At 47.8% G+C, this 68,563-nt stretch overlaps 1 protein-coding gene across 1 annotated transcript; it reads right to left on the bottom strand.

Moving 5' to 3' along the window:
* Positions 1–22,634: 22,634 nt before the first annotated feature.
* Positions 22,635–60,895, bottom strand: Cnpy1 (canopy FGF signaling regulator 1). Its single transcript, XM_052172393.1, has 4 exons — positions 60,797–60,895; positions 28,308–28,511; positions 26,543–26,639; positions 22,635–22,672 (listed from the first exon to the last, which is right to left on the bottom strand). Exons 1-4 carry the CDS (start codon positions 60,893–60,895, stop codon positions 22,635–22,637), a joined length of 438 nt encoding a protein of 145 aa, XP_052028353.1.
* Between the last annotated feature and the right edge of the window lie 7,668 nt (positions 60,896–68,563).

Here is a 68,563-nt window from a genome sequence, read left to right as displayed (position 1 = left end):
AGATAGCCCTGTGTTCAAATCCCAGCCCCAACGCTCACTTTCTGAGCTAGTGTGTTATAGACTCCCTGGGAGTCATTCTTTCCCAAACAGAAAGAACGGCTACCTAATGGGTTCCCTGCAAGGGCTTTTTGTGAGCTAATGAGCACAAAGACCTGGTGCTGAGTAGGCTCAGCACGCAGCAGGCTTTCCAGCCAACCCTCCTCTGCTGCGGAGTCCCTGGGCTCGCCCACAGCTGCGCCCTTCCAGCGCAGGTGCCTTGGTGCTGCAGGCACCCAGGTTTTGCTTGCTTTTGCTAACAAATGCGACATCTGGGCAGCCATCTAGGCAAAAGTAGAAAAAGGATAGGTAGAAGATATAACAGTTAGGAAAGGTATGTTTGAGGATAGTCTGATCTAGTCAATAAAACTTTCTTACAGAGGGAGAGGCAGAAAGGGGGGAGAAGGAAGAGGAGGAGGAGCAGGAGAGGAAAGGAGAAAACAATAAAATGGAAAGAAAAGCCCACTTGGTCATAGCAAGTGGGACAGTGACAGAAAGTAGGGGAATATGGCAGGACTTTCTAGCACTTTCCAGAAATATTTCTCCCACACACTTTGGGAAACTGTCTTCTTTGTTTTTTATAGCATATGCTCTCCCTTCTGGGGTGTTATTTACTTTTGAGTCAGGGGCTCAGGTATTCCAGGCTATCCTCACAATCCCTATATAGTCGATGATGACTTTGAACATTTGATCCTCCTGCCTCTATTTCCCAATGCTAGAATCAGAACCACCACAGCCAGGTTATTTGGTGCTGGGGATGGAACCCAGGATGAACGTTAGCTAGCTCATGAATGCTGCCTCTTCAGCTATCCAACCTCCACCCTAGCTTCCTGTTTTGTTGTTTGTGTCGCTGAGTGAACCAGTGGCCTTCCGAGCATTCTTAGACCTCCCCCCATTTAGCACACACTCTAGGCTTCTGGAGCAAACATAAAACTTTTCATGCACCTTGTTTTATGGTCCAAATGATGTTTTCTGCCTTGAACAGAGGTTGCTATGGTAATGAGGTCAACCTCACCCCAAACACAGAAAGGAGCGCCTCCCATCCCCAGGTCCCAAACCAAGATTCCTGACTGAAGGTCACCTCTGGCCCTGGCTTGTGGGTGTGGCAGTCTGAGCACACCCCTTGCATCAAGCTGCTCCACCACGAGGCTCTTCCCACAAGAAGGAATGGGCTTCTTAAGAATGATGAATGAAGGCTTTGACGAACCCTTTTCAATTAATTGATGTTCGTATAGCTAAAAGCATAACAGGCTTTGATTACATGCTAACTAGAATGAAGCATAATCCTGAGTTAATTATGTGGAGATAATTTTATAATTATATCATTCTGTTTAAGAAGCTATGTGTTGTTAACTTCCAATTTTAACAGGAGTGACTACTCAAAATAAGCTTAAGCCCACAACTGCCAAAGACCCCTCGGGCTGTGCCTTGGCTAAACAGAAGCAGTGGTCACCTGTGAGAGAGACGGTGGAAACCACTCTCCTACGGAACCACAGAAGAGGCTTCTGCCCACTTCTGGACCGCCTTTGCCTGCTCCCCAGAGTTCACACTGCCTTCTCTTCTATTCTCAGCAGCTTGGATGTACAAGCGATACCCAAGGGGATGATGGGTCCTAGGAGGACACAGGTCTGTGAGGCACCCCAGTGGGGTATCAGTGGGATCTGAGCGTGGCCTGAAGGTCAGCGCCCAGGCACCACAGAGATGACCCATCTCCATTTCTTGCAGAAAGTAGCTGTCAAAAACTGTTAGACCAGGCATGAAGGGCATGATACTCTACCTGAGACATCCATCTGTCCTCCTTCCCACCCTCCAGACAGACCGGAAGAGGCTTTGGGTTGTATTGGAGGAAGGTGACTGTATCAAGTGTCATCCTCAGGTGACTTTAGGCTTCCTCTGATGACTGACCTTTCTAAGCAGTTCTGAGGGACATGAAATAAACTGCCACAATATGGTAGGCGTGGTCATTTGCAAGTGAGAGAGATTGGAAAGCACTCCCTGGGAGATTTAGTTCAGCTGAAGGCGTGTGAGAGCATAGTTTAGTACCACCCTGCTCCCAGCGCTCCTGTGCACATTTTTGTTTCTATTCTGGCAGCTCCAGAGAGAGAGAGAGAGAGAGAGAGACAGAGAGACAGAGAGACAGAGAGACAGAAAGACAGAGACAGAGAGACAGAGACAGACAGAGACAGAGAGAGACAGAGAGAACCTGGCTTAGTTGCAATGTTCTGATTTTTCTTTTAAGGTGATCAAAGACCAATTAGACTCAAGAATTTTTCTTGACACTGTCCTTATATTTCCTAATTGTGGGGTAGCTGGGGTGGAGGCTCTTCATGTGTGGAGAGTTAATGCAGCGGTGGGAGTGCCCAGCAGGAAATGAGAATAGCTTGTTGAGGAGAAAAAACAATGTCAGCTCATAGGAGTCGCAGGCCCCAGCAGCCCTCAGACCTTGTACCCAAGGTCCTTATGCATGGTTTCAGAAGGGACACGGTACCCACCTCCTGGGCTTGGTAGAAGTCACACACATCCTTCCACACAGGTAGGAACAGTTATGGGGCCAAAGCTAGAGCCATCCTTGCCTCACTCCCTGAGGATTTGGAAATTCCCCACCCCGTCCCAATGCACCCCCACCCCACCAGGGATATTCTCATTCGTACTTTTTAAAGAAATGCTTCCTGGTCAAACTTGAATATGCAATGAGGTGCTGGAGCTTTGTGGCGGAAATATAATTAAACTGGTGAGAGATGTAAAAGATGAAGAATGGGATGACATCAGACTGATTTCACACTTGGCAGTCGGATCGCTGGGCCAAGCCGGGCTTGCCACGCAAGGCAGATCAAAGTACCCTGGCAGCACTGGAAAGGCAAAGGGAGACTTAAGTATGCTAATCCCCAGGACAAATATATTTTAATCTTGTTAGAATACAAGTTAATGCTGCAGTGCAGTGGCTGAACTTGGTCAGGCAGTAGAGACCCATTTTTATCTTAGCTATGAATGAGGTGAAGCTCTTGGTTTTATTCATCAGTAATAAAAGTACATTTATAAAATGAACCTCTCTTTGGACTGTGTCACCCCCACCGTAAGCTTCCCTGGTCAGGGCTTGGTTCCCGGATCTCCTGGGCAGGCCTAGTCCTTGAATGGGATCACCTCTCCATGGTCTTTCTGCACAGGGTCCTGACAGCTCAGCTCATTTGGTGGAAGAGAAACAGGGAAACTCTGAAATTAATTAAAAGATCTTCCTAAGCCACCCGTTTCCCTTTAGGCCTGTGGTTTGACAGCCAGACCAGTTCCTTCTCTCAGCTCTCACTTTAATTTTTACAATGTCAATTTTCATTACTATTAATTATTTGCTGAGCTCCAACTGTATATTTGGTGTGGCCTGATTAGCATGAAGCTCTTAGGTTTAACCTCCCCGTGATGGTAAGTGTGAAGGTCTGTGCATGCATGCGTGCGTGCATGTATGTGTGTGTGTGTGAGAGAGTGAGTGTGTGTGTGTGTGTGTGTGTGTGTGTGTGTGTGTGTGTACCGTCAGCCATACAAAAGAGAAAAAAAATCCCCTCTAATGCTCCCCTTGAAATACAGCCTCGAGTAGACCACTGTACAGAGTACAAATGTATCTAACAGCTCGTCTGTGAGACTGAGAGGGCGGCGCTGGGGCTGAGCTGTGAGGAGGTTACAGAAGGTTAAACTGCCCTGCAGAACCTGCCTGCTGAATATTGCTAATGGCAGCCGTCTAAAAGGCAATTTCTGTCTCTCTGCTCCGGGGTGTGTTAGAATTCCATCCGCCTCAGGCAGAAACCTGGCTTCCCCGACTGGGAGCCTCTCCTTCCCACATCCCACAGCAGCAGAGTGGAGACGGCAAAGCGGAAACACTCAGTCTCCTGACCTGCTGCACAGAGGTTGTCTAGCTTCAGGGAGAAGCGTCCTCCCCACCCATCCCAGGTGTCCACAAAGCACACAGGCAGAGTTACCTAACCACAGCCCTGAAGAGCACAATTCAAAGTGCTGGTGGGGGTGGGGGCGGGTGGGGGAGGTGGGGAGCACTTAAAATGACCAGCAAGCAGAGATCTGAAAGAGAAGCCCACAGTCCTGGTCCTGTCTGTCTCAACCCCTCAAGCATTCTGTTACCTTTAAAGACATCCTGATGCTTGCTTCCTGGGTCTGCTCCCCACTCCAGAATTTCCAGAGACCTTTTTTTTAAAAAAACATCTGATGAATATTTTTGTTGTTCGTTTGCTGTGCTGGCGTTGTAGGCCAGAGTATCACACATGCTAAAGTGCTCTATCACTGAGTCACAGCCCAGCCCTCCTGTCTTAACTAGTTGTGGAACCTAAAATGTACAGGGTTCCTGCTACGTGCCCAGGTACTCATTCAGCAGAACTACCATAACCAGTGCCATGGGTTAGAGGACTTGAACATCCACGCCCTTGGTCTGCAGGCTGAGGTCTGCCTCTCTTCCAGAGTTCCCCCTCTCACTGCTGCTGGCAGCCCTGTGTCTTTGGCTATGAGACTCAGCACTCCATTTGCCTCTATGGCCATGTGGCCTTGTACCCAGTGGGTCTCTTTCATGTAAGAACGCCTTATTAGGAGACCACTCATTTTAGATTTACTGTCCCTTCTAACTCCATACGACCAGGGGGCTGAACTGAGGACTCGTTTGGCTACTGTGCAGCTGCCAGCTGTGTGGCCTCACCCTTAGGCTCCAGCTAGAGTAGCACGGCGTTGCTGTGTCACTAGTGATGTCTTTGGGGCCAGCTACACTACCTGCATGAGTTCTCAAGAGACTGTCCTGGGTCACCTGGAGAAGGGTGGGTGCTCCTAACCCCTCCAGGGCCCAGTTAGCATTCTTCTTTCATTCCCCGGGATAGTAAGAAACTGAGTGCCAAGGCAATGTCCCTATGTGCCTGTGCAGGTGACGAGTTAAAAACCTAGCCCTTGGCAGGCTTGCCAAGCTATGTCCTTGCAAGGGCTGTGTCCACCCAGTAAAGAAATGTGTTCTGCTCTGCACCGAAATGGAACTCACTCACCAAGGTTGCTCCCAGCTGTGACTACCCAAAGGAGGAGACTTCCTCTAATTTTCACAAAAACTATTCAGAGTGCCAGAGAAGGGTAGGAGAGCTCAATGGAGGAAGCAGGGCAGATGCAGGCTCTGCGCTGAAGAGAAGTGATGAACGGTGCCTTCTCAATGAAGACAAAACCAACGCCAAGTGTGACAGGGCTGGAGAGACGGCTCCGTGGTTAAGAGCATTCACTGCTCTCGAAGAGAACCAGGGTTGGGTTCCCAGTACGCTCCCAGCCATCTGTAACATCTGTAACATCTGTAACTCCAGCTCCGGGGGAGCTCTGGCCTCTCATGTGCACATTGTCTCTCTGTCTCTGTCTCCGTCTCTGACACGTAATTTTTAAAAATAAAGCTTAAAAATTATGTAAATGTCAAAAATTGTCTATTGACAGTTATTTTTTACAGAAAGAATATGTATCCGTGTTTTTAAAAGGGTGTGTGAAAAATTGTGTGTGTGAGTGTGTGTGTGTGTGTATTTTTTTCTTCCCACCTCCCCCTTTTGAGATAGGTCTCGTCATGAAGCTCTGGCTGACATGGAACTTGCTATGTAGACTAGGCTGGGCCCAAACTCAGAAATCCTCCTGCCTTTCTCTCCTTAGTGCTGGGATTAAAGCCTTGTGCTACCAAGTTCAACGTCTTCCTTCTTCTGGATAGGGTCTTACTATGTAGCCCAGGCTGGCCTTCCTATCTCAGCCTCCTGAGCACTGTGATTACAAGGGTGTACTACCACACCCAGCTAGTAATATGCATATACATATATACCTACACATACACGCACACATGCTCTTTATAATACTGGAGTGCTATATGTGTCTGTATAAATGTACTCTCTCTCTCTCTCTCTCTCTCTCTCTCTCTCTCTCTCACACACACACACACACACACACACACACACGCACACGCACACACACACACACACACGGGCCCATACGCTTTTTATAGTACTGGTTGCTATAGAATACTGGTTGCTCTGTCCTGAGAGCAAAGCAGCCACTGTCTTTGCCAGAGCAGCTGTGCGCACGTGCATGCACCAGGGTCAAGCTTGCTCACTGTAAACGCTCACACCGAGAAGGCAGTGTGGGAGGCTCAGTGAGCCCTCACCTGATATCCTGCCGCTCTTCTTTGCTACTCTGCCCTAGCCACACATGCCTCAGAGTTTAGGTCTCAGGGGTGCTGGAGTGGATGCAGGGGAAAGGAACAGAAGAGACTCTGCTTCACAGCCTGAGGAAGCCATCTTCCACCTCGGTAAAGCCTTCCCAGTGTCCTTGCCCATCAGCAAACCCTCACCACACTCTGTAATGCCAAGAACCACAACGGTTCCCCAGGGGGAACTTGGGGAAATCGTGCTTTGCTCAGTTGTCTCCTCAGGGGAGGAATTCTAGAAACACAGAGAGCAAGTTCAGAGCATACAGTCTACACAGAGCCGTGCTCCAGCCTCGAACTCGGTTCTCCCACACCCTGCCTTCCCTTCTCCGCTGGGGACTGGCTCTGGCCAGTGTCCTGTGAGCTGATGTTCTGGCCTCATTCCGGTCCTAGTTTGCATTCTGTTGCTGTGACAAACATCACAACAGCTTGGGAAGGACAGGGCTTATTTGACTTACATGTCTGGTCACTGTCCATCAGAGAGAGAAGTCAGGGCAGGAACCCAGAGGTAGACATTGAAGCAGCAGCCAGGGAGGCGCGCTGCCCACTGGCTTACTCCTCATGAGTTGCCCAGTCTGCTTTCTCATACCGCCCAGGACCACCTGCCCATGAGTGGCCCCTCCCACAGGGGGCTGGGCCCCATCACATTAATCAAGAAAACACCCCACAAACTTGCCTTCAGGTAATGTGGTGGAGGCAATTCCTCAGCTAACATTCTGGTGTCCTGTGTCATGTTGACAAAAAAACCGGAGCAGCACAAATTTTTGTGTTTTAGTGAGCAGTATAGGACAGAGGGGGGTACTTGGGTGGTCCAGAGGCCAGGATGATTATTGTGACCCACACTTCCGGTCTGCCTGCACAGAGGTCACCCAGCTATTCTCTTACAGCTGAAGCAGCCTCCCACCCTCCCTGGTGCTCAGCTCTGAGGGCACGGGGATGCTGTGAGCCCGCCTCTAGAACTCCTTTTTTTTTTTTTATCACTCTGCCAATCAGCCCGAGTCTGGAGCAGTAGCAAGAAACTGCAGCACATCACCAGAAGCTTTACTGGTGTTTCTCTCTATGGAGTCCTGACAAATGGCATCCGGCTACTAAATGTAAGGCGGACCAATACATGTGTGTCATTAGCAAAGAATTCTTCTTCATGCGGCTTGCTTCAGTAAAACAATCTTTCACTTTGTGTGCACTTCAGGAAAACACTCCTTCATGGGTTTGCCTCATCAAAACACATTCACCGCTTTCCAAACAGTCCTTAAGTTTCCTCTTCAGAAGGCATCAGGGCAGACATATATAAGACCAGTGAGGATAAATGTGCAGGACTTTTGCCCAATCGTAACCCACCAGGGGCCTGTGCCTACGGTGGGAAGAGGCGGGAAGCACCTTCCTGACCTATTCCTCACCTCATCCTTACTCATGACATGATCCACCCACACTATGAACTGGGTGCCCCAATCCCCACACCAGAGTGAGTGTTGAAGATGTTACTGCCTTCTCCCACTGCCGAGCTGTATGCCTCACATGTCAAAATCCAAATATCTAGCTTACCATTGTAGCACCTTAGTGTTGAGGGAAATAGGAAAAGCTCCTGAGCTTGTGCCTCTAACTCTCTGCTCCTGGGTGGCCATGCACTGGCAGGCAATGGCTGACCTGGCTTTATCTCACGGAGATTCACTTGGAGTTCCCGAGATGTCTCCACCCAGCTTGTAAGGTTCCCAGAGGAGGGTTGCTACCATGCCATCCCTGTGTTTCAAATCCCCCACAGCCTTTGGGGCATCTCAGGCAAACTCATGTTTTTCTCTCTCGAACCCAGACAAGCCACTGTGTGAAGGAAAACACAACACAAACTTAGTTCAGAAACAATGGTAACTCAATCTCTGGTCGCAAGAACCAAAACTTAATCTTGTAAGCCTTATTAAAATTTGACCCCTCCAGTGATACTAGGAAACTCTCACAGCTACATCTTACCCTTCTGTTGACCCAGTTCCAAAAGAAACCAACTCCATCCTGCTTCCTCTCTTCTCCCATCCAACCTGGAAGTCCCGCCTACTCGTCCAGTGATTGGCTCCTTTATTCATTAGAGGATTGGTTCACAAGAACGGCACCAGGCCATCTACAACACCTTGGTACTATCACACTCATCAAACTCATCCATTGCTGTGATCATCACTGCCACCCAGGCTGAAGCTCTCGACTTTCCACCCCGACCTGGCCACTCCAGGGCTCCCTGAATGGAGTAATGCTGGCTGTCCCTTGAATCCAACCAGTAACTGCTTTACTGAGCAGTGCCGATGGGCTGAAGTGTGTGTGTGTGTGTGTGTGTGTGTGTGTGTGTGTGTGTGTAGGACAGAGACTGATATTCTTACCTCCCCCTTTATCACTCTCCATCTTGGTTTTTGAGGTCACATATCTTACTGAGCCTAAGTTATACCAGCTGCCCCAGGAACCCACTTGCCTCTGCTTTTCCAGCACCAGAACTGCAGGACAAGCCTGCTTTTTACACAGATGCTGGGAATCTGAACTCAGGTTCTCATTAAGCAGCAAACTCTTCACCCCAGCAACTAGAGTAAGACTCCCTCCCTTTCTTCAGAAGACTGTCCTGCAGCCGCACCTGCCCTGGGCTAGGACATGATCCACCGCCTGCACCTTCCATCCAAGTGCCTGGACACACACTACTAGGACACTCAGGGTGGAGGACTCACCTGGATCAGGGCCTTGTTTGCTTCCCAGGGGTTCATAGTCTGATGGCGTCACACAGTGCCTGGAAAGCAGAGGTCATTGAGGGGCCGGACCCCACTCTGCACATTCTCCTGTGCTCATCTGCTGGGTCACTCACTACTCTCTGCTGTCTGTTCTTGAAAGTCCCACTACCAAGGGCAGTGTTTGGGTAGGAATTGGTCTTGGGTAAGGTACACTGGTCATATAAGGTGACCCAGTCCCCTTTCTCCTAGAAACTAATCTTTCAGTCCAGGTGCATACTGCTCTGGGGGGCGGGGGTGGGGGGCAGTGGATGCTGTGGCTCTGACAGGTATCACCAAAGCTCTTGCCCACCTGGGCATAATTCCCATTTTGTTACCATGTAACCCATCTTAGCCTAGGATTCCTACCAAGGGGTCTAGTTGCTTTGGGTCTTTTTTTGTTTTGTTTTTTGTTTTTTTGTTTTTTTGGTTTTTGGTTTTTTGGATTTGTTCCTCCCCCCCCCCCATCCCCCGAGACAGGGTTTCTCTGTATAGATAGCCCTGGCTGTCCTGGAACTCACTCTGTAGACCAGGCTGGCCTTGAACTCAGAAATTCGCCTGCCTCCCTAGTGCTGGGCTTACAGGCGTGCGCCACCACCGCCTGGCTTGCTTTGGGTCTTATCCTAAACCCTGTGGGACATCTCCCTGGATCCACACTATGACCCCACCAAGATCTGCCCATTGGTTTGACCCTTTCTTTGCTCTCATTCTGCAAGCCTAAAACAGATGCCTGTCCCTTTCCTGATAAGGACATGGTGAATGGCTGCATAGACAGTGCAGGCCACACCCTTTGGAACTCTCCTGGACCCCAGTGCTCCCCAGGTATGTTTCTCCTTCTGATGACCCACCTTCACAATCCCACATCCTCTCCCTGGCTCTGCACCATCTCTAGTTCTCAGACACAAGCAGAGAGCTATTGGGCTACTCCCACTCCAGAACCAGACCAGACAGACCTGAGACGGATCCTGGCCATGATCTGTGCTAATAGGAACCCCAAAGTCTCAGGTCAGTTCCTTGGTTTGAGTAGGGAGTCTCACAAGCACAATAATACCAGACTTGTAGTTCCTCTATGTTAAGTGTTCAGCTCCTTGGGGTGGAGTTAGCTTCTGCCCTGTCCTAGCAGTATGGGAGCAGGACCCAGTCTCCAGAGGGACTCAAGGGCTTCTTAGGCAAAGCATGCAGTGGGATAGCAGCTGACTGGACCTTCTCCGGGATTCTAAGTGTATGCATTTCTGTTTGATATCTTCTTGCCAGAGACCTGGACCTTACTACATCATTATGGCAGAGTTTGGGGACCCTCCTCTGTCCTGGCAAGCTCCTGAAACATCTCCTGAAAGCGTGGTGACAGTCTGCACTGTACAAGTGGCTGTGAGCTGAGGAGGGGAACCCATGCACTTGAGGAGAGCCATGCAGACTGGAGGACCAGAGGACCCCAGGTGATGGAGAAGGTCCTCTGTGGGTGACATCCAGAGTCACAGGCTGTGTTGGGTTGGGACAGAAGGAGGTGGGACAGAGGCAGCCACAGCAGGACCCTGGGGTGAAAAGCCAGCACAAAGCATGCTGGCTGTGTCCCGCCCCTCAGTGTGGGGACAGGCTAGGACCACACGCCCCTTTTCATTTGCTCAGGTGGTGGCATGGGCACTGGGCACACTGGCAATAAGCAAGAATGGCATTTGGTGGTCAGGGCTCCGTATGAGCAGGCTCTTCCCAGCCACAGTCCTGGCTGGTTGGGAGACTGAGGGCCCAGATGGGGTGGGGTGGAGGCAGGATCTGTGGGATGAGGCGCTAAAGGCGCAGGCCCCTCTCCCATCCTCTGCTAGGACACCACTGTCAGTACTCAGGGTTAAGAAGTCCTTGAGGAGGAGCAAGCTGTGCACGGATGCTGTGCAGAGCCCTGAAAAGAGCCGGTGCTGAGTGGCTGCTGGGCCTGCATGCATGGCTGCGTCTTCTGTGCTGAGTGTGACTTTAGCAGGGGAAATGCCACTGCCCAAAGAGAAAGGGAGGCCATCTCTGGAAACAGTCACATCTGCTCTCACAGGAATCAGGGCTGGACTGTCCCCTCCTGCCTGCATCCTCAATGGGGTCAGTGAGGCTCAGGAGAGCAGTTGCAGGGTAGGGGAAGGCTAGGACATCAGTGCAGAGAAGGCCTGGGAAGCAGTCTAACCAGAAAGGCTGAGCTACACCCACGGGCAGAGGCCAGCACTCTCCCACACGCCCAAGATCAAGTGAACAGTTTTTCATTCAGGCGTCAGTATCTGGCATCTGCGGTACCCACACTCCTAGCTCCAAGTGTCACTAATGGCAAGGAGGGGTGGCCCCCGATCACCAGTGGGGTCTCCGGCAGCTCAGTACCTGAGACTCAGTTTGGTCTCTGATGAGTCTCAAGCTGCTCCTCCTTGCCCGGCCCTAAGGAGGGAAGCTGAGGTGGAGGCCGAGCTACAGATGCCTGCGGTTGCCATGGCCGCCTTCAGGCATCTGGCACTCACGGAAACACGACTGTGGGCTCTGTGCAGAGGCCAGAATGGCTAAGGTGAAAGACAGAGATTGCTTTAAGTGAGCAAACAGTGCAGAGAACGCTGTGAAAACAAAAGGAGAGAAGGGAATGGAGACACTCCATCAAAGGCTGGAGCAGGAGGGGCCGTGAGGAGCGAGCAGCAAGAAGGGGGAGGCTGAAAGGCTCCTAGAAAGGCTCCTGGGACTGGGGGTGAGAGCATGCAAAGACGTGAGGTAGCAGCAGAGACAGGTAGGCAAGATACCCAGAGCTGAGGCAGGAGCATAGAGGAAGTCAAAGGTGAGGGCAGCTGGTACAACGTATACATAGATTGTAAAGGATTAGCTAATGATTATCACCATTATCGATAGATAGATAGATAGATAGATAGATAGATGATAGATAGATAGATGATAGATAGATAGAGAGAAAACGGATCATTGCTAGGTCTCTACCTAACCGTGGGCAACCAGGCATTGTGAGAAAGACCCCGGAGGAGTAAGGGACAGTGCAGAGAGAGGAAAGAGCTGATGGCGTAAGGGAGAAGGGCAGTGCAGCAGGACAGTCAGAGCAGCAACTGCTAGAGGTTTACCCTGTCCTCACGCTGAAGCTTGGCCACACATCTCCGGTAGGAAGACATGGAGTCACACAGTAGGGCCACAGCAAGGCTCCCCTGCCAAAGGGACTGTAGGAAGGAATAGCTGGTCTTTGCTACTGTGTGCATTCTTTTCTTTTCTAGCCTTTATCGCCCACTCCTAGTTTCACCCCCTACCACTAGATAGGAGAGAAAGGATAGAGGGGGGGGGGAGGGAGGGAGAGAAGGAGAGAGAGAGAAGGAGAGAGAAGGGGAGGGAGAGAGAGAGAAAGAGAGGCAGGGAAGGAGAGAGAGGGAAGGAGGGAGGGAGAAGGAAGGAGAGGGAGAAAGAGAGAGAAGGAGAGATAGAGGGAGGGAGAGGGGAGAGAGAGGGAAGAAGAGAGGGGGAGGGAGAGGGAAGGAGAGACAGGGAGGGAGAGAGAGAGAGAGAGAGAGGGAAGGAGGGAGGACGAGGGAGGGAGAGGGAGAGGGAGGGAGAGAGATATTCCAGAATCTAATTTCTTTCTTGTTTCTTTGAGCTCAACTGCTAACAGACTGCAACCTACCCCCTGACCGACTAACAGATACCCACTCTGTTTCTCTGTACTTTCTGAAAAGTTCCCAGAATTTCAAGGCTCACAATCACAGGAACATCTGCAGCTGGCAAAACCAGGCTTCTGCTAGAGCATGAGGTAAATTATGGTCAGCTGCTGCAGACAGCCAGGAGCAGCTCCACATCTCCATACCTGGGATTAAAATCATATTCTTATCACAATTTTTTAAAGAAACAAAAATTCCAAAATTGTCACTTCAGAGAGGAACCCTTACAGTACAAAGGCTGCAGAAGGACATGCTTGGGCTGTGGGGGAAGGGCTTACCTAGAAAAGGCAAGACTGCCGTCCCAGCACCAAATAAACTGGGCCTGCTTATAAAGCACTCCGGAAGTAGGGTAGGAAGGTCAGAAATTCAAGGTCATTCTTGGCTACATAGTGTCAAGTTGTTGGTTCAGGGACAAGTCATTCTTCCTGCAGACTTTTCTTAAAATATGCAAATGTGCAGTCTTAAAGCTGTGTTATAGGAGTCTCCTTTCCCCAAATCCTTGTGTGTGTGTATGTGTGTGTGTGTTTGAATTTTTGGGTTTTGTTTGTTTCTTTGAATTTTTGTTTTGTTGTTATTGTTTTTGGATACCACTTCCCCTTTCCAAGGGACGGTCATAAGTGGCACTGATTGTTTACTGGTTATAAATAACATTTTCTTTCCCAGCTGGCCGCTGGTCAAAGACACTTCTTCCAGCACTCCATTGTTTATTTATTGCCCTCCCAGAAAGGAGCTCTGGGATGGATGGCATTAGCCAGGTTTGCACAGCTAAGAGGCAGTTTCAAAGCCCTTGTGATTAGACAGGTTTGCATGCAGAGTGGATGTTACATTATCAGTTATTTTTGTGCTTCCTGAGAGTCTTTCTAGAACAGGAGAGACAGGGAAGTATTTCACGAGAAGTATTTGTCATGGTAGCTAGCGTATTGTTAAATCTGTCGGCAGCTTTTGGGGGCAGTCTCTCTACACCGCTGTTTGGTTTAGGGCGGAGAGCTCCTCAGACCTCATCAGAGACATTTCATTGGGCAGTGGATGGTGCTTTAACACAGAAACTGCGCAGAGAGCACGTGTCTATGGAGAGCTCAGTCACAAATGCGACCCCTGTATTGCTGCTTCCTCCCAAGGCTCAGGGACCACTGTAGGAGATGGGACAGAAAGGCTGTAAGAGCCACTTAGATACTGGGAAGGACCAGAGTAAAGCGGTGGACACCGCGGGATGACTTCTTTCATTACCTCATAGCAGCCGGAGCTGCCTACACGTAAGACTAAGCCAGTCAACCTTCCAGCATAAATGGAGAGGGCTCATGTGCTGCCAGCCCTGACTGAAGAGCTTTGGACAGTTGATGGCTTCTAGGTGAGAGCAATTTCCTTCAAGAGTATGGCTCTTGAGAGGTGGACCCATACCCAGAAGTTTATGGGCACCACAAACTGTACTCAGTGGGCTATAGAAGAAGGAAGAGAAACAGGAACAGGAGGAGGAGGGGGACGAGGAAGAAAACAAGGAGGAGGAAAAAGAGGGGGTAGTTAAAAAGGGTAGGCAGGCAAAGGGTAGATCTAGGAGGAAGTAGGGAAAGGGTGGGATTATGCCCAAATTACATTGTATACAAGTATGAGATTCTCAATGAACTAATAAAAACAACATATTTTCAAATGAAAACTAAAATAAGGACTGCATGTAGATAGAAACCTGGCTGGCTATGTCACCCTTGACAGCAACAGATGGCCTCTCTGTGTTTCAGGGCACCACACAGGATTCCTAACTTCTTTTAATAATTCAGGAAAGGGCTCTGCATGTAGGTCTTGGGAACTTGGGTCAGGGAGGGCTCTGTCCTGGCCTTTGCTAATTGTCTCTAGCTGAACCCAACCAGCCTTTTCTCATGAAAGACATCAGGTGGGAGAAGGACTTCTCCAAGTACCTGTGACCATGACCAAATCTCACAATATCTATCTTCATGCTCCATGATGTCTCAGAGGCTGTGCTTACTCAGCACTCCTTAGAAGTTTGTTAAGGACAGCAGCCTTAGCATTCAGAAGGGTTGAGAAGGTTGGGTGGCCGTAAGGGACTGCTGAGCAGAAGGAAGTGTGCTGAAGGGACAGCAGGCTCTCCAGTGTAGTGAAAGGATAACAGCTAGTTCAAAGGAAAGTGCCACCATGTAAGCAGAACAAGCAATAAACAGAGACACCTGACGTGTGGCAGACTCTATTTTATTCAAGGTGGTCAGGCTCCATGCGGGCCTGCTCCTTGGAAAATGTGGCATTGTGCCTGCTTACCACCACCCGGCCAGATAGGGTCCCAGTGATTCCAGCCCTCCTGCACCTCCCAGCTAGTCATGAAGTGTGTCTGGCTTTCCTCTGGTCAACAGATAGATCTATGTTGCTGTCTTTAGAGTGATCACCTGTGGACAACCCTGCCTGATGTGATGACTGGCAGCTGCACTACAGATAACCTTGTGTCCTTAAGGAAAGCCACAGTGCCAATGTGATGCCTCCTGATGTCGCAGTGTGGGATCCTGCCATCCATAAGCCGCAGGAACACCAGAGTGCCACTGCACTTACAGGGCTGGGACCCTGGAGGCAAAGAGAGGGACCCCAAGCCTGGAGTCTCTCTCTGAGAAAGGAGGCCCAGCTAGGACTTTAACTTCTTATCTGCATCCAGACCCTTGGCTCTATAGCCACAAAGTGAGTTTAGTAGTGTTTCCACACAATGTTGTCATGGAGATGAACTGGGATAGTACCATAGAGGAGTCTGAACATTCACAGCCATCACTGAAGCAATGAGAGCCCAAGTACTTTCAGGCACTCAGGACCCTGAAGGGCCGGCTACCAGCGGCCCCTTGCCTTTGGGCTGAGGACTGGAGACGTCCCAGACAAGAGCTTTGTCTGGCTATCCTCTTAGAGTGCTGCTCCTCCCTTACAGGGCACCAGGTCCACGTGGGGGACTGGAATGACGTCATGGTTTGCCTTCAGGCTGGCTCTCCTGAGATGGTCCTAGAACAGAAGTGCAGCACCTCACCTACCATGCACTTGTAGGCAGTGTCTGCCCCTTAGCGATGTCATTGGAGGGGAGCTTCTGGAACTTGCAAAAAATGTGGGAACAAAACATTAATCCCTTTATTGTTAATAAGAAGAAAACACCGAAGGCAGCCACAGTGAACGAAGTCAAAATGCCAGAGCCGTTGACAGTGTTGTGAGGCACTGAGAATTAATTTACACACACTGAAGAAATGGTTAAGAAAAAAAAAGGGCGGCCTAATTCACACCAGCACACAGGTGTGTTCATCTACAGGAATATGTTGAAACAAACCTCTGGGTAACTGGATTGAGCGCACATTTTTGTCTGCTTTTTAAAATCTGCGTTTTCTAAATATATTATTCATTTTCTCTTCTAATAAAAATACACAAGTGTTTGCTTCTACTTTTTTTTTTTCATTTTGTTTTGTCTGGTTCTGTTCACTTTTATTCGTTTGGGCCAGGGTCTCATTATACTTCTGAGACTGGTCTCAAACTTGAAATGTCCCTGCTCCAGCCTCCCAAGTGCTGGGGTTACAAGCATGTATCATACTTGATGCTCAGTCTGGGCTTATTATTATTATTTGCTTAAGATTTGATTACTGCTTTTAAATTTTTAGATCTATTTTATTTTATGTGTACAAGTATTTTGCCTGCAAGTATGTGAGTGCATCACGTATGTGCCTGGTGCCTGTGGAGGTCAGAGGGCATCACAGTTCCTGGAACTAGAGTTTCATATGGTTGTAAGCTACCATGTAGGTTCTGGGAACTGTACTCAGGTCCTGTACAAGAATTCATTCACCATAGTAGACACTCCCATGCCAGGTCTAAAGAGGACAAAATGACCAGAGGTCAACTGGCTGCAGGCCCTGAGTCACAGTCATACATGGCAGACCAGAGGGTCCTCTCTCCTCTTGTCTACCTGTCTACTCAGCCAGGCTGCAAGAGTCTTTTTCCCTTTTTTGGTTTTTGAGACAGAGTTTCTCTGTGTAGCCCTCGCTGTCCTGGAACTCACTCTGTAGACCAGGCTGGCCTCGAACTCAGAAAGCTGCCTGCCTCTGCCTCCCAGAGTGCTGGGATTAAAGGCGTGTGCCACCCCGGCTTGTGGGAGTCTTAAATCAGGAAGGAAACAGCCTCTTTATCCACAGCTGGCAGAAAGGGACCCATCGTCCTCCCCACAGACCTCGTGCTCACCTTGAAATTCAAGCAGTGTCCATTGTGTGCCTGCAGGAGTGCTGTCTGAGGGACAGCCAGCCTCACAGCTGTTCTGGGTGACTCCTTCCAGAGGCTCAGACCCAACATCTTCCTGGAACCCAGACCTACCTGCGTTGGGGACCTTGTCACAGTGCCCAGAGCATGCGTGTAACTCTACAGTCAGGCTGAGGTCCAGCAAGGACAAGGCCTGAATACGGCATTCGGGGTAAAAGACAGGGTTGGGGCACCTCTCTTCTACCTGCAGCCCCTGCTCTCTCTGGTCTCCCTGAGATGCTGAGGGTTTGTCGCCCCCTTGTACTGGGGTGCTCAGTGTGCTGTTCTTCACTTACCCCTGAGGCCTGCACCCCAACAGGGAGCACGGTTTCTCTGAAGACTCACAGCGTTCCCGCTGGCCATCCTTGCTACAAGCCAGTACCCACTTCCTCCCTCTGCCACATCAACTGTGGATCTAGGTCAGGTCCCTCTCGGCGGGAGCTCCCAGTTGCTTGGTCCCCCCATGGCTCTGCTCCTGCCTGCCCTTACCTGCCACAGCAAGGCTAGCAGACCTGGGTTAACCAGAAGGCTTCTGACCCCCGGAGATCTTTTCTTATCCTGGACCCAGCATAGACATTACAAGACTGGCTGCTTCCTGATCAAGGAGCTGCTGGGACAAAGGGTACGTTTTATCTTTTTGAATGGTGGACAGCCGAGGTCTGTGTGTGTGGAGGATTGGATGGAGAGAGAGGAGAGGCAGCTATTCTAAATCAATCATCTACCACCCAGTATGACTAGCCAGGTCCCAGAGTGAGCTGTCGACCTTGGGAGGCTGAACCTCTACATCCCACAATTTTGAGGAGAAGCCTTTCTCCAGATGTGGCATAGTGAATCTTGGACTTACAATCCAGCCTATGAGCGGCGCCAGAGCTGTGCGCAGGGAATTCAAGGTGTAAATCAATAAGAAAGTAATGGGAAGGGGCCCAGCCCCCAGCTCATCACTCATCCTGCAGATAAGGCTTTGTCTGAGCCACACTGCTCCCTAGGGACCCTTATTGACTGTCCAGAATAGCCCTGCTCAAGGACACAGGCTGCTCAGAGGGGGCCGAGAGTTGGTAAGGGAATCCGGATGACTCAGAGAACAAATAGGCAGACCTAACTCCTTGTCCACTGTCCCCAGCTCTGCCTGTCGCTGGCCTCGACTCCACTGTGTGGTGGGTGGGGCTGTGACAGATCCCCACCGCTCCCAGCTTCCCGCCAGAACAGGAGAGTGGAGCTGCTCACCACAGGAGGAAGTGTTTTTGTCTGGGAGTCAATCATCAGGAACTATACAGAAAGAATGGGAGTGGAGATTTGCCTGATGTGAGGCTCTCTGGGAGAGACAAGAGTAAGACTCAGAAATAATGTGAATCTGTATTTAGGCAATCCATCCCATGCTCCCCACACACAGCCCTCCCCTGAGCTCTGCCTCTGCTCTGCTGCGTCCATGCTGAAGGGCCTGGGTGCTAGCGTCCACTCGCTCCCTGGTTCCCTCCAGCCCAGTGCTGCTCAGCTGAAGAAGGACTTCTCCATCCCACAGGAGGGGTGCACTACTGGCCCGTCTGTGATCAGGTATGGCGTCAGCCCTAGTCCAGGCCAGCTACAGGTTCCCAGGCTAGGGCCCACTAGGGAAACGATGGCACTAACTGGCCATCTCCTTTGTCTACCATGTGGAGTGTCACTTACAAACCACACACTCACACTGGACCCATTACAGTTAGGATATTCATAATCAGGGCTTTGATTACGTTTAAGGCAGTTGAAGCATCTGTTTTTTTATCCTAATCATCTGTTACCCTGTGTGGGATCTGCTTTTGTATCAGAGTTCCCATCTTAATAGACCTTTTGTTAAATAGGAGCAGATAGTCTATTTTCTAGTGTTGTGCTTTCTTCCATAACCCCGGATGCAGGAGTGTTTCAGCTGTGTCTTCTCGTGAAGAACAGAAGAGCCATGAAGATGGTTTCCACAAGACTGGTGACTGAAATCTGTTACCATAGTGTCACTTTAGGATTACAGTTTCCCTTTATCGGCTGATTTCAGACAATGTGCTGTGGAGAAATTCCCACTCACTCTGAAAGCTGCTGAGGCAAACCATCACAGAAAACGCCAGGAGTCTGTTGTGCTACTTGAAGCGCCAGCCTTGCTATCATGACGTTTACAGTTAGCAACAACTGTTTAGCTTCTGCCTTACAGGCTCTGCTCAATTGGCTGGCACTGGACATTCATTCCTCACCATGGGGGGATAAGGCTCCCTGAGAGGACACTTTAGCCCCCTCAGCAGCTCTTTGGGAAGTAACATGCACTGCCCGGGTTCCAGTGCGTTCCCCCTCAGCGGTTGGAGGGAGCAAGATCATCCGCTGAGTCTTTTGCTTTTCTGGTCAGGCTTCTGTTTTGTGCTGTGTTTGGAGGACACGAAAGATCTGATAAGGTGTTTTAGATCTGTGTCCCATGATCCTGTCACAGTACAAGATTCTACCTTCCACAGGACATTTTTTATCAGCGAGTTAATATTTGAAAAAATTTCTGCAGCGATCTTATTGTTGAGATGGGATTGTTTCTGTTGTAATTTCAAGTATTTTTCTCTTTCTGAAATGAAAACAATTCTTCAAGATGAGAAGTATAGGAATGTGGTGTTTTCTGGAAGGACTTACATTTCCAGACACCATTTCTCCAGGATCATTCTAGAGTCATCAAATCTTCAAATATGCTTCTCATCTCCCAATTTTATTTATTTCCCTATGTGTTTTGACCTTTATACCTAAGTTTCTTTCTTCTTCTACCCATCCACCCACTAATCCATCTACCTACCCACTGACCCATCTGTCTGTCTACTTAACTCACCTACCAACCCATCTATCCATCCATCCTACCACCCAGTTACCCACACACTGACCCATCCATCCATCCAACCCATCTACCAAGCATCCACCCATCACCCATCCTTCTACTCACTTCTGAACTTTCTCAGAGAATCAGAAGAGAAGCGAGACTGTCTTCACATACTGCCCTTCTAAGGCAAACCTCCTGCCAGTGATGAAGCAACAGGAAGTAGAGTAACCAACATTACATAAAGGCAATCACCTTCGCACAGGACAGATGATGGCAAAGCATGCCTGTAACCCCTGCCTCCTACACGTCTAGGGCAGGGCAGGGAGTACAGCAACAAGACCATGCCATTTACTGTGTCTTTTCCTAGGTGATTCTCAGCCCATATTTCAGCTTCATTTATTGCTTTTGATCTTTTCTATTCAGTTTTTTCCTTGGTCTAAAAGCAAATAAACTTATAAAGAGAACTATACTGCAGTCAGGAAGTTATAACAAAACCACACTGGTCTCTTTCAAGTATAGTTTTCTTGCCATAATTTAATGTTCTTCACTGTATGTAGGTACCAAATGATGCCGCATTCTACTTACTGGCCTTTAACATTTCTATGTCTAAGATTCTCTCACAAGTTTGTATCAAGTTTAAGAGCAGACCAACAAACATACAAGATTGACTTCCTCCAATATCCTACCATAATCTGAATTTTGAGACTGATACACAGTTAAACTTTTGTTGTTGTTGCTGTTATTACATGGGACTATGTGTAAGAATAACACAGAGAGATGTGTCAGAGCTCCTGCTTTGGCTATGTCTTAGGACTTGCCTCAGTAAGAGTGGATGTCTCCTGTTAGGACTATGGCTGGTTCTACCTGTACTCTCTAGTGAAATGGGTTTGGCAGGCTTGGCTTGTTCTTCGCAAACAGCGACTTGCAGAACAAAGACAGGCATCTTTTTTGGCTAGTTTGATATGTGGATTGTGAGAAAACAGGTTCAAGCAAGGCTTACTGCTTCCTCTAACACAAGTTTCCTCTTCCTGACTTTTACGTACTCACTCTGACTTCCAAGGAACTTTAATGTTGTTGTTGAAGTTGTTAATTTTTTGACCCAGATTTAGGTTGATTTTTGTTAACTCTAAGAGATTTTCATCTTGCCATTTGGGTGTTTCTTTCATTTGCTTGATTTAGTGGTGAGTGGTTCGCAGTTGGGATAGCTTCTCTCTCCTATGGCTACTTCTCAGCAAAGCAGGCATCTCACAGGAAACAGGCAGAGACAGTGGCTCCAGGTAATTCTCAATCGAACCGAGATTTAATCAGCAACTCAGTAAGCTATAGGCATTTACATGAGCTCAACAAGCTTGATATGGAAAAGAATTTCAAAAAAATATGAGTCATGAGATACCCAAACCACTGGTAAGAGCTAAGACCCTGATTGGTGAGAAATCCAGGACGATTTGGGAAGAGTCTGACAATCCATCTGCACAAAGGCGCCAGCAGGTGAAAAGCAGCCTGAGGACGGGACCTTCTCAGCCTTGTTCCCATCAGGGTAAATACTAAGAAATGGGACCCTAGTATGCATTTCCTAATAAAGCCCAAGTAAGACCATGCTAAAAAGACTTCCTACTTCAAATGCCGAGTTAATCTTACAGGTTACAGAAATAAGATACAAGGACCAGGTCCCCCTCCCTTTTCCTGACATCTCCACTATAGCTTGGAATATGCTTTAAATAACATTTTTCTTCCCTGCTGAGAGGTAGCATTACCTGTCCTTGTATCTCTTCTTCCTTGTCCATTTGGAGCACAGAATCTCAAGGTTACAGAGGACCTATAATCCAACTAGCCACAGACACATTGCAAAAGCACACACTTTTACAGATTCCCAGATAAACAAGTAGCATTAAGACTTAAGACTAAAGGGAAGGAAAAAACCCAGAAATCTCTTCCTTTTATGTTGGTAAAATTTTGCAAATATAAGGATTATTCTGGCTAAGGAGCCCCAATGCATGACCTAAATAGTGCCATTTCTGGGTGGTTTTATAAACAACAATGTTAGCTCTTCTAGTAAAATGGTTGCCTGTTACTCATGCAAGTTTCAATGACAATGATGACAATTTCTTTAATTAAACAGGTATAACCTGTACCCACACATGCTGAATAATTAAAGTTTAATTCCACTGAATGCAAATTTAGCAGATAATGCGGAACACCCAGAAGAAACTGTTATTACATTTTGTTACAGTAGGTGTGGTAAAGGTTAATTTCCTTCTACATCCAAAAATAAATACATAAATACAAGTCCCAAAGAAGAGAGATAAATCAGCTAGCAGGAAAATTTATACACTACGATCAGTTAGGAGAAAACAAACAAAGAGAGATTTAACCAAGACAAAAATGTGTTCAGTGCCAAATCTTTTGAAACCCACTATGTGATAACCTTTGGAATCATGTGAACTCAGAGCCTGGAAACCCTGATGTGATGGTCATTCCACTGTGAGAAGTATTCACTCTTTTATCGGTTCTATGAATCTTAGGGATAAAGTTCTAAAATATGAGAGTTTCCAGATCTGTAGGTCCCATTCCAGATTGAGAATGGGACTTTAAAAGCACCACACAGAACCTTCCAGAATAACCAACCCATGGTATTAATTGTAACCGAGTGCCTTGAATTTGTGGCTGATCAAGAAATATCTTTACCCTTTCCCATGGCTAGATTTAATGTTCTATTGCCAACCCAGCTTCCATCCAAATATGCAAAGAGGTGTTCTGTTTTATAAACGTCTCTTCACCTAAGAGAAGACTTGGGGTTTGTCATGATGCGAAGCAAGAGATTTTCAAACCAATATCATGCATGAGACAAGAACAGCAGACAGGAGATGAACTTCCTTGTCACAGCAGTCACACGATGTGGGGGCGCACAGTGACCTTTTGGGTTGACTCCACTCCTCGCACACCTAGGGTTCAGGACTGTTGACTGGAGTGCCACACAGATCTGGAAAAAGAGTAATGGTGTCACTAACCAGCAAATCCCAGGCCACTGAGCCTTTTCTCTCTTCAGAAAGCCCAGGCCAGGAGGAGGCACAGCTACTTTGATTCACATTACTTTCTTTTTGAAAGCAAGGGTAGCAGTTCTATTTAAGAAAGGCTGTGAGTTACTTTAGCTACATAGTCTTTTTAAGTCTCCCCTTTTGGGTTGAGAAGTAAGCCATATTTTAAAGATTTTCTTAATAAAAATGTAAATACATGAAAAATTAGAAAGGAACACATTACCAACACCTACCTAGATCCCAAGCTCAGTTTCCAGAATGGCTCACCAGCCAACTCTACACTCCTTATCCCATCCCCTGGTCTTTTTTGAGCAAGCATCCTTCGAGGCCTCCACAGGACTAGGAGCATTTAAGGGCATTTCACAGTCAAAAAGGGGCCGATGCTGTGGACAGAGGCACAGCTACTTTGATTCATATTAGTTTCTTTTTGGAAGCAAGGGTAGCAGTTCTATTTAAGAAAGGTTTAGCTACATAGTCTTTTTAAGTCTCCCCTTAGGTTGAGAAGTCAGACAGAACTGAAGATTCTTGCTCACTTAAATGTCAGCTAGCCATTTCTAGATACTTGCTATCTTACACGGGGAGTTCTCTTAATATGTTTCTAAAGGTTGTGATTGGATATTAGCACAGAGTGATCAATATGGAATATATTTATGTATGTTTCCAAGTAGACCCTTACATCTCTAGGATACAGTGTAGCCACTCACAGTCCACAGCCTCACACCCTCCACCTTTAAGGACACAGTTGTATTTTTGAGTCATAATCTATATTATATCATGGTTTTAGTCATTTTGATTTAAGATAACAAAGTGACTCTCTGGAGAGGCAGGGGTTGCCATAGAGGAAGCCACTGGAGAAACTCGTGAACTTACTTCCCCTGCCCCTTTTTCTTTTGTCTATAAAAAAAATGAAAAGAATAAGCCTGACTCCCCTGTGATACACCATGAGCAGAGTGTACACAGTGGTCCTTCCGCCTAGTGCATGACACCACAGTGGTCCCCCCCAGATCCAGGCAGTGCCATCCGTCAGTGAGATCTGCCCCACCCATCAGATGACAGCAGTGTTTATGAGATTCTCCCTGCTATGGCACTTCATAATTCAAACATGGCCGCCCTGAGATGTAGACAGGTCCTCTCCAGCACTCCCTGTTTATATCTGTACATGAGGGTGAATGCCTGAGCCTCGATATGTTGAAGAGCCAGTCTGGCCTCATCTGCTCTGCTACAAAGAAAGGGAGACAATCTAGACAAAACAGGAAAGAGAAAAACTCACATATACAGTGTATTTGTTAGATATGGGAAAAACATCTATTTTCTAAATAAATAATTTTTGATCTCCCTGTGACTAATGGACAAGCATTCTCCCAGTTCTCAGGATGGCAGCCGACACTCACATACCTCACCCGCTCATGCACACATATATACAGGATGCAGCCCCGAGACACGGTTTATTGCTGAGATAAGGCAGCTGCAAAGCTGTAATGTAACATAAGACACACTGAACCTTTGAAATCCAGTTGGTACCCTGCTCTGGTAGAAAGGCGCCACTGTACTGTGTTATAGATGACACGTCAAGGCACCAAGAGTTTTTCTGTGACATGAAAGAGTCACATTTCATGCTGTGTGTGTCTGAAGCCATCCCGTGTATTAAATCATAGGAGCAGCATGCCTTCACTACTCTTCCAGCAACTAGAATTTATTTGCTAATTTGTTTTTCTTGAGACAGAGCCCATGTGGCCCAGTTAGCAATCTCTCTCTCTCTCTCTCTCTCTCTCTCTCTCTCTCTCTCTCTCTCTCCTTATATCCGTGTGTGTGTGTGTGTGTGTGTGTGTGTGTGTTTGTATGTGGTGGAGGTCAGGCACAGGTAATTGTACATTAACCAAAAACTACTTCATGAATATATGTTACATACAGGATGCTATCTTGAGAATAGGGAAAACAATCACCTATTGGTTTTAGGGAGACAAAAAATTATTTAGAGCATAGATATTTCTAGAACTAGAGACTTGGTTGGTAGTTTGACATTTTTATCATTGGGTTTTATTTTAATTTTTTTCTGGCAATAAATTATGTCAGTCTACATTGCTTTCACAGTAGCTTTCTAGGGAACTTTGTCTCTGTTAAACACTAATATGCCCCCAGTTTTTGATTTACATATAAGCTGCTGTATCCATCAGAAGCTTTGTGAAGGAGCACAGCCTGAGAGAGCTCTAACCACCATGCACAGCAGTGCCTTTGACTCCGCATAGCTCAGCTGCTGCAAGGAAGAGTTGAAAAGCAATCAAATGCAGAGTCATCTAGTGTCTGCTTTCACATTAGCAGTTCTATACAGCTCTTAGGTTTATTCTCTAGGGCTATAGCTTCCATTTTTATTTCCAATTAGACCTATAGAAAAACTGTAGAGAGGGTGCTAACATTACTGGAACTGAGTCATATATATTACTGAGCCTGGAAACAGACCTTCCCAAGAAGCTTAACTGAGAGGCAGTGACTCCCAGAGAGAGGCTAGCACCCCCTCAGGTCTTTCTGGGGTGTTCATGGAGTCATTTACAGTATCCATCACAGGTGACTATGGCTGGTTCAGCTGTTTACAAGGAAGACTAGCAGACAGATTTCAAACCTGCCCATCATACATGTATTAATATCTGACACACACCTATCTCAGCCAAACTGATTAAAATACCTCAAAAAGCCTTTCTTTGGAAAGTGTGGCTATGAACTTATGTGAATGTCACACTTCTGTAATTAAATAACTATATAAAACATCTCAGGCTATTAAACAATCTTCTCTATCATTTTCCTGAATTTTTCTATAAGCTCCCACTGGAATGGAATTTTAAATAGAAAGCAACCTTATTGCTTACCCAGGGAAAGAAAACTTGAACTATCTCCTTAGTAGGTTTGTGCCTCCCTAATCTAGAAACTTCTAATGACATTAATACATAGGTAAAAGCACACAATGATATTCCTTTCAGGATTTGAGCAGCATATTTGGTGTGTGGTTGGCCTGTGTATATTCTGCTGAATTTGATCTCAAGCTTCTGTATGGCTTATAGAGCACTACAGTGGATTAAACCATTGTCTTTATATAAACACATCCATTTTCTTAAGGATGTCTGAGAATCCCTGCTCAACAGACTCATCCTGTTCGTATCTCTGTACAAATGTGTGAAGACAGAGCAGAGGTGTGCTCAAGCACACAGAGGAGAGGCTAGCTGGAACTCCGGGGCTTCACCTTGCCATAGAGTAGATAACCTGTTCATTATTTTCCTAGCTTTTAAGTGAGCACACATGTGTCTGAAAATATAAAGCAAGTATTATTCAAACATGTGGGGACAGGAAAAAAACGTTTTAGATTAAAATACTCAGGGGAAAAGGACCTGAAAAAATATCCAAATAACTCCCAACACAAACAAACAACAAACCTAATGACTCTTCTTTCAAAATAAAAACCCCACTTTCTGTTGTTAAGACAAATACTTAACCTATGAAAGGCACATCCCTTCCTGGACCAGGATATAAAAATCTAACATCTATGGCTTTGGGGTCAACAGCTCTGAAAATCAGTGGTAAAGTCAAGCCTAAATTCTTTGAAAAAAACAAAACAAAACAAAACAAAACAAAAACAGAGAAGGAAAGTCAGCAGGGAAGGCTCTGGCTTGGCTTCTGTAGCTCTCCTTTTGGGCACAGGGGTCTGGTCCCCAGGAGCCTGTGTTAGAGCCGAGCTGGCTGCAAGGCTACCCTGCAGATGGGCTGTGCGAGGCTGAGTGAGAGCCGGTATGTGAGGCTGGGAGCACGTGTTACATCAGACACAGTACCTGATTTTTCACTGCACAGCATATCAGCTAGATGGTGTGCCTCCTGGGCGATAAGTGCAAATATCTCATCCTCATACTTTTCAATGATGGCTTCGCACTGCAGAAACACAATAGCAACACGTGTGAGCAGAGACACATGGGCAGCGCCCCTTATTAGCACAGACTTAGCGGCATTTTAGTAGCTGAACACAGGAAAGCATGTAACCAAGGAGGCCCATTTCCCTTGGCCCCTTAGGTTTGATGCCTCATTGCATAACCTTGGTTCAGGAATACTAATTGTATCATTTTCCTGAGACTTAACTAAATGATTACTCTGTTGCAAGACAGAGGAGGAGGAGGAGGAGTTGGAGGAGGTGGAAGAGTTGGAGAAGGAGTTGGAGGAAGGAAAATGGCTGGCTGGGTTTGTTTCTCTTCCTGAAGTCTGAGTGCAGCAGGCAGGAGGTAACAGAAAGCTTTCCTTTTCTGTGCTTCAGCATTTTAAAGAGCACATTTCCTGGAAATGTTTAAACCAGTTCCCTTCCAACGGAACACAGTAATTCACTTTGTGGTTTGAAAATTTGAAACAACTAATAACATAATAGCACGTGCCAGGTGCTGCGGAGCACTGCGTTTGCCGTGTTGGTCAAGGGAAGGTTCTTCAGGAATCTAGCTCAAATCTTGGGTTTGCTTTCCACAGCAAATAAAAAATAAAAATAAAACAAGCTGATGCTTCAGGGAGGAGGAAACACAAAGTTCTCGTGGGATCTGAAAGTGTTAAATTGTGTGTGTAGTATTCTCTCTCAAGAACCACCAGGCATCCTTTTTTGGAACGCTGAGGCCACTTACTGACAGCCATCCACTGGAGACTTGTGAACCATCTCTGAGTTCATTAAGCAAGACTCTAAGATTTTAAAATGGCATTTAAAAATATTTAAATTCCACTATAATGTGTTTATTTAAAACCTGTGAAAGACAAACACGCTCACATCAGCATCCGGGTTCCATGGGACTTTTAGCCCTGAATCGTTGCCCTCACTTTTTAATTAAAATGAAATCTCCAAATGTCAGCTACAGCCCCATGTTGGGCCTGAAGCACGCCTGACATTTTGGCCACTGTGTGAACTTAATAAATTTTTTAACAAGGCCTGCCCATCACTGTGTGATTCTACAGCATTAGGGGGAAATACATTGCAATGTATTTTTGCAAGGCACACCCTAGTAAGACAGAGGTCAACTTTTTGTAAAATCAGCTCTAGCTCTTGACCCCAAGCCTTGGTGTAGCCTAGCCTGAGCTACAAAATGCCAATTAACCCTAGGAATTAACACTCTCCGGGAGAAGTCTGTGGGGCTGGGAGATAGGATTTTGGGGCCATGGCTCCAACATTTATCTATACATATTTGTTAACGACTCTTGGCCTCCATTCAGATTTCGGCCTAGAAACCACAAGCCTGCTTCCTTAGGCAACAAGAAAGGCTAAGCTCACTCCATACCAGCAGAATACCTAGACAAGCAATGTGCAAATGGTGTCAATGTCCCTAGGACAGGGAACGCAAGGCACCTTCCATAAAACTCCCTTCAGCTTCCCCACTGATCACTGAAGCATGCTACAACCCCTGAGATGTCTCACAAGCCAAGGCACCAAGTGTTCAGTGAAGACTTCAGCAGTGGGGCAGCACAGGACACTAGGGCTTGTGAATGTGCCTGCCTTCCACTGCTCATCAACAACTCGAGAGTAGCTACAGGCAGGAAAGGGGGACCCCAACAGGCTCTTAGAAGGGGGCTTACCGCGAATTTCAAAGGTCTGTAGGCATCAGAATAAAAGAAGAACTTTTTATATTCTTTGTATATTTTGTCTCCCTTTCTCGGAGCATATCTCCTGAAATACTTCTGCTTGGTCACTGGGTCGTCCTCCAGCTGGTAATCGTTCATTCGCACACACACTTTATCCAAAAGGTCGATGAGGAACGCCTCGGACTGGGCCAGGGGAACCTACAAGAAGAACAGAACCAGCCAGGACACTTGCCCACGCCCACGCGGGGCCAGTGAACGAGTGAAAGGACAGCTTCCCGCAGCCGCTTCGTTCTTTATGCAGCTTAAGGCGAGCTTAAATTCTAGAGAGAAAATGACGTGCTTGATAGTGAACAGTAAGAGACGGAAAAATCTAGAAGCGGTACTTGTAGATATCATTTTTAAAAGTTGTCGAGTAGAGGCTGAAGCACAGAAAATGGGAGGAGAGGGGGGTTTCGAGAGCGCATCAGTTCTGTGGGGAAGCCACACTTCTGCCCATCCCGCGTCGCGCTGCCCCCCTCGCCTGCCTTCCGGACTCCTTGAGGAGGCTATGCGGGGTCCACGCCGAGGTGGTCGTGGGCAGCAGGGCCCGGAGCGCCCCTCATTGGCCCCGGCTTGCTCTGGGAACAGCTGGCGCGCGTCCCGGGCGCCCCTCTCCCTCCGGGACCAGCAGGGGCGCGCTGGGCTCTGTGCCACCACCTCCGCCCCGGGCGCGGGTCAAAGAGCACCCCGCGCCCTTGGAAACCGAGACAAAACCTCGTGCGGCGTCTAGACGGGTCAAGGTGCAGGAGGCCCGGTCCCCGCGGCTCCTTCCGGAAGGGGCGTGGAGCCGCCAAGGGCGCTCGGCCGGGCCCGCGGCTTTGCGCGCTTTCTCTCTCTCCCTCTCTCTCTCCACCCTCTGCTGATCAAAGAAGGAAGTTTGCATGACAACTGCGCTGAAAGGGGCTGCATGACAAATGAACTCGGTTTCTGCAATGTTGATATATCCAGCCCCCTTTGTCCCCTTTCACACGCAGTGTGAACCCTTCCGGTGCCAATGACTGCGCGACATTCACTGGCGCGCTCGGGGCGCACAAAGGGTCCCGACGTTTCCCCGCCATCTGGCCGCAAAGCCGATACGCAATTAATATGAAAGCGCGGGCAATGGAGCCCACGAGAAACACCCCCAGATCGCCGCCGTCTCCAGCGTCCACCAGGAACAGACCCCAGGCGCGCACTTTACGCGGAGCGCAGGGACCGAGCGCGAGGACCGCGCCGGGTCACCGCCCGGCACCTGCTGAGGCCCAGGTGAACCTCAGGCCGCTGGGAACTCTCAAGGCCCTGGCTGGCTTCGCAAGAGCAATTAATTCAATGCGTCTGCGAACTAGAATGAAAATACCCCATAGCAGGTGTCAAGTTCTTTTTTTTTCCAAATTCACCAAATATAAATAAGTAAATAAGTAAATAAATAAATACAACGAAAACCAAGATTCTACAATGGCACTTTCAAATACAAATGGCATTTTTATCTGTGCTTTCAAGCTTTATAAATTGCAAAGAAGAAATTCACAGGTTTACTGACACAACTGAAAATCGGATAGCTGATGACACTGTTAAACTCGGAGGGGCCACTGGGAAAGGCAGGAGATGGTAAAGGTGAATTCTTACATGAAAGACTCAGAGCAGGCGTTTAACCCGATGAGGCCCGGGTTTTCAGGGATGAACGGGCTGAGCGTCCCCTTAACTGTTATATAAAGGTGTCAGTTTATAGTTGTCCACAAAGCAGGATTTTAAGTCACAGTGAACCAGGGTCGTCCATAAAAAATCCTAATAGCAGTTAGTAAATCACTCTCTCCTTCCCTCTCCCATCAAAAAAGCAAACAGGCTATGTGTGGGGGTGGGGCAGGGCCTTGGATGGGAGGTCCCAGGCATAGGGAAGGGGGCCCTGGGAAGACCAGTCCGGCTACCAGGTCAAGAACGTCCTCACACACTAAGTGTTTCTTTGCCTCCTCAGAAACTGTTCTGTTTTTTTTTCCCCTTTTCAAGTTGATCGAATAATCAGAGCTGTGTGCAGAAGACTGCTGAGCCTTATAAGTTTGAGGCAAAACCACGAAAGTGTTCTCTACAGATTACTTTTGAAAACTTACTTAAAAAAACAAAACAAAAACAAAAACAAACTTCCTGGGTTGCACCTTTTGAAAACAGTCCTTTACTTTAAAACCATTAGTGGGCTTAACGGTGAGTTGTTTTAAAGTATAACTTTACACTTTTGGCTAAGGAAACAGTGTGCCCTGCTTTAGCACAAATAGGTGTGTGTGTGTGTTTCTACAGGTTTTGTTTTGCCTTTTTTTTTTTTTTAAGCCTGAAGAGTGCCAGCTTTTGAATGGCGTTAGTTAGCTAGCCTTTCGCGGGAGTCTTTAAAATCAGGCGCAGTTGCTGCTGAAGGCTTATAGGCTGCTAGATAAGCATCTCCGGGAGGGAAGGGAAAGGGAATCCACCCAACTCCGCGGGGCTGAGGTCATTTTACCCGAAGAGTCTCCAAATTTTGATCTTAAAATCCCCAAGCACCGTGTATTGGGGAAATATTTTTAAGAGATGTTTCTCATCACAGCTCTTCATACATGTATTAACATTACTTTAATATGATTGTACTCAGCTGAACCACCTTTGGCATATTTAAAGACTGTTCATAGAATAATTGACCCCCGCCCCCCACCCGATTGTTCGGATTCTAAGAGTGCAGTAAGTAGTGAGACAAGTGGAATAAGAACCAAGTCTTTCTTTGTACACAGTGAAGGTTTTGAATGGGACTTGTCAATAAAGCGACTCCCTTTGTGATCTTCCAGGAACCTCGCCTCTGCAGGCAAGGACTGTCTCAGAGATACTGGCCTCATTAAAATATGAATGGAGCCGGCCGCCATCACTACTGCTGCGTTGTAGAGAAGCGTTCCTGCTTCGGAACAGTTTTCTTCCTGTTTTAGGGGGACTCCTATAGCATGTTAGAAATGGAAAAGTGATCTAGGATCTTTTCCTCACGGTCCTGGGGAGCCACACTCAAAGTAAACACGACATCTCCCAGTTTGAAACCCTCCTGCACCTCTAAATCACAAGTGGCGTGTGCAGTATCTACCCCGCCCCCGCCCCCGCCCCCGCCCCCGCCCCCTTAGGCTTCTCCCAGCCACTGGCTTGGGAAGTGAGCAAGGGAAAACCGGGTGGGAGGTATCCAGACCGCAACTTTGAAACCGAAGGAAAGTATCTGAAAATTCTGGTTTGGATTTGTCCAAGAGTCTGCAGCAAGGGAGTTGGTTACAAACCACTATGACTACACTTTAATAACAGCCAATTACAGCACGCTCCGTGTTTTTTCATTACTGTGTCTCTGTTAATCTTGTAGCAAATTTCTTGCTTGATAGCTATCACAAGCAGGCAGGAATCCAATTCTGTCACAGCACAATGGACGTGCAGACGCCGGCTGCGATGGCCCCCTCTTTGCCACCACAGCCTGACAGCCGCTAGTAAACTTCATTCATCTTCATGGTTGTTTTCCCTCAGACATGAAGGTGGCGTTTAACCTGCTTAGTGCTTGATAATTTCATATTGTTGCAGAGCTTTTCCTTCCTCGAGGGTGGGTTAATGTAGCAGTTGCTGGTGCTTTACAGCAAATACGGGATGCAGTACAACAGCTAAAACTTTCCATCCGAAAAGAATGGGATCGTCGCTCATACTGGTTGAAAGTCGGTATTTAGATTAGAAAAGTTACTGCACCTTACCTCACTTAGGATTCAGAAATTCTTGTAGGCCGATGAGACACATAATTAGCCTGTGTGTTAATTGACTGCTATGAGTTTGTTGTATAATACTCCTTCATTCAATATGCAAATTGCATCAGCTGGTTTTAAATGACAATATGATTACTATTCTAAAAGAATTCATTTTGATAAGAAATAATAAAAGTTGATGAATTTCCAGTATTGTACATAGCAGCAGGGAAGAATTAGTCACTTCTGAACCAAATCAATAAGAGACTTTTTCTGGTACAATATTTAAAAAGCAGCTGGAGCATCACAAAAGTCTCATTACTGGTGCTTCAAGATTCCATGAACTTCTTGTTTGTACAAGTAGGTCTGTGGGCCCAGCAGTCTCTACAGTATCCTTGCCTTTAAAGTAAAACCATTTCTTACAATCTGAAAGATGGCTGATTTGAAAAGCTATTTTTTTTGCAAGTGTTTTCTGTCCTCACCATTGGAGTATGAGAGGACCTATGAGTAACATTCTTAGTGAGTTGAAAACAGTAGCAAAATGAGAACACTGTGATTTAGGAAATTTCCCGCAGACTCCAGTCACATTTATTATTATTATAATGATGATGATGATGGAGCTTATCTTCAGCTTAACAGTGGCAAAAGAGAATTTTAAAAACTCATGCTGTGGAGCAGCATTGATGACCCCTAAATGGGGGCAGCTATCTAACTCAATTTAATTTCTAAAGTTAAAAAGTATGTATCTTTTTCTCATTATCAAGTATTAAATTGTCACTGCTGTTAGGTTTCTCATTCAAAAATAATCTGTTACTTTTTTAAACCTATGAAGTTTTGAACATATGACAAAAAAAATGATATGCATAGCACACATATCTGGTGTGAATACAGGGCCACTTTCCCAGCTATGTGAGGTCCTGCTAGCCAGACACCTTGTCACTATGTGCTTAGCTTTCTTCTGTGCCCAGCGGTGACCATTCCTGCCAGGAGAACACCAGAGTGCCCAGCTGCAGACCTGAGGAAGATGAAACTGTTTATTTAAGGCTGAGCAAACCTGGGGACCAGCCTGAGCTACATAGTGAGTTTCTGAGGAGCCTGTGCTACAGTACTTGGCCTTCAAAGGTCAAAATTTAAGTAAAAAATAAAAAGAATTTGCTTAATCATTCAGTAAATAATTAGTGGGCCTTATCTATGCTACAGACAAATGCACTTCCTCAAATACAAACTTTTAAAAATTATATTATTGTTTTATTTTTATATGTGTGGGTATATGCATGTCCATGTACCACATGTGTGCCTGCCCAGAGAGGGCAAAATTATGAACTACCATGTGGGTCCTGGAAAAGGAACCCAGCCCTGTGAGAGGGCATCCAGTGCTGTTGACTGGTCCCTCCAGTCCCAAATAAAGATTCTCCTAAAGACGCTTCGTGTTTCTAAACACTTAAACACTGAAATAAAATGATTTAACTAGACTATGTTCCCAGTGGTATCGAATGTGGTTGTGTGGCCACGTCTACGTGTGGCTGCCAGAGATTGCTTAGCACTGTTGCCACCTCTTCCGTTTACAGATTCCTTCCAACCCAGCCTTGCCTTTTAGTGTCCTGTCACTGCAAACCTTTCAGTGGCTGCCTAAGCCATCATGCTACACACCCATATACAGCTGCTCACACACAGCCAACACATGCACACATACAAACACACTCACACACACATGCACACATACAAAGACACTCACACACACATGCACACATACATAGACACTTGCACACACACACACACACACACAGACAATTTATGCAGAGAGCATCAACTGGCTTCTTAGCTGACAATAAACCTGAAGGCACTGTGTGGCTGGTTTCTGGGTGGGGCTAGCAACAGCTGCAGGCAGAATGCCTAACTGGGTTCCAATCCCTTATGAGACTGCTGGAGTCTCTCAGGAGAGTACCTGATCACCTGGCCTCCACACCCCCATCCTGGTCTCAAGCCCCCAGTTCATGGGCCTCTTTCATAGCCTAAGAACAAGCTTGTGTTCTGTGCATGACTGGCCATCTCCTAGCCCTCCATCAGCTGAGCCTGAGGACACCCCGGGGAGCTGGCACAGGCTTTATACCCCTCTGCCATGTGTTCCTGTACCGTTCATTTCCCTGTTCAAAGAATCTAGGGACAGCAGAGCTTCTGAGCTCAGGTCACTGGCTTGAGCCCCGATCCCCTTCATGTGACAGGAATGTTGTGAGCAGAGACTGAGCAATTCCCTGGGCTACCCACACAACCCTGCCTTTTGGCAGGTTATCTTCATAACTACAAGCAGGGGGAGAGAAGGGTTCAGACTGGGCGGAATCTAAACCTTCCTACAGCAGAGTGGAGCTGGCCTCTTTCCAAAGGCCAGCTGTGTGTCCTGATTCCTGGAGGTCACAGAGAGAAAGCTCTTCTTCCCACCTGTCTGCCTGCCTATCCATCTATCTATCTATCCATCTATCTATCTATCTATCTATCTATCTATCTATCTATCTATCTATCTATCTCTCCATCCATCTATCTATCTATCTATCTATCTATCTATCTATCTATCTATCTATCTAATCTCATTTATCATCTAATTTTATCTTTTAAATCTGTCTTTCCTCCTGGCTGCCTCAGTCTCCCAAGTGCTGCCACACAGTTGTATCCACTGTGCCTATCTAAGATGGCTTCCCTCTGCCCTGACAGGACTCCTACGCTGGTGTGGCTCCTTGCTTTCTGGACTCTACTCTGTGTCCTGGAGATCTGTTTCTCAACCAACTCCAGAAGCATCTGTTTCTTGTCATGCCCACATTAGAGGGCAGATTGGGGCATGAGTAAAGTCTGAATGGCATTCTCCCAAACTCTTGCCTCCAGGACCTTCTATAAATGACACACTTATAAATAGGCTCTTGGGAGAGGGAATCAAGATTAAGTGATATTTTAGGGGGTGGCCCCTTTTCACTGTGCATATATGTTTCCTTACTAGAAGAGGGGATTAAAGCCAGGTGACGTGACACACATCTTTAATCTCAGGCAGAAACTGGAAACCAGCATGGCCTATATAATGAGTTCTAGGCCTCCCAAGGCTACATAGTGAGACCTTGTCTCAAAAAATAAAATAAAAAAGAGGAGGTGTTTCAGACACAGATACACAGAAGGATGAAATAGGGGGAAGAGTGTATCCATATGCCAGAAAGACTACAGAGGTGCTGGCCCCCAGGGCCCCTCAACTCTAACTCCAGCCTCAGGAAAACTGACTAGTGTCATCATCTGTGGGACTTTATTATGGGGACCTGGCTAACACACATGGGTCCTGAAGGCTCAGCTTCCGCTTTGCTGGCTATAGTGCAGGCCCAACACACTGAACACCCATCCCTAAGGCTTAGGTTATAGTGGCCTGCAGAGATCCTAATTTCAAAGGCAGCTGTCCAGGCCAAGTCCTAAGGAAGGTAGCACCTACCCAGGTAAGCTCTGCCTCCTGCCGTCCTCAGTGCAGCCTGGTGGGGAGGAGCCTTGTCAAGAGTCTAGTCAGAGTATTCTTACCCGACTGTGGGTAAGGCTGACTTTGACCTCCCAGCATCCTCTTGGGTCAATGGGGCCATTGCAACACCGTTCTGTTTTTGACTAGGCCAGGCACACTGACAAAAGCAGGGTGTTGTTACTCTCTTCTGAAGGGGAAGACTGCAATTTACACACTTTAATGACACAAATTTCAGGAGTGGGGTGTCTCTGCACCCATCACAGACAAGTGACAGGGAGGGGCCCTCATTCTCAGCATGTTGACAAGCACAGCTGTGGGTGAGCTCTAGCCAGCACACAGGCACCCCCTGTACCCCAAAGCTTTCACTTCTCCCTCTCCAGCGTCTTGTAGCATGAGATTCTGGGATGGGTGAAAATCACCGGTTCCCCAAGCATGCTCTGGGACCAGTACCAGCAACTTTCCTTTAGGAGCTTAGCTGCATCACCTTGTCAAAGCTGAGTCAAGTCACAGCAGGAGGGTGGGAGAGGCTGCTGCTTGTGGTGCCTTAAAAATATCGTTAAGTGTGTGTGTGTGTGTGCGTGTGTGTGTGTGCACGTGTGCGCGTGCGTGTGCGTGTGCGTGTGCGTGTGCGTGTGTGTGTGTGTGTGTGTGTGTGTGTGTGTGCTGTATCTGAGCAGGCCAGCAGAGCCTGGAGGGAGAGCCATTTAGCACTAGGACCAGGAGGTCCTGAACCCAAGCCTTGTTTTTTAGACAACACAGACACACACAGATACAGACACAGACACACACACACACACACACACACACACACACACACACACGCCTTAGTTTGGAGACTCATTTAATCCAGAGCAGCCCCTACTGAGTGCCAGAAGTCTCCTAGTCCATGATTTTGCCACTTCACCGTAGCAACAGTGAGGTGGCCAAAATCAAGAATGAAGAGCTGAGGGTGGCAAGATGGCTTAGAGGTCAAAGCACTGGCAATGCAAACTCAAAGCCTGAGTTGGCTCTCCATCTCACGGTCAAGAGAGAGAAGCGACTCCTGAAAGTTGTCCTTTGATCTCTATGTGTACACTATGGTGCATGTGTGTCCCATTCACACACGTCATGTGCAAGTGTGGACACATATGTACAAAAATAATCAGTTTTGAATTTTGTAGAACATGGGTGTAGCAACTGGGGAAGTGCTTGCCTGGATGAGGGGGGTGAGTCCCACCCTCAGGAAGTACAGTAGGCTGAGAAGCTCACTAAGGAGGCAGGAAGCAGAAGCAGGGGAGGGGTCTCGGGGAGGGGTCTCGGGGAGGCAGTTCTCTGAGCCTGTCATCTGTGATAGCCTTTGTGCTGTTGTTACAGAACTGAACCCTTCTCAGCACTGTTGGCTCTTTCTTAATTTCATTCTTTCCTCCTACAAGTGTTGGGTTCCTTCAGCAACAAGTCAGTGGACATGTGCTGGGCTGCGATGTCCTCCTGACTGTGCCTCCCCCCTGTTTGTGGGAAAGACTTCTCAGCAAACTCAGTTCTTCAGATTGAAGTTGAGATATGGGTTTGATGTTTAACATTAGGTTGCTGCACTTCTTCCCAGCTCAGAAGTTTGTCTCAGAAGTACCAGGTCATGACAAGATGGGCTCAGCCGCAGCTAGAAGGGTGGGTGAGCCGCTGGGTCTGATGGGTGGAGTATTTGGATCTCTTGGCTGTCTATACTAAGGAGCATCTCCTCGGGTTTGGATAGGATGAGTGTGAAATATAAGGCACACATCTTAGATCTCAGCACTAGGGAGAGGGAGGAAAGCAAACCTCTGTTAATTCAAGACCAACCTGGTCTACCTAGTGATTTTCAGGCCAGCCAAGGCTACATAATGAGACCTTATCTCAAAAGTAAACAAGCAAGCAAACAAACAAAACCCAACAGGGATAAACCCAGTTTATGTCTGTGTCCCTAACAGAAGGCAGCTGTATTAGTAAACCCACACTGTCCTTGTTAAATCACTCTGGCATCATTGTTGACCTTTTCTGCAGCCATTAGTAGTTGTACGCCACATAGTCAATGTCTTCACCACCCAAAAATGTAATGAAACACAAGTGTTTACTCCAGCAATGGGCTCCAGACATGAAGGAAAAATAATCTATTCAAAACATCAACATTCAAGGAAACAACCTGCTCCTTCCAAGGCTGTAATTCCAAGGTTCCGCTCTGCACCACACAGGGAAACAGCGAGCCAGACACTCTTGCCATTCCACAGTCTGCAAATGTGTTAGCAGAGCCCTCTGAGGTTAAGCTCATGGGCTGGTGAGATGGCTCAGTGGGTGAAGAGGCTTGCTACTAAGCCTAAGGTTCTGAGTTCAATCCTCCAGACCCACAGTATGGAAAGAGAAAACAGAGATCTTTGACTTCGTTATGTGTGCTGAGACATAGAGAGACAGACATGTACACACAAAAGAACAAAATAAAACAAAACAAAACAAAATAAAACAAAAATCCTATGAGTCTCCTCCCCTAAATTTCAGGGTTCATTACCCAGTATCTTGACTTGGAGCCTTTTAGGGTGGCGATAACACTTAATACTTATCAATGGGGCTGGAAAGATGGCTCAGCAGTTAAGAGCACTGACTGTTCTTCCAGAGGTCCTGAGTTCAAATTCCAGCAACCACATGGTGACTCACAACAATCTTTAATGAGATCTGATGCCCTTTTCTGGAGTGTCTGAAGACAGTAATAGTATACTTGCATATAATAAAGAAATAAATCTTTTAAAAAATATTTATCAATAACAGTGCCCTGAATGTTCTTGTGCATTGTGGTCTGTTCCCCCAGTGGGTTCTTTTCTCCTGGCATTTGCTAGATATAGAATATCAGGAATAGGAGGCCCCAGTCTTATATGCATTTCCCCATGTGCTATCCTGATGCTGTCTTTCTAGGTAAAGACACAAAAGGGAACTTAGCTAACAGATGTCAGGAATGCAAATATAAACCAAAACAGTGAGCAGGTCCTTCCTGATGGCTTCTCCCAGTCTGGAGAGGGATAGCCACCAGCGGGTCACTAACCAGGACTTTCTAATCTTCCCCCTGTGCTGACTCTCTTTAATCAAGCTGAGAAGTGGTGAGAAGGTGGGGTAGGGATGGAGAGACAGAGACAGAGAGAGACAGAGAGAGTTGGATACTGCTTTCTGTGCTGGCTGGGTAGTTGCATGGCCTCGCTGAAGACCTGTCTCAACATCTCTGGGAAGTAGCCAGAGGTCACTTTCTTTGCCCTTTACACAATTCATTACCGTATTTATTTGGAGGTTGGTCTTTTCTTAATCACAGCTGATTCTTCAGCCCTAGTGTGACAGTATCCATTGGCCCAGCAAAACAGAAGATTCACCTTAGTGATGTACTTCAGGCAATAAATGTGGAACTTATTCAAATGTCTTTATCCATATAAGTTTTCTGCACTATTTAAGGTTAGCAACTCCAGGAGAACATTGACATAAACCTAGACTTACCTAGAAAGACAGAGCTTTAATTGAGAAAATGCTTCCTTATATTGGCTGGAAGGCACATTTCTGTGGGCATTTTATTGCTTAATAATTGATGTGGAAGGCCCAGCCCATTGTGGGTACTATACTCTTGGGCAGGTGGTCCTGGGGGGGGTATAAGAAAATAAACTGAGGGAGCCAGGAGGAGCAAGCCAGTAAGCAGCATTCCTCCATAGTTTTCTGCTTCAGTTCCTGCCTTGAGTTCCTGTCCAGACTTCATTCAATGATAAACAGGGATGTGGAACTGTGAGCTGAAATAAACCTTTTCTGCCCACATTGCTTTTGCTCACAGTGCTTTATCATAGTAACAGAGACCTAAGATAACCTTCCTTCTTAATGCTGCATTAGGACAGTACAATCTCACTGCCTGCTGGTACTCCAGCTAGTTTTCTCCAGGTAAAGTCTTGATTGTGTGAGGGAACAACATGATTGTAAAGGCTCAGTGCACGGGATACATCTCTATCAGGAGCTCGGGCTAGGGATGATGGAGACAAAGACCAGCAGTGCATTTCTACTGATGAGACCAAACTTTTTACCTTTGCCAGGGACCAAAGAATGATGGGAAAAATCTAGTCTGGATAAAGAGTCACTTGAAATGGGCCTGGAGGTCCCACCTGGTCACCATGTCCCAAGCAGGGGACATGGGATCAGACAGAAGTCATGGCAGTGAGCAAAATGAGGGGGACCCTGTCCTGAGAACCACGGTCTGGACCTGAAATCACATGCAGAGCACACAGCCTTGAGGGTGGCCTTCCCTGTGGCAGGGCCCTGGCCTCAGACATCTTATGGGGTATCCTGAGCTAAGAGCAGAGTCTTTGTTTGTTTGTTGTTGTTATTTGAAACCGAGCTTCTCTGTGTAGCCCTGGCTGTCCTGGAACTCACTCTGTAGACCAGGCTGGCCTCGAACTCAGAGATCTGTCTGCCTCTGTCTGGATTAAAGGCCTGTGCCAACACTACTTGGCAAGAGCAGCCTTTGTATTTATGACGTGTAGGAAGTCATAAATACAGAGGCTCACAGAGTGCTACGGAAAAGGTATTTTTACAATGGCAAAGAATGTCAAGCTTACATTTCAGCATCTAACTTTTTTATTTCCTTTCTTTCTTCTTTCTTTCCTTTCTTTCTTCTTTCTTTCTTCTTTCTTTCTTTCTTTCTTCTTTCTTTCTTTCTTTCTTTCTTTCTTCTTTCTTTCTTTCTTTCTTTCTTTCTTTCTTTCTTCTTTCTTTCTTTCTTTCTTTCGTTCTTTCTTTCTTTCTTCTTTTTTTCTTTCCTTCCTTTCTTTCTTCCTTTCTTCCTTCCTTCCTTCCTTCCTTCCTTTCTTTCTTTCTTTCTTTCTTTCTTTCTTTCTTTCTTTCTTTCTTTCTTTCTTTCTTTCTTTCTTCCTTCCTTCCTTCCTTCCTTCCTTCCTTCTTTCTTTCTTTCTTCTTCCTTCCTTCCTTCCTTCCTTCCTTCCTTCCTTCCTTCCTTCCTTCCTTCCTTCTTCTTTCTTTCTTTCTTTCTTTCTTTCTTTCTTTCTTTCTTTCTTTCTTTCTTTCTTTCTTTCTTTCTTGTTTTGTGTGTGTGGTGCTGGAGATTAAACCCAGAGCAAGAGCTCTACACTGAGATACATCTTAAGTCCACTTAAGCATAGCTTTATCTGAAGCTAATGGGTGCAGTGTACCTTGGAGCTGGTGACATCCTCAGTCTTTACAGGTTATACTACACATAACCCTGCTCTGATTCTATGCTCCTCTTCAGGTGACTTTACACTCTGCTCCTCCGCATGGTCCTGTACCAAGTATGATACAACCTTACCCCAAGTGTGATGTCACCCTATCTTCCTGCTGCATTCTCCTCCCTCCTCTGGAAACCAAATAGCACTGCTATCCTAGAAGACACACCTGTAGCTCCACATGTGTGCAACATGCGTATGCACGCACATGGCTGCATATACACATGTGCACATGCATGCACGCATACACAAACACACACTCACATGCATTTATACACACATACACTTGCGTGCATGCAAGTACACTCGAACACCTGAGAGCACCAAGTTGCTTCTCTTGGCATGACCTAAGGAATCTTTCCCATCAGGCCATATGTACACCTGAGGAAGTGAGGGTCACATGTGATATGAGCCAAGGAACCAGAGTCATATGAGGAGCTTTTTAGGTGTGATGATACCCTATTGGTCACTCACTCCACTGGGCGAACCCTTGAGAAAACCCTCAGTGGTTTTATCCCCCCCCCATTCCTCCCTTGCTAAAGTCACCTGACTGTCTTGGGGTGCAATGGGGAGACAGAAGGACCAGGTACTTCTGAAGGTCTCCACCCTAATCATTCACTTTTTTCTCCACAGAGGGGAAAGAGCCTCTGGAAACAGGTTTCTTGTCCAGGGTCACAGGCCTAGTTTACATACTGAAGGAGGAGGACAAGCCAGGTCAATCAGATGCTAAGGGCCCTGAGCATCAGAGGCCGCAGTGGAGGGCCCCTCTTTAGATTTGGTGGAGGGCACCGGGTACCTCTGCGGAGTGTGACACTGTCCTATGCCCTCCCTCGGCCATTCACACAGCAAGCCAGTTCCAGCCATCTCTGGGCACTTGTCCTATGGCCACAGCTCCAGAACAGCATGCTGGACTCATTCGTCCAAAATAATTGGTACCCTTGATTTCCTTCAAATAAACCGAGTCAAAGCCAAAGCACATTGTTCTAGCTGCTCCTGGGCCAGGGCATGGGGGCAGACACCGTGCCACACGACTCCTTCTGTCCCAGAGGGTAAACGGGCAATCCTTTAAACATTTCCTCTATTGTCCTCCATTCTTCTCATGATTTGTGGATCCACACGATTTTTATTCAATGGATAAAGAGCAATTAACAGGCCGAGGGATTTATTAAGGATAAGCCATGCCAGACGACTTTGACAGCTTGCTTTGAGTGTGACAGAATCACCAAATCCAAGGTTATATGCATTATGTATTTAGACTGTAGTGCAATGTCTAATGCCAGACTTGTAGACGTAGTCTTGCCATATGGCAAGAGACAGTCATGTACCAGAAACAGACTCAAAGGTCAGAGATAAAGGACACATGGCAGGCAGCCACACACCCAGACAGGCCAGGAATGGTAGGGAAGAGCAAGGCCTTCCATGAGGGGGCATCAAGGCACACGTTAAGGTCTCTCCCATAGGGAACCATGCAGAAGGAGAAAGAGCATATGCTGCTGGCCGGTAGGAATGGTGGGAAACCTCAGCCTCAGCCCTCAGGACACAGTGCTTGCCCCAGAACTACTCAACCACAGGAGAGTCTGAGACGCAATGGGACTGGGTTGAGCCCTACACACCACCCATACAAGAATACTTTGCAAGAAGGTGCAATGGGAGATGATGGAACCAGTGAAGTGTCTGGGTCATCCAGCTCTTTCTGCTTGGTGGTAGAATTGTGTCCACAAAGCATATACTCAAGTCCTGATGTTAACCTCCATGTGTGCAGTTTGTTGGGAAAGGGTCTCACAGGCATGGTTAAGCCAAGGTCCTGTGTTAGGATGGGTTCTGAAGTCCATGTGATGGGTGCCCTTACAGCAAAATGAGAGAGGCATGGGCACTCAAGGCCACAACCATGTGACCCCAGAGATGGACTAAGATGTTGCATTCCCCAGGCAAGAACCCTATTGAGTAGGAAAACACCTCCCAAGGGTTTCCTGGAAGATCCTGGACTGGGCTTTTCTTCCTCATGAGTCCTCAGGAGGGCCACCCTGCCATACTCAGTGTTGAACTCTGGTCCCAGGTGTGCTATGAGAAGGCACAGCTTACTTATTCCCCTTTGCTGTGCAGCCCTGGAGGACAGAAGGCTGCCATGCACAGTTCCACATACCTCTTCCACAAGGTACAAGTCACTGAAAAGCCACACCTTCCTGGACAGAGACAGGGAAGGGGCTTCTCTTCTCCAGGGCCCCAAAGATTAGGCTGGTGATACTCAACCTTTCACACATGCAGGACTCAGTCACAGCATTTGTTTGTCTTTATAAATGAGTGGCATGCACTGTCAGCATTTGGCTAGTTAACCCTAATTCTGCACTAAGCTACAATAATCTTTAATTCTCTCTCTGCTTTGTGCCTGCTGATCATTACTATTTTTATCTGTTCAGGAGTATTAAATCATCTGTCTTCTCCAGTCTTTCTCTATGCCCAAGTAGTAATGCCAGGTTTTGCTTCTTAACTGGAGACTTTAGTTAATGAGGTCTTTGTATCCCCACTATATCAAAAACACTGTTACCAGATCTTAAACTCAGGCTAGCTGGTCTGATCCTGACAACTTAGCATATGAGTGGATATGCAGAAGAGGGTGGGTTGTCCAAAGGTCCTTCTCAGACCTACCCTCTGACCATCAGGCTCACTATAAGGCAGAATCTCTCTCAGGGACAACAGGGCTCCCACAAGACCACTCCACTGTACCTTGCTCTTAAAATGACAGTTCCAATCCCACATGTGGCTCTCTCTCTACCCTGGGCATCACCAGCTAAATTCTCACAGTACAGATTCCTAGCAGCAAGTGACACACCTGGCTACTGGTCTGGTGAATAACTCCTCTCCTTTCCCATGACTTTGTTGCTTTTCTAGACTTCACAACAGAGCTACAGAGGCTGTTCAGAGGTTAAGAGCACTGTCTGCTCCTGCAGAAGACCTGGGTTCAGTTTCCAGCACCCACCTGGCAGCTCACAGTCATATATAACTCCAGCTCCAGGGGGCATGACACTCTCTTCTGGTCTGTTGGGGAAAAAGGAATACACGTGGTGCATAGATATACATGCAAGTGAAACACCTGTACACATAAAATAAAACATTAAAACCTAGGCTTCACAACACAGTGGAAGTAGCCAGTCCCAAAGGACCTTCCGAAACTGATAAGGTAAGAGGCCGTGTGAACCATTTTTTCCGTCACTGATTTATCTGACAGAAACAAGGGTGAACTGTGAACAAAATACTGTGGTGCACAGTGCATAAGAAGGCACCTAAAACCAGCAGCTAACAACCTTTCTGGCTCTTCTAGATGACCCAAGTTTGACTCCCAATGTCTACATGGCTTACAACCAGATGGGCTGGAGAGATGGCCCAGCAGTTAAGAGCACTGGCTGCTCTTCCAGAGGATCCTGGTTTGATTCCCAGCAACCACATGGTGGCTCACAAGCATCTGTAACTCCAGTCCTAGGGAATCTTCTGGTTTCTGGGTGCTATGTACACAACCAGCTTCTACAAGAACCCCAACACATATGCCAAATACACAGACATACATATACATATATTTTTTAAAATAAGCTTCAGGAGGACTGGCTCATGTTTAGAGTGCTTACCCAGCATATATGAACCCCGTGTTCAGTCCCCAGCACCATGGAAACCAAGCATAATGGGCCATGTCGCTAATGTCAGCACTCCTGAGGTGAAAGTAGGGAATTCAGAAGTTCAGAATTTGAGGCCACCTTGGGTTCCAGGAGATGCTGTCTCAAAACAAATGCACAAAACAAAAAATACCCCCTCCCCAAAGCTTCAGGATAGAGAATTGCAGTTTGCAAATAAAATATTTTAAAAATCCCAAACATGAGAACAAATGTAAATTCCTCTGTCTTCTAGAAACTTGTTTCTAAAGGTGACAGACACTGGGCTGTAGAGATGGCTCAGGAGTTAGGAGCACTGGCTACTCTTCCAGAGGATCCTGGTTGGATTCCCAGCACCCACATGGTAACTTACAACCATTTGTAACTCCAGTCCTAGGGAATCCTCTTCTGCCCCCTGGAAGCTATGTACACAAGTTTTGCACAGACACACATGTAAGTAAGAGACTCATACATTTAGCTGTCTTTGGCTACTTTGTTGGTTCTTCTTTTTCCCACCTTCCTCCACCCCCTTTTCTACCCTTTCAACCCCATAATGCTAAATAAGAAAGGAAAAAAGGATCAAAAAAAAAAAAAAGAAAAAAGAAAAAAAAAAAAGAAAAGAGATCTGTGAATGAAGTCAGGGGTCAGAAAGGGGCGATGTTATCATTAGACTACTTCCTGCTGGTTAGGGACATTGGATTCCTTGGGGCAAGTTTGATCTTCACCATTAGGATATCTAATTTCTTCTTGTTTCTCCTTTGGGTGTGACTACTTTACAAACCACAATCAACCTCGACCAACAATAACCAACAATACACTACCACCTCTCAGGACATAGTATTTATGTACCCTCTGAAAAGTCCTCGGAATTCCAAACATCACACAAACATAGAAACTATCTGCACCTGGCAAAACCATGACCCTACTAGAACACGAGTCACGCAATAGTCAGTTGCCGTGAAGCAGCCCCATGTCCCAACACCTGGGATTAAAACGAAAATATATTCTTATATGCCTGCGTTTTTTAAAGAAACCGAAATTCCAGAATTCTCACTACAATATAGTAAATAACTATATTTCTTAAGGTGGCAGACACAACGGCTTTCCAGGTCAGTTGGGGAGGAAGGCTTGTTTAGGAGATAGTGCCAACACAGGGGACTTGCTATCCACTAGGAAGAGAGAGCTGGAATTGAGACTCAGAGTAAAAGATATGTTCATCACAGACATTACAGGAAAGCTAGAAAAGAAGCAGGGACCAGGGAAGAAAACCCAGAAAACCATTTGCATGACAAAGCCAGGCCCCAAAAGCACAGTGAAAGGGGAGGAGTCTGTGTGTGGGAGACGCCCAGCTGGTGTGCATCACAGCTCAGGAAGCCCGCAGCGATGGACAGAGATACAAAATAATAAAGTACAAACCATAATCTGATGGGAAAATGGGAGAAGCTGCAAATAAGCAAGCAGATGCAGGAACCCCAGACAAGAGAGACCGCTCACTGCAGGCCAGGAAGGGAAATTGAAACAGGAGCGAAATGATACCTTTTTCTCTTACTGTGTCACCAAAGAGAGGACAAGTGGTATTTTCTATAATGGGCAAAAGTAAAACAGAGCATATTCTTTCCTACATTGTCAGTTGGATTACGAAATGCTGAGGCCTTGGGGAGGTTATCCAGGGACATGGACAAAAGTTAAAAATGTGTATAAGCTAACTGGTCTGACCCCAAACCACTGAAGAATCTAGAATCTGTTCTATAAACTCAGGTGAGCAAGGCTGGGGTGAATTTCGGTAACATATCTGCTGCCAAGTGCAAGCTCCTGGACACCAGGCACTGAAAGAAGAAGGTCCTGAGGACCCTGGTGTGATTCTCAGCACTCATGTGACAGTTTACAACCACTTGTAACTCCAGTCCAAGAGGTTTGCTGTAATAGTGCTGGATGGAAAAAATCTGGAAGGGCCCAGAAAGTTTACCAGCAGGAGAAGGGTCTGAGCTCCTGGGACCCATTTTAAAAACCTCTGTATATCTCCACTCACTGTTGTAGAAGATGGTGTGTGTGTGTGCGTGTGCGTGTGCGTGTGCGTGTGCGTGTGTGTGTGTGTGTGTGTGTGTGTGTGTGTGTGTGTGTGTTTACTGACTGAGATGCCTCATGGCCTGTACCATCAAACCTCTCACTGTGACACTTGACAAGATGTAAACATTACAGTTCCTCTCACTCTCTCCTGGAGGTCAAAAGTCCAAGATCAAGGTTTGGATTGGACGGTTCAGTTCTAGTAACAGCTGTGTTCACAAATGACACTGCCCACTCTGGGGCGTGATCAAAGTTTGGATGGTTCAGTTCCCAGTGATGGAGCAGTGTCCACAAATGACACTGTGCGCTCTGGGCTGTCTTCCTATCAGGTCAGGGTCTTACCTAAGACTCACCTGCCTCTAAACAATCATGGAGGAAAAGCTTTGTCATATGAATTTGAGGTGACACAATTAGGCCTATCCCAAGAGAAAAGTATGTATGTGTAACAATAAGCTTACTTAACATTTCTATATTCTTCAGTGGAGGAAAAAATATATATTATAATCTTACTACAGTTAAAAAATGATCAAGGCCAAGAAAACACTCAGCATCTGCTACACAGGCATTTCCTTGAGACGGGGGACAGTTGGGAAGGTGTTAAGTCTGAGAGGGTGGATGGACTAGGGCAGGGTGGAGGCAGTTCACAGAATTTTTCCATGTATGGTCAGCTCCCCTCACTAACAGAGACCCAGATGCCCCAAACCACAGATAATCCTGTTTTCACATATGCACATACATATGAAGAACTTTAGGGCGGGTGTTCAGTGGGTAAAAGCAATTTCTGCCAAGTCCGGAAACCTGAGTTCAGTCCCCAAGATGCACATGGTGGAGGACCAGAACCAACTCCTACAAGCTGTCCTCTTGTCTCTGTACACACACACACACGCACACAACACACACATGCACACACACACACATACACACACACACACATGCACACACACACACACATGCACACACACACACGCAAACATAACAACAATGACTTTTAAAAGTTCAGTCTGTTTTTCGCATGAGCATGAATTAACAACTGCTATTCCATATGCTGCCATAGCAAATCGCTACATTGAAGAAGGCAGAGAGCAATGAGAGAGGGTGTGTGCTACACACCTGGGGTCCCACCTACTACCCAGCCTAGGCTACACAAGGAGATGGCTCTAAAATCCACATGACCCCAGTGGAGTGGCTCGCACAATCTCAGCACTCAAGAGATTGAACTGCCACAGTTCAAGACAGCCTGAGTTTTATAGCGCATTCAAGGCTAGATTGGACTGCACAGCAAGATCTCACTGCAAAAAAATGCAAAACGAGGGGCTGGAGAGATGGCTCAGCGGTTAAGAGCACTGACTGCTCTCCTCTCCCGAAGGTCCTGAGTTCAATCCCCAGCAACCACATGGTAGCTCACAACCATCTGTAATGGGATGTGATGCCCTCTTCTGGGTTGTCTGGAGATAGCTACAGTGTACTTATTTATATATAATAAACAAGTAAATCTAGAAAAAAAGCAATGGAGGTTTCTTTTTAAAAAAAAAAAATAAAACGAGGGGCAAAGGGACACAGGGTCAGTACAAACCACCCATTTAAGATGGCTTTTAAGATAATTTATAAGTTTGATTATTACCTAAGGCAGAGATGTTTTAGTTAGGGTTTCTGTTACTGTGGTAAAACATCATGACCAAAAGTGACCTGGGAAAGAAAGGGTTTATTTCCTCTTACAGCTTGTGGCTCCCACCCTGGGAGGTCAGGCAGGACACTGGAGCCAGGTCCTGCTGATGCAGAGGCCAGGGAGGAACACAGCTCATGGCCGCCTTCCTGCCTTGCTCAGCCTGCTTTCTTAGAGCACCCTGGACCTTAGCCCAAGGGTGACCCACCCACAGTGGGCCCTCCCTCCTCAATCGTCATTAAAGAGAAAGCTCCACAGGCCTGTCTACAGACCCGTTTGTAACAGCATTTTCCCAACTGGGGTTCCTTCTTCCCAGGTGACTCTAGCTGTGGACATAAAATTAGCCCGCAGAGTAGACTAAACTCGAATAATTAAAATCCAGTCGAAATGATTTGCTAAATATCAATGTTTGGAAATAAAAATATTTTGAATATTCTTCAAATAAGAAACCCTAGGGTACAAAATTCTGTCTTGACAATATATCATGAAACCCTTCTTCCTGAATTATCTTCTGGGATTTTCCATTTATTATTTTTGGACCTCAGTAAGCTTGCAGGAAACTGAAACTTTTGTAATTGAAAGTGTTGATAAACAGAACTGTTCCATCTGTGGTTAATATTACAACATACTATTTTATAATTTAAAAATGTCAATAAAAAACACTTGAGAATCCAAAATACAGCCAACTTTTATTCCGTTGCTGGGAGGCAGAGATAGGTAGAGGTGAGTTCGAAGCCAGCCTGGTCTACAGATTGAGTTACAGGACAGCCAGGGCCACACAGAGAAACCCTGTCTCAAAACACCAAAACTAAATGGAAAAGAAACTTCAAAGAGGAGCTATTAGATAAAATACACCCTGACATTCCTTTAGAGACAATTCAGGATCCCCTGCTCCAGGCTGAACCTCTGTTTGGGGGTTTCCTGGGAGACCCAGGAGCCAGCGCTGGTTGGTTCCCATCACTATGGGAAAATAAATTCACAAGGAGCTGAGCACGGTGGAGTACTACTTTAACCCTAGCACTTGGGAGCAAGGTAGCCTGGTCTCTGTGAGTTCAAGACCAGCCGACTTCACAGGACACTACACTGGAGTCATTTCCCAGTTCAACTAGCAAGACAGGAAGTTCTGGTGTCTGCAGGGGTGGGGGGACACTCACAACACACACTCCTGACCGTAAGTCCCATCCCATCCGCATGTCACTGTCTGCACCCCCACAGAGCACCTTGTGGTGTGTGTTTGTTTTTTGAAATCACCTTGCCTTTCAAACTTTCCCTCTTTTATTAAAGACCGTATTATGGCCAGACACTCCACCTATGAGGACGCCTCTGGGTGAGGAGAACATGAGCATGGGGGGCAGAAACCAGAGAGGGCAGAGCAAGGGCTCCTGATCATGCCAAAACTCTGGCTTTGTTGTGTTATGTTGTGTTGTGTTGTGTTGTGTTTTGAGACAGGGTTTCTCTGTGTAGCCCTGGCTGTCCTAGAACTTGCTTTGTAGACCAGATCTGCTTACTTCCATCTCCTGAGTGCCAGGATTAAAGGCGTGTACCACCACACCCCTGCCAAAAATTCTTATAGGAAATACTTGAAACCGCATTTGCACACACTTCTCATGGCATAGGCTGCTGAACCTCAGAGAGCCCACTCCTCATAGGCTCGCCCCCAGTCTCACGGAATTAGATGTTTTCTGCTGTCTTTGGTTTCTCGACTGCCTGTCAGAAATGTTAGTTCCCAAGGTCAGAAGTCCAAAAGTGAGGTGTCAGCAGACTGCTCTCTCTCTCTCTCTCTCTCTCTCTCTCTCTCTCTCTCTCTCTCTCTCTCTCTGATATTGTTGGGTTTTGTTGGTGAGCTCTGATATGCAGGCCTGGTGGTGCTCTAACCTCGGTCTCCCTCTCTCTCCAGTTAACTCCAATGTCCTCTGAGGGTCTGTCTCATCTTCTTACGAGGTCTCCAGACACTGGATCTAGGTCCCTCTACCCCGAATCGCCTCATCTGAACCAATGGCTTTTACCATTTCCATAAATGGCAATGGCAGTGCCTAAAACACACACTGAGGTTCCCAGGTGAAGCTATTCAGGTTGAAATGGTTGTAGCCAGAACCCCACCCCCCATCCCGGCTGTGTTATATCATGTCTGTGTGTCTGCCCTTACTGGGATATTGAAGCAGCTAGGATGGCACCTGTGTCTGTGAGACCAGTCTCTGTGCTAGAACCGACTGTGCCTGTGTCTGCTTAGTGTTTACCCGGGGGTCTATGCTCAACGATAGATCCTCTGCCAGCATCCCAGAGCCTGCGATGGGGGCCGCCCGGTGCCTCACAGGCCATTGAACAGCCTCTCCAATCTCTTCCTGCCAAACAGCAGCAGATTCGTCCCATTCCCAATCCCCAGCAGTGAGATAAAGTCACCAGGCCAGCTTTAATCCCAGCACTCAGGAAGCAGAGGCAGGCATATCTCTGTGAATCTGAGGACAGCCTGGTTTACAGTGAGTTCCAGGACAGCCAGGACTACACAGAGAAACACTATCTCAAGCCCCCTCCCAATTTTCACAAAAAAGTGAGCCATTAGGCTGGTTGAAACCAGGAGGTTATGTGTCCCATAGCTCTGTGAACCCAGACTTTGATCACAAGGTGAGGTTCTCCCTACCTAGGACCCCATGGACTTGATCCATGCTCAATTCTGTGTACTCACTCTTGACACAGAACCAGTGTGCCTGTTTGCCAAGCCGCTGAGAGTCCACTCCAGGGCAAGCACCCAGCACGCCATCAGCTCTCTGCAGGTCTCGGCTGCTGCCTTGGATGGGACTTAGACCTCTCTCTGTCAACTAACCTGGATAGACCTTTCATAAGAGTGTGTGCTGCTTTTACAGAGGACCCAAATTCCACCTATGTCAGGGGGCTCAAAACTGTGTGTAGCTTCCTTTCTCTCTCTCTCTCTCTCTCTCTCTCAGTTTCTCTTTCTCAATCTCTCTCTTAATCTCTCACATGCCACAGCATGTGTGTGAAGATCAGGGGACAATTTGAAGGAGCTGCTTCTCCCCTCCCACCTTGATTTAGATTCCAGAGATTGAATTCAGGTTGTCAGGTTGTGGGCAAGCCTTTACCCACTGAGCCATTTACCAGCCATGAACAGACAGAGCTTCTAAAAAGAGTAAAACTTGGGTTCATTCTATGCATAAACTCTAGATAATTGATCTTTCTATGCTGAGTGTTTTTATAGTTAAAATGATATTTCAAAGAATTGGATCTATATTTCCTACAAGGCCCTGTTACTTAATACTAACCTAAATTCCAGGATTTCTTCATCTCAGGTTCTATAAACTAAAGAATGAGACTACTTATGACATTTAAATTTGGGAGGGTAAGACAAGCAACTCAGATGTTTAAAAGAAATGAATGCAAGCTGGTAAGATGTCTCAGCTCTTGCCCAGCAAGCCCTGGGCAGCCTGAGTTTGAACCCTGAAAGCTCGGGTGGGTCGAGTCCACATGCCCGTAGCCATCCCCATCACTAAGGTCTTGAGCTTGTCCATCCAGGGAATGCTGGGCCCAGGGTGGAAACATTATCTCCCTCTCTCTAGGGCCTAATTTCCATCTGCCTTCTTTCATCAGGCCCTCCTCCTGCTTGCTCTAAGCATAGGATGTCAGCACTTCCCCCACAAATGGGAGCACAGAGTGGGGCAGAGTAGGCATTCAGCAGGGATAATTCCTTATTTGTCCTTGTGCTTCCTGAGAGCTGCTCAGTTGACCCTTTGGGAGCTCCGGCCTCTTTCAGACACACAGGCAGACAACGGACAGGAAATCCCTGCAGGAATGTCAGACTCTAGAGGGCAGGCCCAGGGCCAGGGCTCCATGGGGAGAGGGTTCCTTGGCCTCATCATCATAGAGCTAGGCCCTGTGACCAGTACATCCCAGAATGTCCAAGAGCAACAGCAAGAGCCTGGCCAAAGACAGGCTCTGGTTGTGACTGCTTCTAGCTGCTATGCGTGTCCCGATTTGTATGGGATCCGGAAGGACCGTGGAGCATGTACTGTGGAATGTCTGATCAACATGGTAAGCAGGAGTCAGCTTCCATTGAAGTCTTGGAGATGATCTCTGCAGAGTTTAGACAGCTTCTGAATGAAATTTAGGCAGCTCACGACAAAGAGAGTTCTATCTATGCCTCTGGCAGAAGATAGTCAGTGAGGTCCCTGTGGGCTCTCTGTCTGCCTCTAGGGCTTTGAAACAGGGTATTTCTGTGTAGTCCTGGCTATCCCAGAATTTCTATGCAGACCAAGCTGGCCTTGAATTCACAGAGATCTGCTTGCCTCTGTCTGCTAAGTGCCGGGATTAAAACCCTGAACCATTATGAACAGTCTAAGGCTTTTTTTTTTATGATTTATTTTTTGAATGTTTAGTTATGTGTATGTGTGTGGGTATGAGTGTGCACATGTGTGCACATGCGTGCTGGTGCCCATGGAAGCAGAAGAGGATGTTACATTTCTAGGAGCTGAAGTTACACACAGTTTTGAGTCACCTGACATAGGTGGAATTTGGGTCCTCTGTAAAAGCAGTGCACACTCTTTTCTCTCTAGCCTCTTCCTTCCCTCTGGGTCCTAACCTTTAAACCACCCTTGTAGAGGGGCTTTCCCGATCCTCAGATGAAACAGTCTGTGTGACATCTGTTGTCTCTCTCCACTGTTGAAACCTTGTTTTCTGAGACAGTGTCTCCCTGAACCTGGAGCTCATGGGTTTGCCGGCAGCAAGCCCAAGGGATCCTCTCTGCCTTCTCAGCACCGAGGTGCAGGCCCTGCTGCTGCACACAGCTGTAATGTGGTGCTGAGGACTTCTCGTGCATGCGTAGCAAGCACGTTGCCCACCCAGCAGCTCTGTGCTCCCAGGACTCGGTTTGATTTTACAATGCCTTCTGCTTCCCTCTCAGAAGTATTCTAGATTTAAAGAAAACAAAGTCTAGCTGAACGATTTGAATTATAAACCCACAGCACTTTAAGGAGACCATCCCACACTCCTGTGAGGTGCAGCCTGAAGCAGGGTGTCTCCCCTGGCCAGGAGAACACTGTAAGGAAGGTCCAGCTCAGGGAACCAGCGCCTCTGAACACACCTACCTCACTCCATCTTCAGAAAACAGAAATTGCTCCTCTGTCCCTTACTCCACATCACCAGCTCCCCAGTATTCAAACCAGCACTACTCACAAGCCTCCTCCCAGGGAGAAGATGCTATCTGTAATGAATGTCCACGGTAGGCCCACTAGCCACGAGTAAGTGAGGCGGGGCGGCCTTCTCAGGCGCACAGTGTGACAGCTGACTTGAGAAGCTCTGTCTCCAGGAGGTTTCCCTTGCCTGCTGCAGCCATCCTGCAGACTCAGGAAGCTCCTCACAGGAAGCCCAGGGCAGAGGAGGGAGGTGAGGGAAAGAGCCAGGTACCCAACAGGGCCTGACATTTTTAGCGGGCCAACAAATGAGGCTGTCTTAGTCTTGGAGTGCACCATTCTCCAAAAGGGGGGAAGGTTTGGGCCATTTTCAGGGCAGAACAGAGTCATTGTATGTGCTCACGAGAGGCCATGGGTGAAGCATGCAAAATCAGACCGTATAAAGCCAGGAACCGATCACCTTCGAACAGAGAACAACATCTGGGGATTGGGGGATTTTCTTTGAGAAGTTTGTAATTACCTGCTTCTGATGGGGAAGCTCTTCCTCCCTTCAAGTGGCCAAACTTTAGAGTCTGGCTGCTCCACATTTTCTCAATGCCCACTAGGAGGATTAAGACACTCTTTCCCCCCTTTTTAATCCAAAGCCCCTCCCCATACTAGTGGAGAAGACACAAATGTTAAATTCCCTAGGTTTGGGGCGGGAAGGGAGCTTTGAGAGGGTCTGGGAGGATGAGAGGCATTGGGGAAAAGATCCACCTGCTGGCTCTTCCCGGAACAGCACAAGTCCCACAAGACGCCCTGTGAGTCCTGCCCAGTAAGCAGAAAAAATGACATATCTTCCCTTCCCAGCTCTGGGATACCAAGAGCTTCCTAATCAATCAAGGTGTCATTGTTGTAGCTAAATAGCACCACACCATCCACAGTCGTGCCCAGGCTGTCTCTGCTCTGAAAAGCAAATAAGAACCTGTGTTTCTGATAGCCACCCACTTATTCTCATGTGTACACACACACATGTGCATGTGCTCACATAGATTCACTTACACACATGTGCAGACATACATGTGTGCAAACTTATCAGGTGCACACACAGGTACATGCAATGCACATACATATAATTGAGCATACACACCCAGGCACACAAATGTGCATATACAGACTTGGATGGATGGAGCAATCCCAAATCTCAGCCAGCCAGTTCTGCCCCAAAGGCTGCCTGGGCAGGCCTCAATGGAAAAACAGCACTCCATAGGCAGAAGGGCGTAGGAGCACTGGGCGGCACTACCAGGCCCTGGGAGGCCCTGCTCGCTGCCTGTGGGGAAGGTAGGTCAGGAGGTGGCAGCCTGCCTTAGCTAGGGCAGTGAGCTCAGGATATCTGTCTTGGAGCTATGCCCTAGTCACTGGATCTGCAAAAACAAAACATAAAAAAGAAACAACCTTAAACCCAAATAAAAGCCCACCTCTCTCCTCAGTTCACAGCTGTCCTCTTCACACACGGTAGGCCTGGTGTGGTAGACAGCTCTGGGAAGAGTCAGAGTATCCAGAACTCACAGAACAGGGGAAGAAAAGACACGGTTCAAGAGGCTGCACTTGAGCTCTACTTGACATCAGGAATACAAGAGCTAACTGTCCCCTCCACACTCATTAATCTTCAGGAACAAAGATGGACATCAGTTGGCAGGAAAGGGGCTGCAGTGTGGAGAGATGGCAGGATTGCCTTCTAATTTGTGCTATTATTTACCCCTTGAGAAAGCCTCTTTATCACCATCCTGAGTGTCCACCCCATACAAGAGATAATAGGGCTTTTATGCTGGGCTTGACTGGGTGCTCAGGCACGTTCCTCTGATCAGTCACCTCTTCTCCAGTGCAGTCACACTAGGAACAGAAACAGCCTCAGGAAGTTCTCTTTCAATCCACTGAAATGGCCTAGATATTCAACATGGTGGTGGGTAAGACCTGACAGGTATAACTTGCTGACTATTCAGCACCAGTATCAACACCCTGTCCATCCATCCATCCATCCATCCATCCATCCATCCATCCAACCATCCATACATACATACATACATCTATATATCCATACATGTATATATCTATCCATCCATCCATCTATCCATCCATCTATCCAACAATCCATCTATCCATCCATCTACCCATCCATCTATCTATCCATCCATTTGTCTATTCATCCTTTCATCTATCTATTCATCCATCTATTCATTTGTCTATTCATACATTTATCCATCTACCCTTTCGTCTATCCATCTACTCATCTATCCATCTACTCATCTATCTATCTATCTATCTACCATCTATCATCTACTCATCCATCCACCATCATCTACCCATCCATCTATTCATCCATCTGTCTATTTACCATCCATCCATTCATCCATCCATCCATCTATCCACTGGTGTTTGTCCTCTGTGAGGTGATCTGGAGGTACAGAGTTGGGGAAAGGGATGAACTTATTGTCCCTGGCCACGAGGAGCCTTGCTCATGTCATGCCAGGTAGCTGAGAGGTCATGGAAAGGAAAGAGATATCCTGATGTCGAGGAAGGTCTCACCCTCTGTTTTCCTCATAGGACTCTTTATAGAACAAGGACAACCCGTGTTCCACTGGACTCTGTATCCCTTGAGTGGCACACTTGCAGGGGATGTGACACAGAGTAGGCACTAACTTCTATCTCCACTCTGTAATGGGACAGGCCAGCACCTGTCCTGAGTCTGGGTATTTCTGAGAGGGTCATAGCAGGTTCCACACCCATGTGTGCTAGTTTGTCTAGGCGTGAGAGTGAGGCCTTCTTAGCTGAGGTAGAAGAGTCTAGAGGTGGAAAGTGGGCTATGACTTCCCACAATAATAAAAGGGGGTATAATGAGATGCTGTTTGTTTTTCCATAATATGGCTGTCCACTAAACTGTCTTTCCTCTTGCTAGGCTATCCTAAGGCCCCTCCAGAGCCTTCTGTGGCCTTCTGTAGTATGGCATTCACATTGGAAGCCAGAGTTTAGATTTCAGTGGCTGGTAGGAATTCTTTATATGATCTACAGTTCCCAGTGTAGACATCAACTCAGAGGCTGTGAGTCCAGCAGCAAGGATACAGCCACTGGAGCTTGGCCCTATGTGTGGGCGCCTGGTCTAGGCTCTGTCTGTATAAACAGGCCTTTAACCCCCAAGCCGTGACCACCAGCACCCCTGCACGCAGAGAAGCTTGGCAGCCATGAATGAGCGTGACACTCTTGAGTTCATAGTCTTCTCAAACAAAGTGTCTTTAGTCTGCTCTCCCTTGTTGGGGACCTGCTATGGTGGCTTTCGGATTTTTAGACATGGCCTACTTCTTATGTTAATGCTTTATATAAAATAACATAGCTTAGCGTTCTCCTTCTCTAGAAGATGGCTTCTTGCATTTATATGTTTTCTTATAAATACCCCATTAATCTGATTGTAAGGGTCACTAGCAGCTGCTAAAGTTCCTGTGGACTTTGTCTCCTGGCTGACTGGGACAATGACCTAACACCCGCCTTTTGTTAGCCAGCAGGACCTCAGGTACAGCAGTATATGCTGGACGTGCCCAGCTCCAGGATGCCTGAGGACATTGGTGCTGTAGAGTACAGAACATGACACAGTAGCTCTGCCAGCAGCAAATGACACCGAGGCTTGTCTTGCTTCTCAAAAAATCAAATAAATGCCATTAGAAAAAACCAACAAGTCACTAATGATTCCTGAGTCAATCTTCTGTTTGTAAAAGGAACCATTCAGTCTTGTTGCCTACCTCCAAGCTGTTAAAACTAGAGAAGGAACCAAAGACATGAGAGTCTGGAATTGGCACCAGCCCCGGCTGGTGGCACGTGTCTGTTCAAATGCCTTCTTACAGATAGTGTGGCTTGATTTTCTCTAGACAGAGGAACCCTCCAGACTAGATCATATAACACACTTCCCAGCCTTATAGACAACTAGTATAGAGAATTACAACCTGTATTCAGTGACTGAGCTTAGGGTATCAATATGCAAACATAAGTGTGAATCCATGGCCCACGCCACTGGCCCCACCTGAAGACATCATTCCTGACACCATACCTCCAAAGTGGCTCCAACTTCTGAAGCACCCAGTTCACATTGCAAATTCCAGACACGGCTTTGGAACACACTGGAAGATGTATTAAGAGCCCCGAAGGAGGCAGCGCAGAGGCGTGGTCTCTCACCTGTCCCCAGCCTCCAGAGCTGGGAAACAGTTCTCTGAGGTCAGTTCATTTCTTCATAAGACGAAAACAAAAGGGGCTGGGTGTGGTAATACTCCCTTTGGCTATAGGAGATCTTGTTTATATGCACAATGTGGCAAAAGAAACAGTCTCCGGGATGAGAAGAGTGTTTCTGACTAGGGTAGGTAGTGTGCATGGGAGTGGGGACAGTGCACAGTACCTGTGGCCAAACAAGTGTTTTTTATCCGCTCCTTCACAAATATCTGTAAGATTGGCCAAAAACACCCTGCTGGCTGGGAGATGATGTCAAAGGACATTCAAATGAAACTTGTAACTTCATCCTGCCTGCCTACTTAGTAAGAAGGTGCGGGGATATAGGGGAAGAGTCTGGCTTTGAGCCTCCCCTCTGAGGACACTCAAGTTACTAGGTGGTACAATTCCTGAGCGAGGACTCTTCCTAAGAGAAAGCATTCACTTGGTGGGGAAGGGGTGGCAGTCTAGATGAAGGGCCTGCAGCATCCCAGTACTTCATCTCGTTTGATTGCCACTAGAAAGCCCCTGGGACACCAAAGTCTTACTAGGAGCCATATGGGCACCCCTCTTTGGCTAAAGTTCCTGATGGACTGAACCTCTCCTTCACAGCCTGGCTGGCTGGGTGAATGATCTATCACTCTCCTCTTGTTTGAAGGCAGAATCCTAAGTACAGTACATGCCTGGGGGTCTTGCATTGTACCCTACACGGCAGGAAAGGCATCTCTTAGCGATGTGATGGCTCTAGCCTTTGCCCCCCCCCCCCCCAGCAGCTTCCACTCAGGAGCATGCAGTGTATGGTACCCGGGAAGAAAGGATAGGATGGAGGGTGGGTGGGCTGAGAGCAGCCATCCAGGACCCAGAGAGGGACAAGGTGGGAAGGCCAAATCAAAGGCTAAGGGGACAGCAGAGGGGAAGAAGCATGGGGCACTCCCAGTCCCGTGGTTGGCTGTGGCCCTTGGTTCCTGATGGCTCCAGGGATTTACCCAGGCCATGGCTGCCTTCTGGAGCTTCATTACAACTGGAGAGTCAGGACGGGTGTTGGAGTGGACAGGGTTCTCTGACGCCATAAATGATGCCAGTAACCTAAGAGGTAGTGTGGGAGAAAGGTTTGTGCCAAAGAGGTGCAGGATAGACGGATGCAAGAGAGCGACTTAAGAGAGGGAATTTGTGCAAGACAAGGGATGTATGAGAAAGAAAGGTTTGTGAGAGAGGTGCGTGAGAAAGTCAGTGTCCAGCAGTGTAACCAAATACCCTATTTTATTTTCTGAGACCCATGCTGAGCTCCAGGAAGGACACAGGGATGCCCCTATATCTGCCCCAGGGGCAAGGCTATGTGGCCTGAACCTGGTCCAAGCTGTCTAGGCCTGACCTGAGCTGCTGTCTCCTCTGTGGTACACTGTGCAAACAACTCCTGTGGTTAAGGTTTGGCCAAGTAGTTTAGAACTGAAGCAAACCCCTGGGGGGGGGGGGGGGGCGCTCAGGATCACAGAGAGAAGAACTCACTAAGTAGAAGGATGTGAAACCCTCCAGTCAGTTTTCTCTGAAGCTAGTGGAATTCCTCTAAGATTGGTGCCATGGAAGTCACTCCGCTGTGAGACAGCCAGCGGCAGCGACTGACCACCAGACCCCCCCCCCCAAGCCAGTCCTCCCAGCAATAAAACTCAACCTATGATATACATGATGTGCATGCAGGCGGAGCCCAGGATGGGCTCTGGGCCGCTGCTGTCACCTTGAGCTTGGCCCGTGTCTAATGTTCCACGATCCATGTGGCAGAGTAGGGCCTTTGAAGCTACTATGTGTCAAAGTACTACTTTGTGTCCTGGAAAATCAGAAAACCTCTCTGGGTTAAGCTTGTCAGGTGGGTCAAGCAGGAGAAGGGAATGGTGAGTGTAACTCGTTTTTGGGATTGGATTCCAGGAAGGTGCGGGATTCATACCTGGACAGCCCTTGGTGATATCACTGCGGAGGACGAGAAGGGAGATGCTCAAGTCGGTTCATCCAACTCCCTGAGCAGCTGTGTGCCTGGCTTTTCTACAATGGTCAGTACCACAGGGTCTTATTTCTTCTGCAAGGTCATTTCCAGGATTAGGAATTGCTTAACTGTTGCTTAACAACTGGGATGCTGTGGCTCCCAGGAAACAGTTACCCCCTTCCTTCTGACCCCCATGGACCCTTTCCATGCCCTTCTATGCTTCCTCTACTTCCCTGTCACCCCAATTACTCCATGAAAATTACTCTAAGTGATATCACCAGATGTGAGCGTGCACACACACACACAGATACACACACATACACAGACACACACACAGACACACACAGATACACACACATACACAGACACACACACAGATACACACAGAGACACAGACACACACAGATGCACACACACACACACGGACACACAGATACACACAGAGACACAGACACACACACAGACATACAGATACACACAGAGACACAGACACACAAACACACACACACACACACACACACACACACAGAGTCAGCCTCCATATAGACCTGGGCTCTTCCCCTCCTCTCAATGTGTGGGAATACCATGTCAGGAATGAGATGATGTGCAGACAAATTCTTCCCATGTTTGCTTTAACACAAGAAAAGGCAGCAAGAATCCAATTCCTGGGGCTGTTCAGCTTTGCCTACACTGGACACCAGCGAGACAGCTATTCTAAGTTTCAGTGTTCACTATCTGTGCTTAGAAGGAATGGTGTCTCCTAAAATGTCTGACTTCCTCTCAGCTGGCCAGACTTCCTGCCTGCAGGCTGAGCCCATCTTTCCTTGTGGCAACTGCCACTGTGGACTCTTGGGGACAAGTCCCCTTTGAGCACCTTTGAAGGAGAACCCCCTTCCTGGCCGTGGGCCTGTCTGTCCTGAGGAGAGCTTACTCTCTGCTTGTGCTCCACGCTGGAAGTCTGTAGAATCGGGGAGAGGAGGGGTGGGGTTCCCAAGCGAGGCTCTGCACAGCCTTTGAGCATCTGCCCCATCCCCTCCCTGGGCTCCCCGCTGGTCTTGCCCAGGAACCATGGGCTCGCTATTTTTTTATTCTGATGAACAACGGGGCCGAAACGTCTTCCAACTTGACAAAACACAAAATTTAGGTGCTGAGAGAGATACTTCAATTTCAAGCTTAAAGATTACTTTGGGTCCCCCAGGACTCAGAAGCAATTTAGAGCTGACACCCTGAACAAGAGCAAGGTTAGAAGATTAAGACCAACCGCTGTTTGGATAAATGGCTGGTAATTGCCCATATCCGCAATTATACACTGGCACATAATTCCTTTTCCGCTACCTTTTTCCTCTCCTGTGTCCCGTCAGGCCTGATTCGGTAGGAGCCCACCTTGGTTTTCTTCTGTCGAGCCTTGGTGATGTCATACTCCACCTCATCCATCAGGGCCCTGCATGCTAAACAAGACAGATGGTATGGTCAGGTGAGAGGAGCAGGGTGGGCAGAGGTAGTGCATGTTTCACCCACAGGCACAGAGGTTCTGAAACACAGATGTGTGTGGACTCTGGCTCAGAGACAAGGACCCAATGACAAAAGGACCAAGACCTGGGTTATTTGCATCCTTTTTGTACAGTGGTCTTTTCTTTTAATTTCTAAAAACAGAAAACAGAAACGTTTGCTTGTGTGTATGTGTGTTAGTATTTGTCTGTGTACTGTGTACATGCCTGACAGGCGGGCACGGATGCCTGACTAGGGCATTGGACTGGACGAGGTGCTAGGTTTTGCGAACTGCACCTAGGGGCTCCGTAGCCTCTACTGTTGTGTTCTGTAGGTTTCAATTGACAAATGAAATCCTTACTAAGATGATGAAAAAACGATTTTCCCTCCAACATCTGCATTTAGGAAACAGTTTTTCCCTATAATAGCTGGAACCAAGCCCAGGTTCTCTGCAGGAGTATCAGGTGCGTTTGACCACTGAGCCATCTCTCCAGCTCCTCTGTTCTGCTCTGTCAGACCATGTTTTCCTTTGCACATAGATGGCACTGCCGTAACTGAGGGAAGCAGCTGGTGCTGCCAGTTCATCAGCTATCCCAGAGCCTCTCTGGTGGCTTTGCTTTGGCCTAAGTAGTCACCTGCACCACAGGAAAATGTTGGCCAACATTGCCCCCTGCTCCATCTCCATGAACTCTGAAACATAATTTAGGGCCTAGCTCTGTGATCTGGTAGATCTGCCTAAAATCTTCCTTCCTCTCAGTGCTTGCGTCCAGCTTGAGAAAGGGGAGATTTTCCCATAATAAAGCCTTTGATGCCTCCACACCAACCTCCTCAGTGGAACTGGAAGTTGACTCTGGATTCCTTGTCTCTATCTGTGGGAAAAAGGCCAACACAAGAGCGGCAGCTTGGGGGACAGTGAAGAAGGTTAACAGGGAAAGCTCAGGTCCCAAACAATTTGTGCAGACATAGCTCCATGCCAGTCTAGATGGCTCCCCAGGCCGGTGAGTAACCCAGAGCGGTCTCTTTCTGCCCTGAATCTCTACCCTGGAACCTCCTTGCTAGAGCGGTGTAACCTCACATGCCCAGAGCTAGCCCTTGCCACTGGAATCTGGTCACAGGTACTCTTCTGATTTTGCACCATAATGTAGCAACTGGTGGCACAGGCTGTGCTGTGGTGTGCTGGGGGCAGTGTGTGTGTGCTTTCCAGGCACTTGATAGGTAGATGTCACTCTGGTTCTACAGCGGCATTGCTGATGCCCCTATGGCTAATGCTGGAGCCTTCTCTGTGGGCCTTGCCGGGAGGGACAGAGCCACTTCCCTGGTACCTGCTTCCCATGCACATCTAGCTCAGCAGCTCTGAGCTAGCCTCAGTGACTGATTTTGAACTAAGGCATTAGCATCATGTAGGCCCAGCTACAATCCTGAGCCTGATGATGACAGCCAGGACAGAAGGAGTTGTTGCTGTTAGTGTATAGTCATACCACACAATCTTCTCTGTTCTCAGAAGCTAAGCAGGGTTGGGTCTGGTTAGCACTTGGATGTGAAACAGTTACTGGATGGTAAATCCAGTGCATGCTTAAGGCCTTCTGTGGAACAACTGGGGTTTCTCCTTGGTCTATGGGGATGGAAGATTTATTTGGCCTTAGTCATGGTGTAGCCGGCCATGATTCCATTGGCACTATGCCAACATGACCTCTGAGCTGAGGGGCTGCTCTGGGCTACCATCAGATCCCTCAGGTCATGACCAGCAGGCGTCCCTCCCATCCCACTGGTCTCCAAAGCTGCTTGTTCTGAAGGCCAGCTCACCCTTGTCCTTTCTTGTCCTGCGTCTAGAGTGAGGATGTTGGCTGGAGCTGGTCTTGGGCAGTCAGGAGCAGGACACAATAAGATGTCTGGTGAGGAACACTGAGCCCAGTGCCTCCAAACAGGCCTCCGTACCCCTCATCCTGACTAGCTGAGGAGATGAGAAGGCATCGGTGGAAGGAACGACTGAGCATGGGAAAGCAGGGCCGTGGAAGAACCGTGAGATGAGGGGTGTCTTTGTACGTCAGTGTCCCTCCTGGAAAGGACTTCGTCTGGAATCTACACAGCCCGCAAGCCTCAGGCCATGGTCATCCTCCCTGGAGTGGACTACAGTCGGTGAGATTAGATACGGTGTCCCCTGTGGGGTGCAGGGCTGCCACTGGACACATTTCCTTTCCCACCCACCCATCCCGCCTCCCTTTCTCCCCTCCCAGAGACTTCCTGGAAGCTATTCCTATGCATATCATACTAACAACCCCATCTAGGGTCTTAGAATCTCAGGGTTGTTTCTGCATTTAGGCCTGATCAGAAGCCCAGAGACCCAGTCAGTATGGGGCAGGGGCATTGCGGGGCTACCCAGAAGGTTGCAGCCCCCAAGGGAGGAGCCACAGCCATGATTGGGGGAGCTTCTCAGAGCTAAGAAGACGTCATTAGCCTCTGGAAGAGACAGGATGCTTGGAGGAGTACTTTCCAGCACCGCCATCCACCACCATCCACCACCATCCACCGCCATCCACCGCCATCCACCGCCATCCACCGCCATCCACCGCCATCCACCGCCATCCACCACCATCCCTGGCCTCCCCAAGGAGAAAGAGCTTTTTGAGAAAAGATCATTTTAAATTTCTGCCCCAGGTCACAGAACATGTTAAAGGAGAGTCACATCAGCGACCTGGGCTCCATATTTCAAGTCCAGCATTAATTTAAATGTTAATCTGAAATCTTCACGTAAGCCACTGGAGTTTCGAGTTTATTAGAGCAGACAGCAGGAGTGGAGCCTCATGGGGGCACTGGCGGGTCACATTGCCTGCCAGAGGGCAAGCCACCCGCCCAGCTGGGTCTCCCAATTCCTCCCCGGCTGCACTTCCTCCTCTCTTCCTGTCTTCCTCTCTTTCTCTCTCTCTCTCTCTCTCTCTCTCTCTCTCAGAGGAGAATTTGAAAATGGGGACAGAAAATGCAGATGACCCCCGGTACTAAGGTGATGGGCCTTCTCCAGACAGGCACCAGAGCAGACCCTTTGCATCACCTTCCAGTGCCAGCCTGGCACACAGCCTGCATTGGGCATGGCAGGAGAATCAGCACAACAAGAATAGCACTCAGGGCCTGCGTGCTCTTTGGTGCTGTTATCTCCTGGGGGCAAAGGAATCTGATGCTCGCTGGCTATCTCCGAGGTGCAAACAAGTTACTGAGCGCAAATCACAGCCTTGCCCGGCAGGATTGCACATCTGCCTGGGATGTCAGCGAGCACAATCCCAGAGGAGAAGCCATAGGGTGAGAAGGGTCCAAAGGACATCCCTCGTGCCCAGTGACATCTGGCCCATCTGGGGACAGGACCCACAGAACTTTCTACGGCCCTCTAGGACAAGGAGAACATGATTTGGAGTGACTACTAACCTCTGCATGACCAATTATTTTTAAATTGTTCTGTAATATTTCAACAGGCAGGTGTACTGTGGATCATTTGAGAGATGGATGGTTGAGCCTGGGGTCAGCCTCTGTGTCACCAGACACCTGAGCACCTTCACGTAGGCTGAAACTGCCTCTCAGTGGGTTGAGGATCACAGTTCAGATGTGCACTCAGGGCTCCGCGACTCGTACCGAGGAAGGCTTACAGGTAGCAGGGCTGGGCTGTTTCTCCAAAAGGAGGGAGGATTCCACGCCAGGACAGGGGTGGAAAGACTCAGCCTCTCCCACCCAGGGGTAGTAAGGGTCTGTTTTGGCAGTGCTGGGTCCAGGACTGGACTTGCTTCATGTACCTGGCAGAATGGTACTATTCAAAATGTGGGGTCCAAGAGGCCCCCCATCTCTCTAAGCTTTACTATGACCCTCTGAGAGGGCTCCAGCCACTGTGTGACAGTCACACTGGTCACCTCATGAGGCTGCATGAGAGTGAAAGCAGGTGACAGCAGTGCCAGGGTCCCAGGCACCGAAACCTGAGAATCGGGCATTGGTGGCTAGAATAGTAGAAGAGTTGGAGAAACCATATATACAAAAGCCATGATGGAAAAGTTCAAGGCAAGATGGAGGGCTGAGATAAAGCAGGAGCCCAGAACCCTGGGGAGGGATTGTGTGCTGAGCTGGCAAGGTGGGTAGGGCCGGAAGGAATGATGTCTTCTCGCTGAGGCAAGAGAGACCAATCTTCTGACCTTAGTGTCGCTTGAGACTTCTATGTCATCCAGACCCTTTAGACCAAAATGGAGGAGGAAGGGCCAGGCTGTGCCCAGAAATACCTGATGGGCTGCCGCAGCAGTCAGGTGGAGGTGGCCATGGCGAAGAAGTCAGTGACTCTGGGAACTGAGGCAAACATGAAGAGCACAGGGGACAAGCGGGCCCTCAGGGCAGGGCAGCGCGCTGGCTGCCTCCCCCATCATTTTCTTCCACTAGTAACTGCACCCAGGCAGGCTCCTGCTGTGGGGACGAGTGGGTATCACAGCCGTGGAGACGTGAGGGAAGGGACAGCTGCTGCAGACCTTCTGGAAGCTTCCCTGTTTCACAGCGCAGAGCAGCACAGGGAGAAAGGGGAAGCTGGAGTCTGGAGACACAACTGAGACCTCCGTGGGCTCCCGGCTTCACGGATGCAGTCTAACTCACCCTGCGGTGCTGAAGCCACTTTGTTCAGTACGATACTACTTGCTTCTGAAGCTGGTGACCTTCTGTGGAGTGTGAGGACCGAAGTCTCTCTCACAGCTCTGGAGGCTGAGTGTGAGATGAAGGTGTCAGGGGCAGGGCAGTGCCTCCCGGGCTCCCCTTCTGTGGCCTGCCAACAGTGTATCTCACCCTGCATCTTTCCTTTCCTGGACATCCGTCTGCTTAGGTGTGCCCTGCTCTCTTTATCAGGAGCCAGCCATATGTGTAAGGCCCACCTCACAGATGTTGCTCACTCTAACCCTGGTCTTTAAAGGGTCTGTCTCCCAAGACAGCCTCATGTACAGCTGTGGTCTTAGCCTGTGAATGCAGGCGGGCACAATCCACCCAACACGCAGTCTAAAGGAAAGCTGTCTTCTGTTGTAAGGAAGCCCGTAGGCTCACCATCCCCGGTTACTTGCCATGGGCCTTACTGCCTGTCTGCTCTGCTCCTTGGCAGTGCCCTTGGCTCTCCGCGGGGTACCTGGTGTCATCCCTGATTCCAGGCCGTAGACTCTGAACCCTGCATCTGGGTGTCCCCAGCCTGTCCATTTGTCACGTTAAAGGAATGTTTTCCATCTCCGAAGGTCGGCTGCCTTGGCCAGAGCCATCCTGTGGCCTGGCCTCACCTTGTCTCCTGCATGGAAGCAGTCAGGATGCCTGGCGGAGGCAGGCTGTGGCCACCCTTCAGGCATAGGGAAGGTCTGGCCCATTCTCCAAAGCTCTTGACTGCTCATTAGCTGAACAAGATCAGGGTTCAGCTAGCAAGTGTGTGTCTAGCCAGAGAGCATCCCACTCTGTGAGGGTCAGGCGCTGGGCAGAGATTCAGGAGGCAGCAGGTGGGGGTGGGGGGTCTGCAAAGACGAGGCTCCACCAGCTGGTGTGGACAAAACTGGAGCCCGGGGCTCCTGCAAGTAGCAGCAGGTCTTACATCCCCCATCCCATCACCACGGCAACCCGGCTGAGGGAGGGGCGCCCCACTGAGTTTTAACCCAAATTATATTTTCCAGGTCTAAAATCAGAGCCACCGTAAGGGAAGAACTCATTTTCACAACTTTAAGATGCCTTGGCTGAGAGGCAAAGATGAGGATGGATGCTGGGAAGGGCAAAAAGCCTACTGAATACTGCCTTGAAACTGACCAACTGCACAGCGCCAGAATGCTGTTCCCTCCTGCTTCTGGGGAAAGATGTGAGAATGTGTGGGAGTTAGTTTTAGGAAATTGTCTAGTTTCACTGTCTTTCTGTTTACCACCAATCACAATCATTTTTGATGCTCAAGATGCTGGCCCCGTGTGCCTAAGGACACAGAGAACCATTTAGAAAATGCTGTCTGCTTTGGTAGAAATATGGGCAGTCACAGCAGGAAGACTTTGAGTGCTAACATCAAATGGATCCAGTCGTCAGGTAGCTGGAAATGCACGCAGTCCAACCAGACGACACTGCTCAGAGCTTGCTTCTGCGTGCTTTTGATTTAGGCAAGGCTTAGAGACTCTACTCAACGTTTCCTGCATGCTGAATCTCTTCCATAAAATATTTGATTACTTTAAGAAAAGTCTGCCCAGCACTTGGGAGGCAGAGGCAGGTGGATTTCTGAGTTCGAGGCCAGCCTGGTCTACAGAGTGAGTTCCAGGACAGCCAGGGCTACACGGAGAAACCCTGTCTCAAATAACCAAAAAAAAAAAAAAAAAGGAAAAGTCTGGACCTGGATGGAGCGGTGCATGCTTGTGATCCCAGCCTAAAGTGGGCCATATGAGACTCAAAACACAAAAACAAAAACACCAAAACAAACAAAGAAATGAAGGGAAGGAGGGAGGGAAGGAGGGAGAGAGGGAAGGAGGGAGGGAGGGAAGGAGGGAGAGAGGGAAGGAGGGAGGGAGGGGGAAGGCAAGAATAGGAAAAGCACCAGGCGGTGGATTGCTTTACTGTTTCACAAGACACAGTCAGGTGCTTCTGTGTTATTGCCCATCCCATGGGTCCGGTGGGTCTTCTATAAAAGAAACCATTATAGAAGTAGAGGTGCTCTGGGGCAGCTGCACCCTGACACTCCTGGGGGAGCTGGAGTCCACGTACAATGATAGCAGCTACTGGCCTTGGGCACTGTCCGCGGACACTGCTCAGCACCCTAGGTGAGGCCCGTGGTCTGCATCCCATTCTACAGTGGCCAAAGATTTAAAAGTTAGCTGAGTCCCTAATCTGGCTATCATCTTCCTTGAACCCCCTCTGCAGCATGTATGTGGGTGGCAGTGGGCAGAGCGTAGGCATACAGAACTTCTTCCAGGTATAGCCGTGAACGTGATCTTAAGGCCGGACCCTCTCCTGAGACTCTAGCTAGGGCCACATTTCCAGAGTAAAGGTCTGGTACAACCCAGGAGTGGTGATCCCAGCACTCAGGACTTAGAGGCTACCCTGAGCTACACAGTGAGATCAAGGCTAGCCTGGTGCACATAGCAAGAACTTGTCTCAAAGAAACTAAGACAAAATAGCCCAGTTGCAGAAAGAATCTGAAAGGCACAGTTTATGTGAGTTCTCATAAAGTGATAGAGAAACCACCCAGGCCAGCTGTGTCTGTTGTCTTCTGAGTCAACCACCTCTGTTGAGGGGTAGCACTATAACTGAATGCTGTAGTCCCATCCAAGGGCTCTGGACCTGCTCTAACAGGTTCAGAAACTTGTCCTGCCCAGGAAGAAGGGTGATGTCACAATAAAGTCAGTTCAAAGTACATGTCAGCGAAGAACCTGGTTCGCATCCTGCAGAGCTCAGGCGGCATGCAGTGAGGCACCCAGTTCGTGCTGGCTCCTGAGACGGACATTTTGAGAGCAGAGGAAGTTTGACTTCCTCATGGGCGAAGACCCACCACCACTCTAATGCTTCAGCTCTAACAAGGGTCCTGGGTATCATTTTTTGTCATGGCAGAGACACAAGCAAGGTGGAGAGCACCTGGGCCTGTTTAAACACAGAGCTCAATTTCCC

This window comes from Apodemus sylvaticus, chromosome 2 (genome assembly GCF_947179515.1).
Source record: "Apodemus sylvaticus chromosome 2, mApoSyl1.1, whole genome shotgun sequence".
NCBI lineage: Eukaryota > Metazoa > Chordata > Mammalia > Rodentia > Muridae > Apodemus > Apodemus sylvaticus.
Note: the sequence above shows the minus strand (reverse complement) of the source record. Positions and strands in the feature narration are given on the sequence as shown.

Bases quoted from the DNA above. Each gene is read 5' to 3' on its own strand.
- Cnpy1 (XM_052172393.1), bottom strand. From the start codon at position 60,895: ATGGATGAGGTGGAGTATGACATCACCAAGGCTCGACAGAAGAAAACC. The intron at 26,640-28,307 runs GTAAGCCCCCTT...GTGTTTCTGCAG, and splicing joins ACAGACCTTTGAAATTCGCG to TGCGAAGCCATCATTGAAAA. The intron at 22,673-26,542 runs GTACTGTGTCTG...CTCTTTTTCCAG, and splicing joins GCTGTGCAGTGAAAAATCAG to ATCTGTGTGGCACTCCAGTC.